The 72,089-nt window shown below is 49.6% G+C and overlaps 1 protein-coding gene and 1 pseudogene across 17 annotated transcripts; both read right to left on the bottom strand.

The window, feature by feature from the left end:
* Positions 1 to 46,426: 46,426 nt before the first annotated feature.
* Positions 46,427 to 48,490, bottom strand: LOC117861764 (DIMBOA UDP-glucosyltransferase BX9-like; annotated as a pseudogene).
* A 3,207-nt stretch (positions 48,491 to 51,697) lies between these two features.
* LOC117860783 (uncharacterized) lies at positions 51,698 to 67,748 on the bottom strand. Of its 17 annotated transcripts, XR_011898431.1 has the most exons (12): positions 55,528 to 56,783; positions 55,363 to 55,424; positions 55,163 to 55,234; positions 54,648 to 54,738; positions 53,257 to 53,352; positions 53,005 to 53,136; positions 52,823 to 52,889; positions 52,613 to 52,708; positions 52,423 to 52,516; positions 52,224 to 52,348; positions 52,024 to 52,095; positions 51,698 to 51,948 (listed from the first exon to the last, which is right to left on the bottom strand). XR_011898431.1 is itself a non-coding variant. In XM_034744163.2 (11 exons), the coding sequence occupies exons 6-11, from the start codon at positions 52,878 to 52,880 to the stop codon at positions 51,866 to 51,868; spliced, it is 528 nt and encodes a 175-aa protein (XP_034600054.1). In that variant the 5' UTR covers positions 52,881 to 52,889; positions 53,001 to 53,136; positions 53,257 to 53,352; positions 55,163 to 55,234; positions 55,363 to 55,424; positions 55,528 to 56,780; the 3' UTR covers positions 51,698 to 51,865. The 17 variants fall into 17 exon arrangements, 13 of the variants coding, with proteins under 13 accessions (XP_034600054.1, XP_034600053.1, XP_072150471.1 ...); XR_011898432.1 differs by having other exon boundaries at positions 52,613 to 52,889; positions 53,432 to 54,738; positions 55,528 to 56,782; XR_011898430.1 differs by having other exon boundaries at positions 52,613 to 52,889; positions 55,528 to 56,781.
* Between the last annotated feature and the right edge of the window lie 4,341 nt (positions 67,749 to 72,089).

Genomic DNA, 72,089 nt, shown 5'->3' with positions numbered 1-72,089 from the left:
ACGTAGTCGTACGTAGTCGATAAACGTAGTCGTACATAGTCGATCACGTCCAGCAGCTCCTCAGCAGCTCGTCCACGTGCAGCAAGATCGCCTCCGGTACCGCGGCTCGTCGTCGGCTCGTCGGCGGCTCGTCCAAGTGCTGCAGGCGCAACACCTCCAAGGTATCCACACGTGCAGGGAGAAAGCGTCGCAAGCCGGACTGCTAGATCTGCGAGTTGCAACAGGCGAGGGCGTGGGAGGCGCGGCAGGTGTGTTTTGCCAAAAGGTGTGAACCCTAGGGCGCCCCCACCCCTCTATTTATAGAGGTTCCTGACGGGCCTCTGGATCCGGGGCCCATTAGTACTTCTAAACCTAATCCAACTCGGATCAGATCCGAATTGGGCTTCCAGCCCCTTAAGTGTGTGACCCTATGGGTTTGGATACGCATAGACATGGCCCGAGTACTCCTACTCAGCCCAATAGTCGGTAGCGGCCTCTAGCAAGACGTGCCAACTCCTATACGCACACGAAGATCATATCAGACGAACCATCACAACATAATATACATGCTATTCCCTTTGCCTCACGATATTTGGTCTAGCTTCAAGCCGACCGCTCTTTCTCGATCCTGTGATTCGAAATCCCTTTGTAGGTTAACTCTTAACCGTACGTAGCATGGCCATGCATTTTCGGATCCGATCACTCGAGGGGCCCAGAGATATCACTCTCAATCAGAGAGGGGCAAATCCCATCTTGATTGACCATGTCTCATAGCATGCTTCTTGACAAACCCGAAAACTACCTTTATAACTACCCTGTTACGGCGTAGCGTTTGATAGCCCCTAAGTAGGTCGATCCACATCTAGAATACATGCGACAATCTCAGGTCTAAGGACAAAGCGTATATGTTGTTTTAAAGAGAGAACTACTCCTAGCACATGTCTCCACATGTGTCCACATTATTAGTTCAACATCTCCATGTCCATGACTTGTGAAACATAGTCATCAACTAATACATGTGCTAGTCTAATATTCATGTGTGTCCTTACATGAACTCCGACTAGGGACAACTTTAGAATAACCATACAAGTAAAGAGTTTCACATACAATTCACATAATTGCAAATCAATTCAAGTAGCCTTCAATGGATATTCAATGAACACAACATACAAATCATGGATACAAATGGAATATCATCATCTCTATGATTGCCTCTAGGGCATACCTCCAACAGTCTCCCACTTGCACTAGAGTCAATCTAGAAGGTACCTAATACCCATAGCTCTTACATGCGCATCATGCTTAGCCTGCTGGAGTGGTTTTGTCAACAGATCAGAAATGTTCAGATCCGTGTGTATTTTGCATATCTTGATCTCACCCCGATTAACGAAGTCTCGAATGAGATGAAATCGCCGCATTACATGTTTGTTCTTCTGGTAGTTCCTTGGCTCCTTTGCTTGCGCAATTGCCCCATTGTTATCACAGTAGAGATTCAATGGGCTGGACGCATTCGGGAACACACCAAGCTCAATGAGGAAATTCCTTATCCAAACACCTTCCTTCGCGGCTTCCGAAGCCGCGATATACTCGGCTTCTGTCGTAGAATCGGCCATCGTCTCCTGCTTGGAACTCTTCCAACTAACAGCACCACCATTTAGCGTGAACATAAATCCTGATTGTGACTTTGAATCATCTCTGTCGGTTTGGAAACTAGCATCGGTGTAACCTATTAAAACGAGCTCCTCCTCACCTCCATAGACGAGGAACATATCTTTAGTCCTTCTTAAGTACTTAAGAATGTATTTCACCGCTGTCCAGTGACTCTCACCTGGATCAGATTGGTGTCTGCTTGTCATACTTAGCGCATATGAAACATCTGGGCGAGTACTTATCATTGCATACATGATAGATCCAATAGCCGAGGCATATGGCACTCTACTCATGCGATCCCGCTCATCAGCAGTCGAAGAACACTGAGTCTTGCTGAGATGTATGCCATGTGACATAGGCAAGAACCCTTTCTTTGCCTCTTCCATGCTGAACCGCTTCAACACTTTGTCAATGTAAGTATCTTGGCTTAAACCTATAAGCCTTCTCGATCTATCTCTACAGATCTTAATGCCCAGAATATATGCCGCTTCCCCTAAGTCCTTCATCGAAAAACTATTTTTCAGTGAAGTCTTTACGGACTCAAGCATAGGAATGTTATTTCCAATCAGTAATATGTCATCCACATATAAGATTAGAAATACTACAGAGCTCCCACTAACCTTCTTGTAAACACAAGACTCTTCTTCGTTCTTGGTGAAGTCAAACCCTTTGACCACTTCATCAAAACGAATGTTCCAACTCCTAGATGCTTGCTTCAATCCATAAATGGATCTCTGAAGCTTGCATACCTTTCCAGCATTTTTCGGATCGACGAAACCCTCGGGCTGTATCATATACACGTCCTCAGCTAGGTTTCCATTCAAGAAAGCTGTCCTGACATCCATCTGCCATATCTCATAATCGAAATATGCAGCTATAGCTAGAATAATCCGAATGGACTTAAGCATCACTACGGGCGAGAAGGTCTCGTCGTAGTCAACTCCTTGAACTTGTCGAAAACCTTTTGCGACAAGTCGTGCTTTATAGATGTGAACATTTCCATCCATGTCCTTTTTCTTCTTATAGATCCACTTGCACTCTATGGCTTAACACCATCAGGCGGGTCAACCAAGTTCCAAACTTGATTATCTCCCATGGACTCTATTTCGGATTGCATGGCATTCTGCCATTTTTCGGAGTCTGGGTCCATCATTGCTTCTGCATATGTCGCGGGCTCATCATTGTCCAACAATAATATTTCCCACATTTCGCGGAGCCTTGCCGACCTTCGTGGTTGTGGCGGTGCTTCTCTTGCCATGGGTATCTCAACTTGTTCTGCTACGTTAGCATCACTCATTGATTCTTGCCCGATCGGCTCATCTTGAACTTCTTCAAGATGCACTGTCTTTCCACTCTTTTCTCCTTTGAGAAACTCTTTCTCTAGGAAAACCCCGTTCCGAGCGACAAACATTTTGCCTTCTGATCGGTTGTAGAAATAATATCCCAAAGTTTCCTTTGGATATCCCACGAAAATGCACTTATCCGACTTGGGTGTGATCTTGTCCGACTGAAGTCGCTTGACAAACACTTCACATCCCCAAATCTTTAGAAAAGACAAACTAGGAACCTTTCCAGTCCATATCTCATATGGTGTCTTAACTACGGATTTAGATGGTACCCTATTAAGTGTGAAAGCTGCTGTTTCTAGAGCGTATCCCCAAAATGACAACGGTAGGTCCGACTGGCTCATCATTGATCGAACCATGTCTAACAAAGTTCGATTACATCGCTCGGACACACCGTTTCTCTGAGGTGTTCCAGACGGCGTAAGTTGTGGAACAATTCCGCAACACTTTAGATGATTGCTAAACTCGTGGCTCAAATACTTGCCTCCACGATCAGATCGTATGATAGAGTCGGAGTGCCCGATCTTTCGGTGAGTGGAGATAAATTCGACTTGGTGGAAGTAGACCCTCACGATCCGACTACGACGAGCGAACCCGAAGCGCCAATGCAATCGCTGAACCAACTCCCGATGGTTACCAACCTCGCCAGTGCGAGATCAGCCTGATCACGAAGATTGATTCTTGTCCGCAATCGAAGAACGAACAAGAAAGAGAGGCGAGCAATCTAAATATCACTCGAAGGTGGAGTTCTGAATCACACAAGGACAGCGCGTATTTGCGCGTGTTCAATAGTAGCTAAAACTAGATGTAAAACAAAACTCAAGTCGTAAACAAAAAGGACTCGGACTAAATAAAGGGGGCGCAGCCCCTAGAGTCCGAAGGGGTCACGGCGCCCAACCCTAGGCGCCCCACCTGGGCTGCCCTGTTGGGCCATCTTCTTATTCCGATGGGCCTTCGTTCCTTAACAGCATGATGAAGTTTAATTCTCTCGCACGGGCTCGAGTGATTGGCCCAACTGGATGAGCAACTGTAGGAGCCTGAGGTGGAGGAGCAACTGGAGGCGCCTGAGGTGCTGCTGGTGTAGATGTACTCATGGTGTCCTCATCATCCTCCCCTTCTTCAACTGAAGTCGTCCTCGACGGCAACTCCTCATCTTTGCCCACATACGGTTTCAAATCTGCAACATTAAAACTCGTGGAAACACCAAACTCCGTAGGCAGGTCAAGGATATAAGCATTATCATTAATCTTGGTTAGCACTTTAAAAGGACCAGCAGCACGTGGCATCAATTTAGAACGATGTAAGGTAGGAAAACGATCCTTCCGCAAATGCAACCAAACCAGATCACCCGGTGCAAAAGTAACATGTTTTCTCCCTTTACTACCCGCAACCTGATATTTAGCATTAGCAGCAGCAATGTTTTGTTGAGTTTGCTCATGCAAGCTAATCATTTGATCAACATGTGCAGCAGCATCTATGTGTGGGGTGTCCTCGGCATCAAGTGCAAACAAATCAATAGGCGCCCGAGGAATATAACCATAAACAACTTGAAAAGGACACATCTTTGTAGAAGAATGCGTTGCATGATTATAAGCAAACTCAACATGAGGCAAGCAATCTTCCCAACGTTTCAAGTGTTTATCTAAAACAGCCCTAAGCATAGTGGACAAGGTTCGATTAACCACCTCAGTTTGTCCATCAGTCTGAGGGTGACAAGTGGTGCTAAACAGCAATTTAGTTCCCATTTTATTCCACAGTGATCTCCAAAAATGACTAAGAAACTTAGCATCACGATCAGAGACTATTGTATTTGGAATACCGTGCAAACGAATAATCTCGCGAAAGAACAATTCAGCAACATTGCTAGCATCATCAGTCTTATGACAAGGTATAAAATGAGCCATTTTGGAGAAACGATCAACAACCACAAAAATACTGTGTGGCGGAACCACCTCGGATTAGCTTGATTAAACAGGGTTAAGCCGCCTAACATGCGACACTCCTGCCTAACCCGAGCTAACACGAAGTGCCGTCGGATTTCATCCGATTTAACCACTTAAACAGGATCGAGTTTAGCAAACCCACACGAAGGTGAGCGGTTACAGAGAATACAACAAGTCCACCGAGTTGAACAAGTTTTACCCATTTAGTTCGGCCATAAGATCCAACATCAGAGTTTTACAAGATTTCAAGAAAACAACAGAGAAACACTAGCGGAAGACTTCGTCGGGGTCGGATGTCCGGGCGAGGCCAGCCAGAACATCACTGAGTCCTCTCCTCGCCGTCCGAGGAGGGGTCCCACTCGACCGTCCAGCCTGGCGGGAGCTGGGGCGGCCAAGCACCAACCAGAGAGGGGTCGGACGCAGCAACTTCACCTGAAAAACAGGAGCCACAACAAGGCTGAGCTACTAAGCTCAACAAGACTTAACCGGTAGGAGTAAGGGCTACTCCTCGTTCTAGACATGCAAGGCTTCCTGGCTGAGGGGTTTGGTTGCCAAAAGCACTAAGTAACCCTATTTCAGTTTTTAGCTCCGGTTCTATGTTCATTTACCAGTCTAGGTTGTGCAACCTATTCTAAGCATTCATAGAACCAAACAAGATGTGAAGATATAACAACAAACATTGCCATCATCAGATTCCTCATTTACTCAGGGTGACATAGCGATCAAGCAATCTCAAACTGTGAGAGGCAGATGAATCGATTCGAGTTCTTTAACCATGCATGGTGAACCTAGCCTCACGACATCCGCGCACCCGGAGGTCGCTTCCTGTGTCGGCCTTCCCCATCAATCCCCTAACCCGTGTCGGGCCCATTTCCTTTGGTGCAAGGTTCCACAGACCCGGCCTCTGCCGTTCTGTGACCACACATTGCCACCAAGTGCGACAACCAGCAGGGGAAACTCCGTTCCAAGAACAATGGGGTGACCGCTCACGTCTAGGTTCAATCCGGTACTAGGCTTCCTCATCCCATACTAAGTATGAGGCTAGTACTTTCAAAAACTTGATCACGACCACCACCACTGTCGGGCCTTAGCAAGATTTCATAGACAGACGGGGCGACCATCCGACCACCAAATAGTTACCCAAAACCCTGCCCCGTCCATCATCCTTATAGTTATAACAGGAGAGTAAACATGCAACTCCTATAACTCGCGAGTGACAGGAAATCACTCGACTTTTACCGTTTTCCTAGTTAAGCAATGCAGCTACTCGGTTCAACAGCTAGTGCTCAGATCATGGGTCACTGAGTCATGCATCTAGGGTTTCACACAACTCCTATATGTAAATGCACAAGCATGTTACAGAAGGCATGCGCAAGTCTGGTAAAACACATAGGACTTTCATGCAACCGGGGCTTGCCTTCAAGCAAGGAGGACGGAAACTGCTCGACTTCGGGGGCGACTTCGACTTCGGAGGATAGGAGCTCGGCTACAGCTTCCTCTTCTGGCGCCGGGTGAAGCTCGTAGAAGCCGTCGGCGAGGTGCAGCTCTACACGAATGCAATGCAAGGGTTAGCTTAGACGGTTACTTCAACAGCAACACTGGCTCGCCTGAGCCCAGAAACTCGCGACAAAGAGCAGGAGGTGATGGTGGTTCGAGAGCTGATGATGATCAAAAGGTAAGGGTAGGAAAGGAACTAGTGGTCTGATCCTTGAACTAGAGGATGTGATAACTGGGGGAGTCCTTAGACGCAAGCGCTGAAGGGTTCCCAAGTTTTACACCTACACCCTCGAGTTGAAGAAAAAGATCACAGCCAAGCCCTCGGGCGAGGCGGATAAGGGTCGGCGGAACAGATAGGGTCGGGCGAGACGGAACTGGGGTCGGGCGGATAGGAGGGGTCGGGCGAGGCGGACTAGGGTCGGCAACTCACCTTCTTCCTGAAAGGAAAGGGTGGGGTCGGGAAGAAGCAGACTTGGGCGGAGGGACCAAAGCTTCGAGCAGGGGCTAAGACTGGCAATGCTCCGGCGGCGGCGCTGCTTCTTGCGGATCACAAGAGAGCTTTTACTCAGCACGGAGGAGCAAGCTGCTGGGTGACTTGGAGAAAACTGGGGGAGAACTGAGAGAAGAACTCCTCAAGAGCTGGGTGGGTGGCGCTAGGAGCTTGAGCAGGGAGCTAAAGAAGGCTAAGGGCAACAAGAGCGGAGGGAACTCCGGCGACGGGGGCATTCCTTTTATAGCTGCTGGAGCAGAGGAAAGGAAATCGGCGCGAAGAGAGAGAAGGGGAGCGGCGCGAAGGCCGGGGAGAGGCAATGGAGTGCTCTGCCGGGGCGGCGATTGAGCAAAGAGGGCGGTGGTGCAGAACTCCGGGGGTGACGCCAGCGATCATTGCGTTCTGCCGTCAGGGCGGCGTAGGGGCGGGTAGACTGGTGGTTGAGATTTGGCGGAAAGCGGGCGTCGCCGTGCGGAAGAGGTGTTAGAAGCGACCGGTTTAACGGCGCTAGAATCGAGGGCGCACAGGCGAGAAGACAGGCGGACGCGGGCGCGGGGGAGAGCGCGAAACAACAGATTGTCGGGCGGCTTCTGACAGAGCGGGGAAAGGAACTGTCGCGCCCGCGGTCGGGGTTGGCGATGGAGGAATCGTCGTGTAGCGACGACCAGGTGGCGCAACTGTGGCTGAGGGGACAGAAAAGACGGGCGACGTCGGGCTCTGGGGCCGGGATCTGGTGGCGTGATGATGGGTGCGGGAGGCGAGGTTCTGCAGAAAGGGGTGCAGAGGGCTTCCACTGCTATTGGGGAAAGGGGGCGCGGGAACCCACTCTGTTGCTTGCCAGAGACAAAACTGAGCGGCGGCGTCGGAGAAGACGAGCCACGCGGCAGGAAGACTCTGAGGCGGCCTTGCAACTCGAGTGCGGCTGGCGCGGGGGATCTGGAAAAGATCTCGTGGGTCCACCGGTGGATAGATCGGATGGGTGAGAAAGATCAGTAGAATCCGACGGTGGACTGAGCTCGCCGGGGTCGGGAGAGGAGCGAAGCGGGAAGGGGTCGGATCTCAGGGGTCGGGACCAGGCGGATAGTTGAGCACTTGGGTGCGGTCAAGCAAAACAACTGACTAAGGTTAAGGGCTGAGATCAAGACTAACTGGGAAGGCTTAGGGGTCGGTCGTTACAGCCTACCCCTCTTAAAAAGAATCTCGTCCCGAGATTCAAAGATCAAAAGGGGGTGTGCTGTTCTTACCTCCTTGATGGGATAGAAAACCGGGGAACCGCTTGTTCAGATATTTGTCCGTTTCCCATGTTGCTTCATCCTCGGTGTGGTTTCTCCAGAGGATCTTGTACATCTTTACCACTTGGCGTCGGGTGTGCCTTTCCTTTTGGTCAAGAACTCGATCTGGGTACTCGGCGTAGGTCAGGTCGGGCTCTATCTGAAGCTGTCCTTGCTCTATGATCTCTGCTGGAACTCGGACACACTTCTTCAGTTGAGACACATGGAAAACATCATGTATGGCTGATAACTGTTCTAGGAGTTGGATCCGGTAAGCAACGGGTCCACATCTCTCCACAATCTCATAAGGGCCAACATAGCGAGGAGCTAACTTGCCTTTTATTCCAAACCGCTGCACTCCTTTGGTCGGGGAGACCCGAAGGTACACATGATCACCAAGGTCGAACTGCAGGGGTCTTCTGCGCTGGTCGGAGTAACTCTTTTGTCGAGATTGGGCAGCCTTGAGATTCGCTTGAATCACCTTCACTTGCTCCTCGGCTTCTGCCACTAAGTCAGGGCCATAGACCTGTCTCTCCCCTGGTTGGGACCAGTTCAAGGGTGTCCTGCATCTCCGGCCGTACAGGGCCTCAAACGGTGCCATCTTCAAACTGGCCTGATAGCTGTTATTGTAGGAGAATTCTGCTAAGGGCAGACACTTGTCCCAGTTTTTATCATAGTGGATAACACAGGCTCTTAACATGTCTTCAAGAATCTGGTTGACTCTCTCGGTTTGGCCATCGGTTTGAGGATGATACGTTGAGCTTCAGATGAGCTTGGTGCCCATAGATGCTTGTAGTTGCTCCCAAAAACGTGCTACAAACTGAACTCCTCGATCAGAGACGATGGTCTTGGGTACACCATGTAGGGAAACTATACGGTCGAGGTACAACTCTGCATATTGCTTGACTGTGTAGGTGGTGCGAACATGAAGGAAATGTGCCGTCTTGGTCAGACGGTCCACTATAACCCAGATGGAATCATACCGTTGAGTTGTAAGGGGTAATCCAACTATGAAGTCCATGCTGATGTCTTCCCATTTCCAAGAGGGAATAGGTAGCGGCTGCAAGGTTCCTGCTACCTTCAAATGACTAGCCTTGACACGTTGACATGTGTCACATTCTGAAACATAACGAGCTATCTCTAGTTTCATTCCACTCCACCAAAAGGTTTGACGAAGATCATGGTACATCTTATTGCTGCCAGGATGGATCGAGAACTTGGAGAGATGAGCTTCATCTAGGATTTGCTTCCTTAACTCGGGGTCGGCGGGCACTACTAGTCGGTTTCCATAATACACACCTCCCGTTTGTCCTGACGGAATTGCTTATATCCTTCATCCTTTACTGAGATTTTACTGATGATCCATTTTATTTCTTCATCCTTAACTTGTGATGACCGAATTTGGTCCTCCAAAACTGAGTCAAGGATGATGTGACCAAGGGTTCCATGAGGAAAAATTTCCAAACTTAGTTTTCCCATCTCGTGACACAGGGTTTTGGTGAAGGCTGTCGACAACAAGCAGTTGCAATGGGGTTTGCGGCTGAGGGCATCGGTTCCACATTGGCTTTGCCAGGATGATAGTGCACTTCCAACTCATAATCCTTTATCAACTCCAGCCATCTTCTCTGACGCATGTTGAGGTCGGCTTGAGTGAAGATGTACTTGAGGCTCTTGTGGTCGGTGTATATGTTGCAGTGAGCTCCCATTAGGTAGTGCCTCCATATCTTCAAGGCATGTATCACTGCTGCTAACTCAAGGTCATGTGTTGGGTAGCTTAGTTCATGAGGTCGTAACGCACGTGAGGCATAGGCAATGACTCGGCTGTCTTGCATAAGAACACATCCGAGTCCAGTGCCAGAGGCGTCACAGTATACGTCATACGGCCTAGAGGGGTCGGGCTGAGCCAAAACTGGGGCGTTGGTCAGCAAGTGCTTCAGGGTCTTGAAAGCCTCTTCACACTTGGTGTCCCACACAAAGTTGACCTCTTTCTTTAGCAACTCGGTCATCGGCTTAGCTATCTTGGAGAAATCCGGTATGAAACGCCGATAGTAACCTGCAAGTCCAAGGAAACTCCTGATCTGGTGTACTGAGGTAGGAGACTTCCATTCCATGACTTCTTGTACCTTGCTAGGATCCACGGCAATACCATCCTTGGAGATAGTGTGTCCCAGAAACTTGACACTATCTAACCAAAACTCACACTTGGAGAACTTAGCATAGAGCTGGTGATCTCTCAGCCGTTGGAGAACTATATGAAGATGGTCGGCGTGCTCTTCCTCGTTCTTCGAGTACACTAGGATATCATCAATGAACACCACGACAAACTTGTCCAGCTCGGGCATAAACACCGAGTTCATAAGGTACATGAAATAAGCGGGTGCATTGGTGAGTCCAAAGGACATGACTAGGTACTCGTACAGTCCATATCTGGTAGAGAAAGCTGTCTTGGGTATGTCGCAGGGTCGAATCTTTATTTGATGATAGCCAGAACGAAGATCGATCTTGGAAAACACTCTTGCTCCGGCTAGCTGATCGAACAAGACATCAATGCGTGGCAACGGGTACTTGTTCTTGACCGTCACAGCATTGAGGGGTCGGTAATCCACACACATGCGTAGACTGCCATCTTTCTTCTTCACAAACAGGGCGGGGCAACCCCAAGATGATGTACTGGGTCGAATGAAACCTTTTTCCAACAGATCATGCAACTGGGTCTTCAACACGGCTAACTCGGCGGGTGGCATCCGATAGGGTCTCTTAGATATCGGGGCGGTGCCAGGAACCAACTCTATGGAAAACTCCACTTCTCTGTCAGGTGGTGTTAGGATACGAGGTAGGCTACGCTAGCGCAAATCAAAATTTCTACCGCGTATAACCAGGAAGAACTGCCGTATAAGGATCACGGGATTACCACTCGAGGCACTACTGGTGCGGAAGATGTAGATATGCGTCGATGCAGTGAAGACGATCACGTAGTCGTACGTAGTCGATCAACGTAGTCGTATGTAGTCGATCACGTCCAGCAGCTCCTCAGCAGCTCGTCCACGTGCACAGCAAGATCGCCTCCGGTGCCGCGGCTCGTCGTCGGCTCGTCGGGGCTCGTCGGCGGCTCGTCGATGGCTCGTCCAAGTGCTGCAGGCGCAACACCTCCAAGGTATCCACACGTGCAGGGAGGAAGCGTCGCAAGCCGGACTGCTAGATCCGCGAGTTGCAATAGGCGAGGGCGTGGGAGGCGCGGCAGGTGTGTTTCGCCAAATGCTGTAAACCCTAGGGCGCCCCCACCCCTCTATTTATAAAGGTTCCTGATGGGCCTCTGGATCCGAGGCCCATTAGTACTCCTAAACCTAATCCAACTCGGATCAGATCCGAATTGGGCTTCCAGCCCCTTAAGTGTGTGACCCTATGGGTTCGGATACGTATAGACATGGCCCGAGTACTCCTACTCGGCCCAATAGTCGGTAGCGGTCTCTAGCAAGACGTGCCAACTCCTATACACATACGAAGATCATATCAGACGAACCATCACAACATAATATACATGCTATTCCCTTTGCCTCACGATATTTGGTCTAGCTTCAAGCCGACCGCTCTTTCTCGATCCTGTGATTCGGAATCCCTTTGTAGGTTAACTCTTAACCGTACGTAGCATGGCCATGCATTTTCGGATCCGATCACTCGAGGGGCCCAGAGATATCACTCTCAATCAGAGAGGGGCAAATCCCATCTTGATTGACCATGTCTCATAGCATGCTTCTTGACAAACCCGAAAGCTACCTTTATAACTACCCTGTTACGGCGTAGCGTTTGATAGCCCCTAAGTAGGTCGATCCACATCTAGAATACATGCAACAATCTCAGGTCTAAGGACAAAGCGTATATGTTGTTTAAAGAGAGAACTACTTCTCGTGTTGGGTCAGTCCTAACACATGTCTCCACATGTGTCCACATTATTAGTTCAACATCTCCATGTCCATGACTTGTGAAACATAGTCATCAACTAATACATGTGCTAGTCTAATATTCATGTGTGTCCTCACATGAACTCCGACTAGGGACAACTTTAGAATAACCATACAAGTAAAGAGTTTCACATACAATTCACATAATTGCAAATCAATTCAAGTAGCCTTCAATGGATATTCAATGAACATAACATACAAATCATGGATACAAATGGAATATCATCATCTCTATGATTGCCTCTAGGGCATACCTCCAACAGGTGGCATACCCGGCAAATCTTCTGGAAACACATCAGGGTACTCACAGATAACAGGGAGGTCTTCTAGACGGGCTCCCAAGAGAGGGTAAGCACAAGGAGTCGAAGACTCAGGATAGGTCAAGGATAGGGTAGAACTGCCATGAGAGGGTGAGCTGATGTAAAGAGATCGGGCTGAGGCATCTAGAACAACATGATGTCGGGCCATCCAATCCATACCAAGGATGACATCTATGCCTGCTAGGTCAAGGATGATAAGGTTTTCCTTGAAGAGGGTGGGACCTAGCTGGAGAGGTACAAGAATAACGACCTGATCCGACGTTATCCTTCCTCCAGGAGTGGCGATCACATAGGATTCCTTAGTGTGACCGACACTTAGCCCACATCTTTCCCTTGCCTTATTCCCGATAAAGCTATGAGAGGCTCCCGAATCAAACAACACAACAACAGCTTGATTTAAAACAAGGAAGTACCCGTCATTACTGGCGCACCTTCGGGGAGTTCGGTCAAGCTGGTGTAGTTGAGTCGGCCTTGTCGGACTTGCACCTTGGGCCTTCTTCCTCTGGCTGCCATGGGGTTCTGACCTTGCTGCTGATTCTTGTTCCTGGGGCAGTCCTTTGCAAAATGTCCTTCATTGCCGCAAGTAAAACAACGATTGCTGGCGGTCGGGCGAAGTGGCGTTGGCAGGGTCGGCCGGGGCACTTGCGGTTGGAAGCCTGGAAAACGAGGCGTTGTTGCCGGCGGGGGTCGGGCGATCCATATCCCTGACTGCTGGGGTCGGCCAGGGGCTTGTGGAGGGATCATCCGGAACCTTCGAGTCGGCGGACTTGGAAATGCCACAGAGGCTTTCCTCTTCTAGTCGGCCTTGAGGGCTTGCATGCAATCCTCCTGAGAGATGGCCAGGTTGACCAACTCGTTGTAGGTGTCCACCCTGATGGGGTTCAGCCTTTCCCTGAGCTCCAAGCTCAGTCCTCGGCGGAATCGGTCCCGCTTCTTCTCGTCTGTGTCCGCATGATAGCCAGCATAACGGCATAGGTCATTGAAAGCTTGGGCGTAATGCAGCACATCTCGAGTTCCTTGGGTGAGGGCCAGAAACTCGTTGAGCTTACGCTCCAGGAGACCTTCGGGAATGTGATGCACCTTGAACGCCGTCTTGAACTCGTTCCAGCTGACCATGTGGCCAGCCGGCAGCATGGCATGGTAGTGGTCCTACCAAAGCCGTGCGGATCCACGTAGCTGCTGAGCTGCAAACCGTGCCTTGTTGTTGTCGGGGCATGGAGCGGTGAGGAGCTCGAACTTGGATTTGATCGTACGAACCCATGCATCAGCATCGAGCGGTTCTTGTGTCTTTTGGAACAGCGGGGGCTGCGTTCCCAGGAAGTCCTCATACCGTGCGATATGCGGTTGCTGCTGAGCTCTTCCACCCTGTGGCGGTTGCTGTTGTCCTTGCACCAGGTGCCTCAGCAGCTCAGTTTGAGTTGCTAGGATTGCCTCCAATGGCGATGGGGGCGGGGGCGGGGGAAGATCCTGTCGCTGATTACTACCATTGGGCACAGATCCAAACCTAGTGCGGTGCGCCATCTGCAAGAGTTAACGCCCCATTAATTTCATAACCTTAGGTGTACTCCAACAAATGGAACGTATGAATTAAATCCCTTAATGCGACTCTTGCCAATGGTGCATCACACGTCCTCATAGAGGAAGCACATTCCTCCCATTCTCAGCATAGGTAACCTCTACTTGACCTGGTACTCCACTTCAGGCAACACATGCCACATACAGACTCCTAGGATCTGATCCACTCAAACCAAGGGGTCGGACACGGTCCGTACTTGAAAAGGGTCGGACGAGGCGGAGACTGCCTCAAAGGTCGGTGCACTCTGGCTCGCAAACTAGGGTTGGCCAACTGAACAGGCTCCCCGAAAACAGCATAGGGTTACGGCGCAACTTACTCAACCCTAGCATTCACACCATACGAAGAGGAGAAAACTATGCACCGGGGTTAACTTCATACACAACGATGTGTCAACACAGGGAGTACTCAACTCAAGGCTAACCTATTACAGCTTTTCCAAAAATCTAGGCTGCCGAGGAGTACAACAAAAAGAAAGAAGGTTCCCTGAGAACCCTTAAGCTACCAATGGACACTATGAGTCGGAGAAGGGGCGCCATCTTCTTCTATGTCCATGCTGGACACTCCCTCATCTTCCTCAGGGTCCTCCTGAGCTTCAAGCTGCATGTTGAGGGCATGCATATCCTCGAGCTCGTCTTGGTGCTCCTCCAGGTGGGCATTGGCGACTGCCAACTCCATTTCCACCTCCATCTTTTCCTCCGAGAGCTCTATCATGCCGTCCACGAGGTCGGCGACTTCTCCTTCTAGCTCGGAGATCCGATCTTGCATATCGTGGATCTGGATACCACGCTGGATCAGCTGGTAGGTTTGGCCTACCATGTCTCTTCTTGCTGCCTAGAGGTAACCGTGGGTATCTGCAGCCGTCCAGGCGAAGAGGGTCATGGCTCTTCCCTGAAGCTCTATCAACCGGTAGAGGGCGGCCATGCACCGAACGTTGGTGGAGATGGTGACCATGGCGCAGGTGGTGGCCAACACTTCGATGTTCCCGACATGGTCAAGCCAGGCCGGGTCCAGCCAGTTCCTGATGGGGAAGAGACCGATCGGGTCTAGCGTGATCTCCACGGGATGCAGCTGATAGAACTGGGTGAGCAACTGAAGGGCGGCGGACTCCCATGTAGGACCATAGGCTATTATGCCAAGAGAGGGCCAGTCGGGCCGTACAAGGGGAGGTGGTACCAACGCTTGCACCTGGCACGTCTGAATGCCCTGTTCCATATATAACCGCCTGGCATACAAGGGCGGGGACTGATACCCAAACCACTTCAGCATATCCCACAGAATCGCGGGAAACCCCTCGAAATGCAGGCACGTTGACTGGAAGGTACCGTCCGCTCCAAAAACAACATGTCCGGGAACAGCCATCTGGAACCAAGAAAACCGAAACCACGTGAGATAGATTCAAGGATCAGGGGTCGGATAGAGGAGCATACGGGTTTAACCGAGAGCAACTAAGAGAACTAGAAATCCTTAGATCAAAAGAACTCTTTCGGACAGGGTTGCTGTTTGAGAAAAGGAACCGTACAACCTTTTAGATATGACGCATGCACGGCCTACCTTACTCCTAACCAAAAACAACTGCCCGAACCTTGGGTCTTACGCGGTCAGTGCCGGTGACAAGGCAACAATACGTCTCTCCCTATAATAACTAGTTGGTTCTAGTAACGCCTCCTAACAAACGCGGTTAACAACCTGCAGAAAACACCACACACGAACCTTTCGTGCCAGCACCCACGAAAGCGTTCCCAAACATTACCACTCACTATAGGAACGGCACCCATACGTTTGAGGCTGCATGGACAGCACTCAACCGTGGAAATAGGCTCCCTTTGAATAGAACCATACAACCCTTCGCATACTCGTGATGCGGAATCGGCACACGTATGACAAACGTGGCGATACAACCGTGCTGATAGGTTCGTTGGAATCGAACCGTACCAACCTTCGTATGGAACACATACGGAACCTGCGCACGTGTAATAGACGTGGGCGTAAACAACCGCGAAGATAGGGTCCTTTGAATGGAGCTCCCTATCAACCCTCGCATGCTCGTGATGCGGAACTCAGCACACGTATGATAGACGTGGCGAAGTGCTGGAAGGGTTAGCAAAATAACCAAATACTTATTAGTCACCTAAAATAACCCAAAAATCCCCTAGGGCCTCTCGCACTAAGTCATCCTTAACGATCGTACGAGGTTTTCAAAAGTTTCTTGCAACTTTTATCCTTTTCAAAGAAGTGTTTAGGGCTCATTGGGTTCTCTGAATGCTAAACACAGCTCTGATACCAGCTGTGGCGGAACCACCTTGGATTAGCTTGATTAAACAGGGTTAAGCCGCCTAACATGCGACACTCCTGCCTAACCCGAGCTAACACGAAGTGCCGTCGGATTTCATCCGATTTAACCACTTAAACAGGATCGAGTTTAGCAAACCCACACGAAGGTGAGCGGTTACAGAGAATACAACAAGTCCACCGAGTTGAACAAGTTTTACCCATTTAGTTCGGCCATAAGATCCAACATCAGAGTTTTACAAGATTTCAAGAAAACAACAGAGAAACACTAGCGGAAGACTTCGTCGGGGTCGGATGTCCAGGCGAGGCCAGCCAGAACATCACTGAGTCCTCTCCTCGCCGTCCGAGGAGGGGTCCCACTCGACCGTCCAGCCTGGCGGGAGTTGGGGCAGCCAAGCACCAACCAGAGAGGGGTCGGATGCAACAACTTCACCTGAAAAATAGGAGCCACAACAAGGCTGAGCTACTAAGCTCAACAAGACTTAACCGGTAGGAGTAAGGGCTACTCCTCGTTCTAGACATGCAAGGCTTCCTGGCTGAGGGGTTTGGTTGCCAAAAGCACTAAGTAACCCTATTTCAGTTTTTAGCTCCGGTTCTATGTTCATTTACCAGTCTAGGTTGTGCAACCTATTCTAAGCATTCATAGAACCAAACAAGATGTGAAGATATAACAACAAACATTGCTATCATCAGATTCCTCATTTACTCAGGGTGACATAGCGATCAAGCAATCTCAAACTATGAGAGGCAGACGAATCGATTCGAGTTCTTTAACCATGCATGGTGAACCTAGCCTCACGACATCCGCGCACCCGGAGGTCGCTTCCTGTGTCGGCCTTCCCCATCAATCCCCTAACCCGTGTCGGGCCCATTTCCTTTGGTGCAAGGTTCCACAGACCCGGCCTCTGCCGTTCTGTGACCACACATTGCCACCACGTGCGACAACCAGCAGGGGAAACTCCGTTCCAAGAACAATGGGGCGACCGCTCACGTCTAGGTTCAATCCGGTACTAGGCTTCCTCATCCCATACTAAGTATGAGGCTGGTACTTTCAAACACTTGATCACGACCACCACCACTGTCGGGCCTTAGCAAGATTTCATAGACAGACGGGGCGACCATCCGACCACCAAATAGTTACCCAAAACCCTGCCCCGTCCATCGTCCTTATAGTTATAACAGGAGAGTAAACATGCAACTTCTATAACTCGCGAGTGACAGGAAATCACTCGACTTTTACCGTTTTCCTAGTTAAGCAATGCAGCTACTCGGTTCAACAGCTAGTGCTCAGATCATGGGTCACTGAGTCATGCATCTAGGGTTTCACACAACTCCTATACGTAAATGCACAAGCATGTTACAGAAGGCATGCGCAAGTCTGGTAAAACACATAGGACTTTCATGCAACCGGGGCTTGCCTTCAAGCAAGGAGGACGGAAACTGCTCGACTTCGGGGGCGACTTCGACTTCGGAGGATAGGAGCTCGACTACAGCTTCCTCTTCTAGCGCCGGGTGAAGCTCGTAGAAGCCATCGGCGAGGTGCATCTCTACACGAATGCAATGCAAGGGTTAGCTTAGACGGTTACTTCAACAGCAACACTGGCTCACCTGAGCCCAGAAACTCGCGACAAAGAGCAGAAGGTGATGGTGGTTCGAGAGCTGATGATGATCAAAAGGTAAGGGTAGGAAAGGAACTAGTGGTCTGATCCTTGAACTAGAGGATGTGATAACTGGGGGAGTCCTTAGACGCAAGCGCTGAAGGGTTCCCAAGTTTTACACCTACACCCTCGAGTTGAAGAAAAAGATCACAGCCAAGCCCTCGGGCGAGGCGGATAAGGGTCGGCGGAACAGACAGGGTCGGGCAAGACGGAACTGGGGTCGGGCGGATAGGAGGGGTCGGGCGAGGCGGACTGGGGTCGGCAACTCACCTTCTTCCTGAAAGGAAAGGGTGGGGTCGGGAAGAAGCAGACTTGGGCGGAGGGACCAAAGCTTCGAGCAGGGGCTAAGACTGGCAATGCTCCGGCGGCGGCGCTGCTTCTTGTGGATCACAAGAGAGCTTTTACTCAGCACGGAGGAGCAAGCTGCTGGGTGACTTGGAGAAAACTGGGGGAGAACTGAGAGAAGAACTCCTCAAGAGCTGGGTGGGTGGCGCTAGGAGCTTGAGCAGGGAGCTAAAGAAGGCTAAGGGCAACAAGAGCAGAGGGAACTTCGGTGACGGGGGCATTCCTTTTATAGCTGCTGGAGCAGAGGAAAGGAAATCGGTGCGGAGAAAGAGAAGGGGAGCGGCGCGAAGGCCGGGGAGAGGCAATGGAGTGCTCTGCCGGGGCGGCGATTGAGCAAAGAGGGCGGTGGTGCAGAACTCCGGGGGTGACGCCAGCGATCATTGCGTTCTGCCGTCAGGGCGGCGTAGGGGCGGGTAGACTGGTGGTTGAGATTTGGTGGAAAGCGGGCGTCGCCGTGCGGAAGAGGTGTTAGAAGCGACCGGTTTAACGGCGCTAGAATCGAGGGCGCACAGGTGAGAAGACAGGCGGACGCGGGCGCGGGGGAGAGCGCGGAACAACAGATTGTCGGGCGGCTTCTGACAGAGCGGGGAAAGGAACTGTCGCGGCCGCGGTCGGGGTTGGCGATGGAGGAATCGTCGTGTAGCGACGACCAGGCGGTGCAACTGTGGCTGAGGGGACGGAAAAGACGGGCGACGTCGGGCTCTGGGGCCGAGATCTGGTGGCGTGATGATGGGCGCGGGAGGCGAGGTTCTGCAGAAAGGGGTGCAGAGGGCTTCCACTGCTATTGGGGGAAGGGGGCGCGGGAACCCACTCTGTTGCTTGCCAGAGACAAAACTGAGCAGCGGCGTCGGAGAAGACGAGCCACGCGGCAGGAAGACTCTGAGGCGGCCATGCAACTCGAGTGCGGCTGGCGCGGGGGATCTGGAAAAGATCTCGCGGGTCCACCGGTGGATAGATCGGATGGGTGAGAAAGATGAGCAGAATCCGACGGTGGACTGAGCTCGCCGGGGTCGGGAGAGGAGCGAAGCGGGAAGGGGTCGGATCTCAGGGGTCGGGACCAGGCGGATAGTTGAGCACTTAGGTGCGGTCAAGCAAAACAGCTGACTAAGGTTAAGGGCTGAGATCAAGACTAACTGGGAAGGCTTAGGGGTCGGTCGTTACATACTGTCCCTCCCCTTCTTGGTTCTAGGCAATCCCAAAACAAAGTCCATAGAAATATCAAGCCAAGGGGAAGTAGGAACAGACAAAGGCATGTACAAACCATGGTTGTTCAATCGTGACTTAGCTTTCTGGCAAGTAGTGCAGCGTGCAACAAGGCGCTCAACATCAGTGCGCATCCGGGGCCAAAAGAAGTGGGCAGCCAGCACTTCACGCGTCTTGTAGACGCCAAAGTGCCCCATGAGACCGCCTCCATGCGCTTCCTGTAACAACAAACGACGAACCGAGCTAGCTGGAACACATAGCTTGTTAGCGCGAAACAGGAACCCGTCCTGTATGTGAAATTTGCCCCATGGTTTGCCATGAATACAGTGGGCGAAAGCATCTTTAAAATCAGCATCATGCACATATTGATCCTTCACAGTTTGCAAGCCAAAGATTTTAAAATCTAACTGTGACAGCATGGTATAGCGACGAGACAAAGCATCAGCAATGACATTTTCCTTCCCGCTCTTGTGTTTAATAATGTAAGGGAAAGACTCAATGAATTCTACCCATTTAGCATGACGACGGTTCAGGTTTGTTTGGGTACGAATATGTTTTAAAGCCTCATGATCAGAATGAATTATAAACTCGCGATACCAAAGGTAGTGCTGCCAAGTATGCAAAGTGCGCACTAAAGCATAAAGCTCCTTATCATAAGTAGAATAATTCAAGCTAGCACCACTTAATTTCTCGCTAAAGTAAGCAACCGGTTTTCCTTCTTGTAACAAAACAGCACCTAGCCCAATACCGCTAGCATCGCATTCAAGCTCAAACACTTTAGTAAAATCAGGTAACTGCAAGAGAGGAGCATTGGTTAACTTATCTTTCAAGGTGTTGAACGCAACCTCTTGCGAATCACTCCAAGCAAAGGGAACATCCTTCTTTGTAAGCTCATGTAGAGGCGCTGCAATGGAGCTAAAATCACGAACAAACCAGCGGTAGAAACCTGCAAGGCCAAGAAAGCTTCGAATTTGTGTGACCGTTGTCGGTGTAGGCGACTCCCGAATGGCATCAATCTTGCTGCTATCCACCTCAATGCCCTGTGGAGTAACAACATAGCCAAGAAACGAGACACGTTGTGTGCAAAACATGCATTTTTCGAGGTTAGCAAATAAATGGGCCGCACGCAATGCATCAAAAACAGCACGCAAATGTTCTAAATGCTCTTCCATAGACTTGCTGTAAATGAGGATATCATCAAAATAGACAACTACAAACAATCCTATGAAGGGCCTCAGAACTTCATTCATCAAACGCATAAATGTGCTGGGAGCATTTGTCAAACCAAACGGCATAACCAACCATTCATATAACCCAAATTTCAATTTAAAAGCCGTTTTCCATTCATCACCTAATTTCATGCGAATCTGATGGTAGCCACTACGCAAATCAATCTTAGTGAAAATAATGGCACCACTAAGCTCATCTAGCATATCATCAAGGCGTGGTATAGGGTATCGGTAGCGAATGGTAATGTTATTAATAGCACGACAGTCTACACACATACGCCATGAGCCATCTTTCTTTGGAACAAGTAACACAGGAACAGAGCAAGGGCTAAGAGACTCACGAATATAACCCTTGTCAAGCAACGCCTGTACCTGGCGCTGGATTTCCTTCGTCTCATCCGGATTTGTACGGTACGGTGCGCGGTTCGGAAGCTGTGCGCCGGGAATGAGGTCGATCTGGTGCTCAATGCCACGAAGTGGTGGAAGTCCCGGTGGCAAATCTTTTGGAAAGACATCAGCGTACTCCTGCAAAATGTTAGCAACCGCAGGGGGAATATCCAAAGATGGTGCATCATCAAGTGAAACGAGCACACTAGAGCATATAAGGGCATAGCATGGCAAAGGAGCATCGCGTAACTCATCAAAATCAGCACGTGTGGCAAGCAAAACAGGAGCATTCAACTTGATTTCAGAATTAATAGATGTCGATGGTTCAAGTTGTTTAGCAGTTTTAGCAGCTCTAGCAAGATCATCTTTAAGAATTTGTTTAGGTGTCATTGGATGTATAATTATTTTCTAACCCTTAAACATGAAAGAATAGTGATTTGAACGACCATGATGCAAGCTATCAGTATCATATTGCCAAGGTCGCCCAAGTAACAGAGAGCATGCTTCCATGGGAATAACATCACAATCGACAAAATCAGAATAAGCACCCATGGAAAAAGGAACACGGACTGATCGAGTAATTCTAATTTTCCCACCATCATTCAGCCATTGAATGTGATATGGATGTGGATGCTTACGAGTGGGTAAAGACAACTTTTCAACCAGCGTGGTACTCGCCAAATTATTGCAGCTGCCGCTGTCGATGATGATGCGAATCGACCGCTCCTGCACAACACCCTTGGTATGGAAAAGAGTGTGTCGCTGATTCTTCTCGGACGGGGCGACCTGTGTACTAAGAACACGCTGCACAACAAGACTTTCATACCTATCGGCGTCGCCCGGGTTGACATGTACCTCCATAGCTGCATGGTCGGTGGCAAGCATCGCATGTCGAGTATCTTCAGAATCACTAGCGGAAGAATACTCACCATCGTCACGAAGAAGCAAAGTGCGCTTGTTCGGACAGTCCCGAATCACGTGGCCAAATCCTTTGCAACGATGACACTGAATATCCCGTGTACGGCCTGTGGGAGGGGCGGCGCCTGTGGAAGGGGTAGCGCTTGCTGGTTTGGCCGTTCGCTCGCGCGGTGTAGTGGTGGGCGCGAGTGGTGCAGGGAGAGCGGGTGCGGAGTTGGATGTCGAGCTTCTTCCTGCAAAAGAGTTAGAATATGTCTTCGAGCGGCGTCCCTGCACTTCACGTTCAGCTTTGCAAGCATATTCAAATAATGTTGTCATATCTGTGTAGTCCTTATAATCAAGTATATCCTGAATTTTGCGGTTCAAACCACCACGAAAACGTGCCATAGCAGCATCATTTTCCTCCAATAACCCACAACGAATCATACCTATTTGTAATTCCTGGAAATATTCCTCAACAGATTTGGAACCTTGCTGAAAACGTTGCATTTTATTAAGCAAATCTTGAGCATAATAAGAAGGCACAAATCTATGGCGCATAGCAGTTTTTAATTGCTCCCAAGTGGTTGGAATGGTATTGGGATGTTTGTGTTTATATTCACGCCACCAAATTAAAGCAAAATCAGTAAATTCACTAATAGCAGCTTTAACTTGAGAATTAGCAAGAATATCATGGCATGAAAATTTCTGTTCAACTTCTAATTCCCAATCAAGATATGCAGCAGGATCATATTTGCCATTAAAAGGTGGAATTTTAAATTTAATCTTGGAAAAGGAATCATTACCGGGATGGCGTGGCACGCGGCGGGCACGGCCTCGGCGGTCGCCATCGTCCTGGTCCAAGTCACCACCATAACCCTGCTGCAACTCTGCGACTGTTGTGTGCAATGCATCGAGTCTTGCCACAACTGAGTCGAGTGTGGCCTTAGCGGCCGTCTGTGCAAGGTCGAGCTGATCACACCGCTCGGTCGACGAGGAGATCGTCGAGTCTAGCCATTCATGAATCGTCTGTGCAAGGTCGAGCTGATCACACCGCTCGGTCGTCGAGGAGATCGTCGAGTCCAGCCGTTCATGAATCGTCTGAATGTCGGTGACAAGCCCTTCAACTTGTGCTCGTATGCCCTGCAGCTGGTTAGCCCCCGCGTCGACATCATCTGCCATGGTTAGCGCAAATACAAGAACCAAAGCGACGACAAAACAGGGGTGTAACGGCTCACAAGGCGCTCACACTAGTGCTGTTATCAAATTCTTATCCGTTCTTACCACGCACACAGGGGCGAACTGCAACCAACCGGTGGAACTCACGAAAGATTGGAGGAGCGATTGCCTGGAGAAACAAAATATGCTCGTCGTAGAACTATGTGGAGTTCTGGGAAGGCTGCACTCAAATGAAGGATTAGCACAATCAAACAATAATGCAAAGTTGAAAGATAGTGCCAAACACGTAACAAGAGTTGCTGGTAACAAGGGAAATCGAAGGAACAGACGCAAAGGTGGACAGGGCGCACCTCTTTTTTTTTCTGTTTTTTTTCCACAGAGGGTGCCCCAAAACTGATAATATGAACACAGAGGATCTCAAACAGCAAATTGTGGCACACACTTTTTCCGAAAGTACAGGGGTATTCTGGTAAAAAAAAGATACTCTCTCTCTCTCTGTCTAGAGTAAGGCGGACCTCAGAATAAAAAAGGACCAAGAAAGAGAGATACGGATATGAAAGGCTGGCATGGAATGCGTGGGGGGGGGGGGAATTTGCCCCAGAGAGTCGTGACCCAGGGGGAGTCACGGCGCGCACAAAGGGAGTTTCCACCGAAACAAATCCGAATCACCTTCCTTCTCCCTGTTGGATTCTTTTTTTTTTTTGCTTCTTTCCCTTTTTTTTACACTTTCCTTTTTTTTTTGATAGCTTTCTATCGTTTTTTTTGTGGACAGGGGAGGGGGCGATCAGAGGGTGGGATGGCGCGGCGCGGTTGTCGCGGTGGGCGCGGCGTGGTTGGCGAGCAGCGGAACGGCGGCGGCGGCGAAAAACTAGGGTTAGAGGAAAAACGAGAAACAAGAGATGAAACACAAGTAACCAGCAACAATTGAACGAGGAGGCACACAAATTCAACAAAGACACTTATTGAAAGAATGTGCGAGGCTAAACGGTTGCTGGGACAAGGATCTAACCTGAAAAATTTGTTTTGGTTTTTGTGGACTGTAGGAAGGGAAAAACACTCGGTAAAACTCACCGATCAACCTGGAAAGCTGATACCACTTGATAGAGTCGGAGTGCCCGATCTTTTGGTGAGTGGAGATAAATTCGACTTGGTGGAAGTAGACCCTCATGATCCGACTACGACGAGCGAACCCGAAGCGCCAATGCAATCGCTGAACCAACTCCCGAGATTAGCCTGATCACGAAGATCGATTCCTGTCCGCAATCGAAGAACGAACAAGAAAGAGAGGCGAGCAATCTAAATATCACTCGAAGGTGGAGTTCTGAATCACACAAGGACAGCGCGTATTTGCGCGTGTTCAATAGTAGCTAAAGCTAGATGTAAAACAAAACTCAAGTCGTAAACAAAAAGGACTCGGACTAAATAAAGGGGGCGCAGCCCCTGGAGTCCGAAGGGGTCACGGCGCCCAACCCTAGGCGCCCCACCTGGGCTGCCCTGTTGGGCCATCTTCTTATTCCGATGGGCCTTCGTTCCTTAACAACATGATGAAGTTTAATTCTCTCGCACGGGCTCGAGTGATTGGCCCAACTGGATGAGCAACTGTAGGCGCCTGAGGTGGAGGAGCAACTGGAGGCGCCTGAGGTGCTGCTGGTGTAGATGTACTTGTGGTGTCCTCATCATCGTAAGGCCTTAATTTTCTTGCCACACTGATTTTCAACTTCATTCTAAAATTCCTTGAACTTTTCAAAGATTTCAGACTTGTGCCTCATCAAGTAGACATAGCCATATCTACTAAAATCATCAGTGAAAGTTATGAAGTATTGGAATCCTTCTCTAGTCGTCGTGCTCATTGGTCCGCATACATCACTATGTACGAGTTCCAACAAGTCTACTTGTGGTGGATCCACTTCGGATTAGCTTGATTAAACAGGGTTAAGCCGCCTAACATGCGACACTCCTGCCTAACCAAGTTGACCTGAAGTGCCGTCGGATTTCATCCGATTAACCACTTGAACAGGATCGAGTTAGCAACCTCACATGAAGGTGAGTGGTTCCAGAGAATACAACGAGTCCACTGAGTTAGGCAAATTAACAACTGCATTTAGTTGCGAAAAGAACAGCAGAGTTTTACAGGGTTCAAAAGAAACAACAGAGGTAAACAGTAGCGGAAGCAGTTGGTGGGGTCGGATGTCCTGGGGAGGCCAGCCGGAACATCACTGATTCCTCTCCTTGCCATCCGAGGAGGGATCCCACTCGACCGTCCAGCCCGGCGGGAGCTGGGGCGGCCAAGCGCCAGCCAGAGAAGGGTCGGGAGCAGCAACTTCACCTGAAAAACAGGAGCCACAACAAGGCTGAGCTACTAAGCTCAACAAGACTTAACCGATAGGAGTAAACTACTCCTCCTTCTAGACATGTAGAGCTTTTTGGCTGAGGGGTTTGTTTGCCAAAAGCACTAAGTAAAACCCTATTTTCAAGTTTTAGCTCCAGTTCTAGGTTCATTAACCAGTCTAGGTTTTTGCAACCTATTCTAAGCAATCATAGAACCAAAACAAGATATGTAGATACATCAACAAAACCATGTCATCATCAAATTCCTCATTTACTCAGGGTGACATAGCGATCAAGCAATCTCAAATTGTGAGAGGCAGACGAATCGATTCGAGTTCTTTAACCATGCATGGTGAACCTAGCCTCACGACATCCGCGCACCCGGAGGTCGCTTCATGCGTCGGCCTTCCCCATCACTCCCCTAACCCGTGTCGGGCCCATTTCCTTTGGTGCAAGGTTCCACAGACCCGGCCCCTGCCGTCCTGTGACCACGCTTACCACCACGTGCGACAACCAGCAGGGGAAACTCCGTTCCAAGAACAATGGGACGACCGCTCACGTCTAGGTTCAATCCGGTACTAGGCTTCCTCATCCCATACTAAGTATGAAACTAGTACTTTCAAACACTTGATCACGAACACCACCACTGTCGGGCCTTAGCAAGTTTTCATAGACAGACGGGGCGACCATCCGTCCACCAAAGAGTTACCAAAACCCTGCCCCGTCCATCGTCCTTATAGTTGTAACAGAAAGGTAGACATCCAACTCCTACAACTCGCAAGTGACAGGGAATCACTCGGCTTTTACCGTCTCCTAGTTAAGCAAGCGGCTACTCGGTCCAACAGCTAGTGCTCAGATCATGGGGATAACTAAGTCATGCATCTAGGGTTTCAAACAACTCCTATATGTAAATGCACAATCATGTTATAGAAGGAATGCGCAAGTCTGGTAAAACACACAGGGTTTTCATGCAATCGGGGCTTGCCTTCGAGCAAAGAGGAAGGAAACTGCTTGACTTCGGGGGCGACTTCGGCTTCAGCGGGCAGGAGCTAAGCTACAGCTTCGTCTTCTGGCGCCGGGTGTAGCTCGTAGAAGCCATCGGCGAGGTGCAGCTCTACACGAATGCAATGCAAAAGTTAGCATAAACGGTTATTTCAACAGCAACACTGGCTCGCCTGAGCCCAGAAACTTGCGACAAGGAGCAGGAGGGTAGGGAGGTTCAAGAGAGCTGGTGATGATCAAGAGGTAAGGGTCGGAAAGGAACTTATGATCTGATCCTTGAACTAGAGGATGTGGTATACTAGGGATCCTCAGACGCAAGCGCTGAAGGGTTCCTAAATTTTACACATACACCCTCGGGTTGAAGAAAAAGATCACAGCCGGACCCTCGGGCGAGGCGGATAAGGGTCGGCGGAACAGATAGGGTCGGGCGAGACGGAACCAGGGTCGGGCGGATAGGAGGGGTCGAGCGAAGCGGACTGGGGTCGGCAGCTTACCTTCTGCCTAAAAGGAAGGCTTGGGGTCGGGAAGAAGCAGACTTGGGCGGAGGGACTAAAGCTTTGAACAACGGCTAAGACCGGCAATGCTCCGGCGGCGGCGATGCTTCTTGCAGATCACAAGTAAGCTTTTACGCAGCACGGAGGAGCAAGCGGCTGGGTGACTTGGAGAAAACTGAGGGAGAAGCTGAGAGAAGAGTTCCTCAAGAACTTGGTGTGTGGCGCTAGGAGCTTGACCAGGGGGCGAGAGAATGGCTGAAGGCAACAATGGCGGAGGGAACTCCGGCGGCTGGTGCATTCCTTTTATAGCTGCTGGAACAGAGGAAGGAAGCGGCGCGGGAGAGAGAGAAGGGGAGCGGCGCGAAGGCCGGGGAGAAGCAATGAAGTGCTCTGCCGGGACGGCGATTGAGCGAAGAGGGCGGTGGTGCAGGACTCCGGGGGTGACGCCAGCGGTCATTGGGTTCTGGCGTCAGGGCGACGCAGGAGCGGGTATGCTGGTGGTTGAGATTTGGCGGAGGCGGGCGTCGCCGTGCGGAAGATTTGATAGAAGCGACCGGTTTAACGGCGCTAGAATCGAGGGTGCATAGGTGAGAAGACAGGCAGCCGCGGGCGCGCGGGCGAGCGCGGAGCAACAGATTGTCGGGCGGCTTCTGACAGGGCAGGGAAAGGAGCTGTCGCTGCCGTGGTCAGGGTTGGCGATGGAGGAATCGTCGTGTAGCGAAGACCAGGCAGCGCGACTGTGGTTGAAGTCATGGAAAAGACGGGCGACATCGGGCTCTAGGGCCGGGATCTGGCAGCGTGATGATGGGCGCGGGAGGCGAGGCTCTGCAGAAAGGTTGCAGAGGGGCTTCCGCTGCCATTGGGGAAGGGGGCGCGAGAATCCACTTGGTCGCGAGCCAGAGACAAAACTGAGCGGCGGGCATCGGAGAAGACGAGCCACGCGGCAGGGAGACTCTGAAGCGGGCATGCAACTCGAGTGCGCCTGTCACGGAGGATCTGGGGAAAAAGATCTCGCGGTCCACCGGGCGGATAGAACGGGCGGTTGCGGAAGACTTAGAAGGATCCGACGGTGGGCTGAGCTCGCCGGGGTCGGGATCGGAGCGAAGCGGGGAGGGGTCGGGTCTCAAGGGTCGGGATCGAGCTGAAGGCTGAGCACTCAGGCGCGGTAAAACAAGACAGATGACTATGATCAAGGGCTCCGATTAAGATTAACTCGGAAGATTAGGGGTCGGTCGTCACAGCCTACCCCTCTTAAAAAGAATCTCGTCCCGAGATTCAGGCATCAAAAGCGAGTTGCCGTTTTTACCTCCTTGATGAGATAGAAAACCGGGGAAGCACTTGTTCAGATACTCGTCCGTTTCCCATGTCGCTTCATCTTCGGTGTGGTTTCTCCAGAGGATCTTGTACATCTTTATCACTTGGCGTCGGGTGTGCCTTTCCTTCTGGTCAAGAACTCGATCTGGGTACTCGGCATAGGTCAGGTCGGGCTCTACCTGAAGCTGTTCTTGCTCTAAGATTTCTGCTGGAACTCGGACACATTTCTTCAGTTGAGACACATGGAAGACATCGTGTATGGCTGATAGCTGTTCTGGGAGTTGGATCCGGTAAGCAACGGGTCCACATATCTCCACAATCTCATAAGGGCCAATATAACGGGGAGCTAACTTGCCTTTTACTCCAAACCGTTGTACTCCTTTGGTCGGGGAGACTCGAAGGTACACATGATCACCAAGGTCGAACTGCAGGGGTCTTCTCCGCCGGTCGGAGTAACTCTTGTGTCGAGATTGGGCAGCCTTGAGATTAGCTTGAATTACCTTTACTTGCTCTTCGGCTTCTACCACCAAGTCAGGGCCATAGACCTATCTTTCTCCTGGTTGGGACCAGTTCAAGGGTGTCTGGCATCTCCGGCCATACAGGGCTTCGAACGGTGCCATCTTCAAACTGGCCTGGTAGCTGTTATTGTAGGAGAATTCTGCTAAGGGCAGACACTTGTCCCAATTCTTGTCATAGTGGATAACACAAGCTCTTAACATGTCTTCGAGGATCTGATTAATTCTCTCGGTTTGGCCATCGGTTTGAGGATGATATGTTGAGCTTCGGATGAGCTTGGTGCCCATGGATGCTTGTAGTTGCTCCCAAAAGCATGCCACCAACTGAACTCCTCGATCAGAGACGATGGTCTTGGGTACACCGTGTAGGGAAACTATGCGGTCGAGGTACAACTCTGCATATTGCTTGACTGTGTAGGTGGTGCGAACAGGAAGGAAGTGTGCGGTCTTGGTCAAACGGTCCACTATAACCCAGATGGAATCATATCGTTGCGATGTAGGGGGCAATCCAACTGTGAAATCCATGCTGATGTCTTCCCATTTCCAAGAGGGAATAGGTAGCGGTTGCAGGGTACCTGTTACCTTTAAATGACTGGCCTTGACGCGTTGACAGGTGTCACATTCTGAAACATACCGAGCAATTTCCGGCTTCATTCCACTCCACCAAAAGGCTTGACGGAGATCATGGTACATCTTAGTGCTGCCAGGATGGATTGAGAACTTGGAGAGATGAGCTTCATCTAGGATTTGCTTCCTAAGGTTGGGGTCGGCGGGTACAACTAGTCGGTTTCCATAATGCACACCTCCCGTTTTGTCCTGCCGAAATTGCTTATATCCCTCAGCCTTTACTGAGATCTTCCTGATGATCCATTGTATTTCCTTATCTCTTACTTGTGCTGACCGGATTTGGTCTTCCAAGATTGAGTCAAGGGTGTTGTGAACAAGGGTTCCCTGAGAAATAATCTCCAAACCGAGTTTTCCCATCTCGTGACACAGAGTCTTGGTGAAGGCTGTTGACAACAAGCAGTTGCAATGGTGTTTGCGACTAAGGGCATCGGCTACCACATTGGCTTTGCTGGGATGATAGTGCACTTCCAATTCATAATCTTTTATCAGCTCCAACCATCTTCTTTGGCGCATGTTGAGGTCGGCTTGAGTGAAGATGTACTTGAGGCTCTTGTGGTCGGTGTAGATGTTGCAGTGAGTGCCCATCAGATAGTGTCTCCATATCTTCAAGGCATGTATCACTGCCGCTAGCTCAAGGTCATGGGTTGGGTAGCTCAGCTCATGAGGTCATAACGCCCATGAGGCATAGGCAATGACTCGATTGTCTTGCATAAGAACATACCCAAGTCCAGTGCCAGAGGCATCACAGTATACGTCATACGGCCTAGAGGGGTCGGGCTGAGCCAAAACTGGGGCTGTGGTCAGCAAGTGCTTCAGGGTCTTGAAGGCTTCTTCACACTTGTTGTCCCACACAAATTTGACCTCTTTCTTCAACAACTCGGTCATCAGCTTAGCTATCTTAGAGAAATCTTGTATGAAACGCCGATAGTAGCCGGCCAGTCCAAGGAAACTTCTGATCTGGTGCACTGAGGCAGGAGGCTTCCATTCTATGACTTCCTGCACCTTACTGGGGTCAACGGCGATACCATCCTTGGAGATAGTGTGTCCCAAAAACTTGACACTATCTAACCAGAACTCACACTTGGAGAACTTGGCATAGAGTTGGTGATCCCTTAGCCGTCGGAGAACTACATGAAGATGGTCGACATGTTCCTCTTCGTTCTTCGAGTATACTAGGATATCATCAATGAACACCACTACAAACTTGTCCAGCTCGGGCATGAATACCGAGTTCATGAGGTACATGAAATAGGCGGGTGCATTGGTGAGTCCAAAGGACATGACTAGGTACTCGCACAGTCCATATCTGGTAGAGAAAGCTGTCTTGGGTATGTCGTAGGGTCGGATCTTGATTTGGTGATAACCAGAACGAAGATCGATCTTGGAGAACACTTTTGCTCCGGCTAACTGATCAAACAAGACATCAATGCGTGGCAGTGGGTACTTGTTCTTGATGGTCACAGCATTGAGGGGTCGGTAATCCACACACATACGTAGACTGTCATCCTTCTTCTTCACAAATAGGGCAGGGCAACCCCAAGATGATGTACTGGGTCGGATGAAGCCTTTTTCCAACAGATCATGCAACTGGGTCTTCAACTCGGCTAACTCAGCGGGTGGCATCCGATAGGGTCTCTTAGATATTGGGGCTGTGCTAGGGATCAACTCTATGGAAAACTCCACTTCTCTATCAGGTGGCATACCCGGCAAGTCTTCTGGAAACACGTCAGGGTACTCACAGATAACAGGGAGGCCTTCTAGACGGGCTCCCGATAGGGGGTAGGCACAAGGAAGTGCAGACTCAGGATGGGTCAAGGATATGGTAGAACTGCCATGGAAGGGTGAGCTGAGGTAGAGGGATCGGGCTATTGTATCTAGAACCACATGATGTCGGGTCATCCAATCCATACCAAGGATGACATCTATGCCTTCTAGGTCAAGGATGATAAGGTTTTCCTTGAAGAGGGTGGGGCCTAGCTGGAGGGGTACAAGAGTAACAATCTGATCCGACGTTATCCTTCCTCCAGGAGTGGCGATCACATAAGGTTCCTTAGTATGACCGACATCCAGCTCACATCTTTCCCTAGCCTTACTCCCGATAAAGCTATGAGAGGCTCCCGAATCAAACAACACAACAACAGCTTGATTTAAAACAAGGAAAGTACCCGTCATTACTGGCGCACCTTCGGGGAGCTCGGTCAAGCTGGTGTAGTTGAGTCGGCCTTGTCGGACTTGCACCTTGGGCCTTCTTCCTCTGGCTGCCATGGGGTTCTGCCCTTGCTGTTGATTCTTGTTCCTGGGGCAGTCCTTTGCAAAGTGCCCTTCATTGCCGCAGGTAAAACAACGGCTACTAGCTGCAGGGCGGGGTGGTGTTGGCAGGGTCGGCCGGGGCACCTGCGGTTGGAAGCCTGGAAAACGAGGCGCTGTTACTGGCGGGGGTCGGGCAATCCACCTTCCTGACTGCTGGGGTCGGCCAGGGGCTTGTGGAGGAACCATCCGGAACCTTCGAGTCGGCGGACTCGGAAATGCCACAGAGGCTTTCCTCTTCTGGTCGGCCTTGAGAGCTTGCATGCAATCCTCTTGAGAGATGGCCAGATTGACCAACTCATTGTAGGTGTCCACCTTGATGGGGTTCAACCTTTCCCTGAGCTCCAAGCTCAATCCTCGGCGGAATCTGTCTCGCTTCTTCTCATCTGTGTCCACATGGTAGCCGGCATAACGGCACAGGTCGTTGAAAGCTTGAGCGTAGTGCAGCACATCTCGGGTTCCTTGGGTAAGGGCCAGAAACTCGTTGAGCTTGCGCTCCAAGAGACCTTCTGGAATGTGATGCGCCTTGAACGCCGTCTTGAACTCATTCCAACTAACCACATGGCCAGCTGGCAGCATGGCATGGTAGTGATCCCACCAAAGCCGTGCAGAGCCACGCAGCTGTTGAGCTGCAAACCGAGCCTTGTTGTTGTCGGGGCACGGGGCGGTGAGAAGCTCAAGCTTGGATTCGATCGTATGAACCCAGGCGTCAGCATCGAGCGGTTCTTGTGTCTTTTGGAACAAAGGGGGCTGTGTCCCCAGAAAGTCCTCATACCGAGCGATATGCGGCTGCTGCTGAGCTCTTCCACCATGTGGCTGTTGCTGTTGCCCTTGTACCAGATGCCTTAGCAGCTCAGTTTGAGTTGCTAGGATTGCCTCTAGTGGCGATGAGGGCGGGGGCAGGGGAAGATCCTGTCGTGGTTCGCTACTGCCGGGCACAGAACCAGACCTGGTGCGGTGCGCCATCTGCAAGAGTTAACGCTCCATTAATTTCATAACCTTAGATGTACTCCAACAAATGGATCGCATAATTTAATTCTCCAATGCAACTCTTGCCAATGGTGCAACACACGTCCTCATAGGGAAAACACACTTTTCTCATTCTCAGAGTAGATAACATTTATCTTGACCTGGTACTCAACTTCAGGCAAAACATGTCATATACAGACCCCTATGATCCAACTCAAGCCAAGGGGTCAGGCAACGATCCATACTTAAAAAGGGTCGGAGGAGGCGGAAACTGCCTCAAGGGTCGGCGCACTCGGCCTCACACACTGGGGTCGGCCAACTGAACAGGCCCCCCGAAAACAGCATATGGTCATGGCGCAACTCACTTAGCCTAGCATCCACACCGTGCAAGGATGAAAAAGCCAGGCACCAGAATTTACTTTATATACAGCGGTGTTCCAACACAGGGGGTACTCGGCTCAAGGCTAACCTATTACAATCCTTCCAAAATTTAGGCTGCCGAGGAGTACAACAAAAGAATGATTCCCTGAGAACCCTCAATCTACCAATGGACACTATGAGTAGAAGGGGCGCCATCTTCCTCGATATCCATGCTGGACGCTCCTTCGTCTTCCTCAGGGTCCTCTTGAGCTTTGAGTTGCATGTGGAGGGCATGCATATCATCGAGCTCAGCTTGATGCTCCTCCAAATGGGCATTGGCAACCGCCAACTCCATTTCTATCTCCATCTTCTCCTCCGATAGCTCTATCATGCCGTCCACTAGGTCGACGACTTCTCCCTCAAGCTCGGAGATCCGGTCTTGCATGTCGTGGATCTGGATACCCCGTTCAATAAGCTGGTAGGTTTGGCCTACCATATCTCTCCGTGCCGATTGGAGGTACCCGTGAGCATCCGCTGCTATCCGGGCGAAGAGGGTCATGGCTCTCCCTTGAAGCTCTATCAGCCGGTAAAGAGCTGCCATGCACCTGATATTGGTGGAGATGGTGACCATGGCGCATGTGGTGGCTAGCACCTCAATATTCCCGACGCGGTCGAGCCATGCCGGGTCCAGCCGGTTCCTGACGGGGAAAAGGCCGATCGGGTCGAGCGTGATCTCCAAGGGATGCAGCTGGCAGAACTGGTTGAGAAGCTAGAGGGCGGCAGACTCCCATGTATACTCAGGAGCAAGGCCATAGGCTATTATGCCGAAAGAGGGCCAGTCGGGCCGCACAGGGGGAGGAGGTACCACCGCCTGCACTTGGCACGTCTGGATACCCTGCTCCAGATATAGCCGTCCGGCGTACAAGGGTGGGGACTGGTACCCAAACCACTTCAACGTGTCCCACAGAATCATGGGGAAACCCTTGAAATGCAGACATGTCGACTGGAAAGTACCGTCCGCTCCAAATAGAACATGCCCGGGAACAGCCATCTGGAACCAAGAAACCGAAACCACGTGAGATAGACTCCAAGGGTCAGGGGTCGGGCAGAGATGCATTCGGCTTTAACCGAGAGCAACGGAAGAACTAGAAATCCTTAGATCCAAAAAGAACTCTTCCGAACAAGGTTGCTGTTGAGAAGGAAACCTTACAGTTTTTTAGTTATGACGCATGCACGGCCTACCTTACACTTAACCAAAAGCAACTGCCCAAAACTTTTGGGTCTTACATGGTCAGTGCCGGTGACAAGGCAACAATTACGTCTCTCCCTATAATAACTAGTCGGTTCTACAACGTCTCTTAAACGAACGCGGTTAGCGTACCTGCAGAAAACACCAACACACGAACCTTCCGTGCCAGCACCCACGAAAGCGTTCCCAAACATTACCGCTCACTATAGGAACGGCACCCATGCGTTTAAGGCTGCATGGACAGCACTCAACCGTGGAATAGGTTCCCTTTGAATGGAACCATATAACCCTTCGCATACTCGTGATGCGGAATTAGCACACGTATGACAAACATGGCGAACCAACCGTGCTGATAGGTTCGTTGGAATCGAACCGTACCAACCTTCGTATGGAGTACATACGGAACCTGCGCACGTGTGATAGACGTGGGTGAAAACAACCACGAGGATAGGGTCCTTTGAATAGAACTCCCTATCAACCTTCGCATGCTCATGATGCGGAACTCGGCACACGTATGATAGACGTGGCGAAGTGCTGGAAGGGTTAGCAAAATAACCAAGTAATTATTAGTCACCTAAAACAACCCCAAAATCCACTAGGGCCTCTCGCACTAAAGCCATCCTTAACGATCGTACGAGATTTTTCAAAAGTTTCTTGCAACTTTTATCTTTTCAAAGAAGTGTTTAGGGCTTGTTGTGTTCTCTGTACTGCTAAACCTGCTCTGATACCAGCTGTGGCGGATCCACTTCGGATTAGCTTGATTAAACAGGGTTAAGCCGCCTAACATGCGACACTCCTGCCTAACCAAGTTGACCCGAAGTGCCGTCGGATTTCATCCAATTAACCACTTGAACAGGATCGAGTTAGCAACCTCACACGAAGGTGAGTGGTTCCAGAGAATACAACGAGTCCACTGAGTTAGGCAAATTAACAACTGCATTTAGTTGCGAAAAGAACAGCAGAGTTTTACAGGGTTCAAAAGAAACAACAGAGGTAAACACTAGCGGAAGCAATCGTCGGGGTCGGATGTCCTGGGGAGGCCAGCCGGAACATCACTGATTCCTCTCCTCGCCATCCGAGGAGGGATCCCACTGGACCGTCCAGCCCGGCGGGAGCTGGGGCGGCCAAGCGCCAGCCAGAGAAGGGTCGGGAGCAGCAACTTCACCTGAAAAACAGGAGCCACAACAAGGCTGAGCTACTAAGCTCAACAAGACTTAACCGATAGGAGTAAACTACTCCTCCTTCTAGACATGCAGGGCTTTTTGGCTGAGGGGTTTGTTTGCCAAAAGCACTAAGTAAAACCCTATTTTCAAGTTTTAGCTCCAGTTCTAGGTTCATTAACCAGTCTAGGTTTTTGCAACCTATTCTAAGCAATCATAGAACCAAAACAAGATATGTAGATACATCAACAAAACCATGTCATCATCAGATTCCTCATTTACTCAGGGTGACATAGCCATCAAGCAATCTCAAACTGTGAGAGGCAGACGAATCGATTCAAGTTCTTTAACCATGCATGGTGAACCTAGCCTCACGACATCCGCGCACCCGGAGGTCGCTTCATGCGTCGGCCTTCCCCATCACTCCCCTAACCCGTGTCGGGCCCATTTCCTTTGGTGCAAGGTTCCACAGACCCGGCCCCTGCCGTCCTGTGACCACGCTTACCACCACGTGCGACAACCAGCAGGGGAAACTCCGTGGTTGAGATTTGGCGGAGGCGGGCGTCGCCGTGCGGAAGATTTGATAGAAGCGACCGGTTTAACGGCGCTAGAATCGAGGGCGCACAGGTGAGAAGACAGGCAGCCGCGGGCGCGCGGGCGAGCGCGGAGCAACAGATTGCCGGGCGGCTTCTGACAGGGCGGGGAAAGGAGCTGTCGCTGCCGTGGTCGGGGTTGGCGATGGAGGAATCGTCGTGTAGTGGAGACCAGGCGGCGCGACTGTGGTTGAAGTGATGGAAAAGACGGGCGACATCGGGCTCTGGGGCCGGGATCTGGCGGGGTGATGATGGGCGCGGGAGGCGAGGCTCTGCAGAAAGGTTGTAGAGGGGCTTCCGCTGCCATTGGGGAAGGGGGCGCGAGAATCCACTTGGTCGCGAGCCAGAGACAAAACTGAGCGGCGGGCGTCGGAGAGGACGAGCCACGCGGCAGGGAGACTCTGAGGCGGGCATGCAACTCGAGTGCGCCTGTCGCGGAGGATCTGGGGAAAAAGATCTCGCGGTCCACCGGGCGGATAGAACGGGCGGTTGCGGAAGACTTAGAAGGATCCGACGGTGGGCTGAGCTCGCCGGGGTCGGGATCGGAGCGAAGCGGGGAGGGGTCGGGTCTCAAGGGTCGGGATCGGGCTGAAGGCTGAGCACTCAGGCGCGGTAAAACAAGACAAATGACTATGATCAAGGGCTCCGATTAAGATTAACTTGGAAGATTAGGGGTCGATCGTCACACTACTGCTCTCTCAGGAAATCCTGTGAAAGGCGTCTTGGTCATCTTGCCTAGCAAGCAAGCCTCACATGTCTCGTATGATTCAAAATCAAACGAAGTTAGAAGTCCATTAGAATGGAGCTTCTTCATGCGCTTTTCACTTATATGACCCAAACGACAATGCCACAAGTAGGTAGGACTCAAATCATTAGGCCGAGGCCTTTTAGCACTTACATTACAGACAGGTGAACCATCAAGATTTAAAACAAATAATCCATTCACAATGGGTGCAAAAGCCATAAACATATTATTCTTAGAGATCACACAACCATTGTTTTCACTCGCAAATGAATAACCATCCTTCATCAAGCATGAAGGAGACAAAATGTTTCGACTTAAACTAGGAACAAAATAACAATTATTCAACTCCATAATAAATCCTGACGGGAGGTGGAGTTGCATCGTCCCGACAGTCAACGCAACAACTCTTGCATTATTGCCCACGCGGAAATCAACTTCTCCTCTTTCCACGCTTCTACTTCTTATCATTCCCTGCATCGAATTGCAAATATGAGCAACCGATCCGGTATCAAATACCCAAGAATTAATAATTGTATCAGCGAGAAATATGTTGTCTATAACATTAACAACAAGCGTACCTGAGGTAGAAGTACTCTTACTTCCGCCATTCTTCAAGGAAGCTAGGTACTGCTTGCAGTTTCTCTTCCTGTGACCATGTTCATGACAGTAAAAACACTCTTTGTCTGGAGCAGGTCCAGGTCCAGCTTTAACCTTAGGCGCTGGGTTTGGCTTGGACGTTCCAGCCTTGCCCTTCTTCTTCCAAGAATTGCCCTTCTTCTTAAAGCTAGGCTTGTTCTGTATAGCCATCACATGGCTGGTACTAGCACTTTTCTTGATGTCAGCCTCTGCTGTTTTAAGCATGCCACACAGCTCATTCAGACCCTTCTCCATCCCATGCATATGGTAGTTCGAGATGAAGTTCCCATAGCTAGGCGGAAGAGACGAAAGAATGAAATCAGTGGCCAACTCTTGATCCGATGGGAAGCCTAGCTTCTCCAACCGTTGAGTGTAACCAACCATCTTGATTACGTGTGGTCCTACTGCTGCGCCTTCTGCTAGCTTGCTCTCAACAAAGGCCTTAGACACTTTGAACCTTTCAGTCCTGGCCTGTGTTTCGAACATGTCTCTAAGCGCCACGATCATATCGTGCGCCTCATGGTTTGTTTCGAACTGCATCTGCAGCTCGGGTTCCATCCAAGCAAGCATAAGGCAGCTTACCTCAAGTTTCTTGTAAGCATTCTTAGCAGTAGCGGGTGCATCATCAGCAGGTTCTTCTGGTAGTGGGGTGTCTAGAACATCTTCCTTTTTATCGGCCCTGAGAACAATTCTCAGGTTACGGATCCAATCCGAGTAGTTTGTTCCATTCAACTTGTCCTTCTCAAGGACCGAACGCAAAGCAAACGATGTGGTGGTGTTGCTAGGTGCCATTTAATCTACAACAAAAGTAATGCAAAATACACTAAGACAAACGTATCCATGATAGAGCAAATTACATTAAACTATTTTAACAGAATCTACTCCCACTAAAATCAATATCCCTCTATTGAAACTTAGTGATTCAGGATCCACAACTAACAAGACCACTAGTGAGCTTTAGCATCACCGCTAGCAAACGAGGTAGATCGGTAAGCAACTTTTGCTAATCATATCACATATGACTCCTATTGTTGGGTGACATCTCTATGTCTCGGCGCCCAACCTTTATGCCCCAAGGTCCTTAACTGTTAAGATAACCTTGTTAAGCAAACCAACCCTTATGCGTGTAAGTGTTCGACACAAACCCGTCTAGTCAAGGAAAACTAGTGGCACCCTAATTTCATAGACCCACCACTATTTGTACAAGACATGGGACGGTGTAAGTTTTAGTTGGGAGGGCATACTAACTTAAACTTTGTGAGGGATCGTTCTACTTCTAACATCACAGCATGCAGAAAGTAAAACATAAACAGAATAGCATTCACACAGCTGTGACACAGTATGGCCCGTTTTTATATGGTGATCTCCATCTCCATAGAACCTGTTCACCATGGTGATCTCCATCTCCATGTTCCATGTGTGACATCCTCCTGGTGATGAGTCCTCCAAGAACTAGAACATGCTATTACACCTAATAGCTAGTTAGAATCTAGTAATGAAGATTACATAGTTGCTTGGATCATCACAGATTGGTACGCAGACCATTAAATACAATAAAGTGACAACACATATGACTCCTGCCGTGTTGCCGTACGCGTGACACGCAGGTCACAAATGAGTTACACACATGCATCACATACACAAGGAGGCCATACTGATCACAAGATACATACATACATCCTGCAAAACAGAGTTAGGCGTCTTAACGTTCCAAACTTCGGAGGCCCGAAACTCAATTTTCCAAGCCGAATTTGGGAAATCTAATTTCGCCGAAAACGGCAAAGCCGTTGAATTTCATGTGTAACTTTTTCTGTAGATCAATTTGCATATAAAATTCGCCCCAATCCGAGATCGTACCGAAAAGTTACGGCTGATTTACCGAAGCATACGCATACGGCAAAAATCCCGACCCCGGCAGTAGATCTCATCTACTATTGCACATCTAATGCGCCTGGCGTATGACCCTGGATCTCGATTCGACCAATCATATTGATCTTCGCTCACTGCAACTGGATTTACGTGTATCACTTGACTCCGATGGCGGAAACCGACTGGTAGGAGTATGTCGTTACACTACCATTGCAGCAAGGGCACGAAACCAGGACATAGATCAAACGGAAAACCCGCATATCTCCAAATGCACACATCCCGAATCCAAAACTAAGCAGCTACGACTCTTGATACCACTGTGGGGATACGAGGTAGGCTACACTAGCGCAATTCAAAAATTCTACCGCGTATAACTAGGAAGAACTGCCGTATAAGGATCACGGGATTACCACTCGACGCACTACTGGTGCGGAAGATGTAGATATGCGTCGATGCAGTGAAGACGATCACGTAGTCGTACGTAGTCGATCAACGTAGTCGTACGTAGTCGATCACGTCCAGCAGCTCCTCAGCAGCTCGTCCACGTGCAGCAAGATTGCCTCCGGTACCGCGGCTCGTCGTCGGCTCGTCGTGGCTCTTCGGCGGCTCGTCAGCGGCTCGTCCAAGTGCTGCAGGCGCAACACCTCCAAGGTATCCACACGTGCAGGGAGAAAGCGTCGCAAGCCGGACTGCTAGATCCGCGAGTTGCAACAGGCGAGGGCGTGGGAGGCACGGCAGGTGTGTTTCGCCAAAAGATGTGAACCCTAGGGCGCCCCCACCCCTCTATTTATAGAGGTTCCTGACGGGCCTCTGGATCCGAGGCCTATTAGTACTTCTAAACCTAATCCAACTCGGATCAGATCCGAATTGGGCTTCCAGCCCCTTAAGTGTGTGACCCTATGGGTTCGGATACGCATAGACATGGCCCGAGTACTCCTACTCGGCCCAATAGTCGGTAGCGGCCTCTAGCAAGACGTGCCAACTAATATATGCACACGAAGATCATATCAGACGAACCATCACAACATAATATACATGCTATTCCCTTTGCCTCATGATATTTGGTCTAGCTTCAAGCCGACCGCTCTTTCTCGATCCTGTGATTCGGAATCCCTTTGTAGGTTAACTCTTAACCGTACGTAGCATGGCCATGCATTTTCGGATCTGATCACTCGAGGGGCCCAGAGATATCACTCTCAATCAGAGAGGGGCAAATCCCATCTTGATTGACCATGTCTCATAGCATGCTTCTTGACAAACCTGAAAACTACCTTTATAACTACCCTATTACGGCGTAGCGTTTGATAGCCCCTAAGTAGGTCGATCCACATCTAGAATACATGCGACAATCTTAGGTCTAAGGACAAAGCGTATATGTTGTTTTAAAGAGAGAACTACTTCTCGTGTTGGGTCAGTCCTAGCACATGTCTCCACATGTGTCCACATTATTAGTTCAACATCTCCATGTCCATGACTTGTGAAACATAGTCATCAACTAATACATGTGCTAGTCTAATATTCATGTGTGTCCTCAAATGAACTCCGACTAGGGACAATCTTTAGAATAACCATACAAGTAAAGAGTTTCACATACAATTCACATAATTGCAAATCAATTCAAGTAGCCTTCAATGGATATTCAATGAACACAACATACAAATCATGGATACAAATGGAATATCATCATCTCTATGATTGCCTCTAGGGCATACCTCCAACAAGAGGGTGTCCAGTCGGCTATTGAGAGACCGATGGGCCGAAAGGAAGGAAACGTGAGTAGAGGAAGGATTAGAGTTTTGAGGGATGCAGGCATGCAGCAATAAAATGCACTTTCAAACGTAGATCTACTGATGCATCCTTGCAAACGTCTATTGGATTTCATAGTCTCACCATAGTGTGTATTCTTCATTATATATGAGGATGATAGGAGCTTAATTATTTTTGCTCCTTGTTCGTGAGCATCATTCCTGTCAGAGTAATATTATTGAACATTTTAAAATTTACATTTTATTTGATTTTAAGTGATAGTTTATTTTGTTCAGTCATGCCATTGGCATAGTAATGTGTTAAGGGTATACACTTTTGACTTTTTGAGTTTTGAGTGACCACATGCTGAGGGAATCAACACAACCTTTTGAGTTACAGCTTCGGTCCCCGAATCAGTTGAAATGGTAAATTAGTTTCCTTGTTCAAAGTGGAAATTGAATAAAAGGAAATTACACGCACAATCCATACGTTCGTACCACTAGTAGAGAATTGGCTTTCGATCCGCCCCCTTTTGTCCCGGTTTAAAGTTGGCCCGGGACAAAAGGGGGTGCGTCACGGTAGGCAAAAATGGAGGGGAGATTTACTCCCGGTTGGTAATTGCAACCGGGACTAAAGGCCCCTCTTTAGTCCCGGTTGCAACGGCTAGTGGGGGGCTGTCGGTGGCGGCACCCTTTTATCCCGGTTGGAGGCTCCAACCGGGATAAAAGGTTAACCCTTTTATCCCGGTAAAGGTGAACCCTTTTATCCCGGTTGGAGGCACCAACCGGGACTAAACTTTCAACCGGGACAAAAGGTGTTCCTTTTTGTCTCGGTTGGAGTTTTTAACCGGGATAAAAACTCATCCCCATTATATACGGCCAAGACAGAGGACTTTCTTCCTCCTCCAACCCGAGCCAGTCCAGCACATTGACAGAGAGAGCTGAGCTTCACCTACTCTCCGGTGGTGCCGAAGCAAGCAAGGGAGGTGCTGCCCGAAGTTTTTTCCCTCATTTTCGTGGGAATTTCACTCGGCCAACACAAGTGTTGTGAGGGTTTGCTACTTCATCCTCGTGTTATGCTTTGATTTATGCTTTGGAGATGGAAAGATTATTTGCTAGAATGTGATGATGAAGTAGAAAAATGGAGAGGTATTTTGAGCTAGAATGTGAGGGAGATTGATGTGTCATATATAGTATGCATTATTGCAGTGGTTTAAAAATGATGCTACCTTGTCTAGACGGTTTATCTTATCAAATTCAATATGGTTTTTTAAATCCATACTTGTTGAACTTGCATACCGTGTTCGTCTCGGCGAGGATGTTCTCTGCCGAGCAGCAACGTATGTCAAGAAGGAGGTTCGATTCTACGAGAAAGAGTGGATACGGACATCGTGACCGTGTCCCCTTTTCCGTAGCATCTAACCTCTTTCATGACGAAGTGCAGTGCCGCCCAGTTGAGGACATGCTCACGAGATGACCACGGTCTTCAAGTTCAACAACTTCTGTAGTGGTAAGGAAAGAATTTTTGTACATAGATGACTTCTGCTACTTGTTGAACTTATCAAATTCAATATGGTTTTTCAAATCCACACTTGTTGAACTTGCATACCGTGTTCATTTCTGCGATGATGTTCTCCGCCGAGCAGCAACGTATGTCAAGAAGGAGGTTCGATTCTACGAGAAAGAGTGGATACGGACATCGCGACCGTGTCCCCTTTTCCGTAGCATCTAACCTCTTTCATGACGAAGTGCGGTGCCGCCCAACTGAGGACATCCTCGCGAAATGATCACGGTCTTCAAGTTCAACAACTTCTGTAGTGGTAAGGAAAGAATTTTTGTACATAGATGACTTCTGATACTTGTTGAACTTATCAAATTCAATAAGGTTTTTCAAATCCATACTTGTTGAACTTGCATACCGTGTTCATATTGGCGAGAATGTTCTCCGCCGAGCAGCAACGTATGTCAAGAAGTAGGGTCGATTCTACGAGAAAGAGTGGATACGGACATCGTGACCGTGTCCCCTTTTCCGTAGCATCTAACCTCTTTCATGACGAAGTGCGGTGCCGCCCAGTTGAGGACATCCTCGCGAGTTGATCACGGTCTTCAAGTTCAACAACTTATGCAGTGTTAAGATAATAATTTTTGTACATAGATGGCTTCTGCTACTGGAGGAAGTGGCGATGGTGGGGGCGATCGTGGTTCCTATTATGGCAAGGTTCCAATCATAGTTGGCCCTCAGCATAAGCTGAAGAAAAAGAGCGCGTTGGAAAAAGCAATGCTTCGTTATTTGCAGCAACATCATGAAGAAGCTGTTGCCACAGGTCAGGAACCTCCTTTTGGTGGTCGTTATGCTCCACCCTCAGTCCCGGGTGTTTCACGTCCACTTAGTACTACCGTTTCAGGCAGCACAAATAAACCTAAGGATGAGGTTGGGTCAGCGGAACCTTCGTCTTCACCGTCCAAGGCTGCTTAAAGTCCTCCTTGATAATAACCAGTGGATGGCTTGTTGTATTGTATCATGTTGTTTGGGACTTTAATTTAAATATGTGTATTTGGATCTTGATGTTGTTGTATTGTACCATGTTGTTTGGATCTTTAATCGATTTTCACACGTAATCCATTGTCAAGTGTAATCCATTTTCATGCGTAATATGATGCAGATGGACTGGCAATGGATGTATAATGCAGACAGGCAGAGCAAGGTGTTTATTGATGGCTTGCATTATTTTCTCGAAGTGGCAAAAGCGAACAAGCTAGAGAATGGGTTCGTATGTTGTCCATGCTTCCAATGCAATAACAGGAAGGAGTATTCAAAGGATTCCTGGGGGACTATTCACAGCCACTTGTTTAAATACGGTTTCATGCCTAACTATTTGGTTTGGACCAAGCACGGTGAACTAGGGGTTGTAATGGAAGATGGCGAGGAGGAGGAGGAAGATGACACCATTCCGGACTGGGTTGCAGGCCAAGCTTTTGTAGGTACTACAATGGGCGAGGCTGATGAAGATGAGTTTGCAGAAAATGGCCCTACTGATGACCTTGGTCAGGTGATACGAGATGCATACAGAGATTGTGAAACTGAGAAGAAAGCAGCAAAGTTGCAGCGCATGATAGATGATCACCAAAAATTGTTGTACCCAGGTTGCCAGCAGGGCCATAAAAAACTAGGTACGACACTAGAATTTGTGCAATGGAAGGCAAAAAATGGTGTGTCCGATAAGGCATTTCAGGGGATGTTGAACATTGTCAAGAAGATTCTCCCCGAGAATAATGAATTACCATCCACAACATATGAAGCTAAACAGATTATTTGCCCTCTCGGATTGGATGTTCAGAAGATACACGCATGCCCTAATGACTGTATCCTCTATCGTGGTGATGAATACGAGAAATTGGATGCTTGTCCCGTCTGCGAAGCCCTGCGATATAAGATCAGGCGAGATGATCCTGGTGATGTCGAGGGGCAGTCTCCCAAGAAGAGAGTTCCCGCGAAGGTGATGTAGTATTTCCCTATAATACCACGCTTGAAGCGCTTGTTCAGGAACAAGGCGAATGCTAAGTTGATGCGATGGCACAAAAAAGACCGTAAGGAAGATGAGATGCTGAGACACCCCGCAGATGGGGCACAGTGGAGATCAATTGATAGAACATTCTCAGACTTTGAAAGTGAAGCAAGGAACATAAGGTTTGGTTTAAGCACTGATGGATTCAATCCATTCGGTGAGTTGAGTAGTGGCCATAGTACTTGGCCTGTGACCCTTTGTATGTTCAACCTTCCTCCTTGGCTGTGCATGAAGCGGAAGTTCATTATGATGCCGGTGCTTATCCAAGGCCCAAAACAACCCGGTAACGACATTGACGTGTACGTAAGGCCGTTGGTTGATGACCTTTTACAGCTCTGGAAGGAAGAAGGTGTACTAAAAAACTTTTTGCATACTCCTTGAGGTCTTATTTATTTATATTGGTTACATCGTACTTAGGGGATCCTTTTAACTTGTTTTAGAAGCTCAGAGTAGTCTGCCGAGGAGGAGATCCGAAAGAACTAGAACATTGTACGAGTCTCAAATGTTCTAAATTGAAACCTTAAATGTATAATTAGTTCACAACGATAATCTCTGCCTTGTTTGGTCTGAAAACTCTTAGAATGGTTTGACATGTTTCAACTATGTTTTGTAATAATTCGTACCTTTGAGGCTATTTATGTTAAAAGGTAATTTTTATTGATGTTTTCCCATAAAAAAGTGATCCTGATGTATGGATGAGATAAAAGTTGTAAGTGGATGATTCGGGTTGTCCGGAGGACACTCAATGAATTGTTGGATTTAAATTGTTTTAAGCGCGTTGGTGGATAATTACTATTCCAGCAGTAATTAGGCGCACTTAAGCTAGTTTAAATTAGATGGTTCCGTCAAACCTGGACTCTGAGGTGGACTCGAACTTGATGTGGTTTGTGCCTCTAACTTAGCTTGGATGTTCCTGCTGATCCTCTCTGCCTTCATGCCTCTCTTCAAGTATTTCATGATCCTCTCCATGTTTCTTAATTATAATAATATCTTAACTAAAAATAATACATAGGAACGAGTTTACCTTATCTTTAGTACGAATGGTCGTATCTAAGCATGTTATGTCCTCATCGTACCGAAGCTGCATGGAATGGCTCGATGCGCAGCCACCCGGCTCCGTGATCTACGCCAGCCTTGGGAGCTTAATGTCCATTGATGTGCACAAGCTCACGGAAATGGCCTGGGGAACAAGCGCCCCTTCCCTGTGGGTGGTCTAGCCAAGGCTGGTGTGTGGATGCGAGTCCGACAAGCTTCCTGCTGAGCTGCGGGAGGAGATACGGGACAGAGGGTGTCCAGTCGGCTATTGAGAGACCGATGGGCCGAAAGGAAGGAAACGTGAGTAGAGGAAGGATTAGAGTTTTGAGGGATGCAGGCATGCAGCAATAAAATGCACTTTCAAAGGTAGATCTACTGATGCATCCTTGCAAACGTCTATTGGATTTCATAGTCTCACCATAGTGTGTATTCTTCATTATATATGAGGATGATAGGAGCTTAATTATTTTTGCTCCTTGTTCGTGAGCATCGTTCCTGTCAGAGTAATATTATTGAACATTTTAAAATTTACATTTTATTTGATTTTAAGTGATAGTTTATTTTGTTCAGTCATGCCATTGGCATAGTAATGTGTTAAGGGTATACACTTTTGACTTTTTGAGTTTTGAGTGACCACATGCTGAGGGAATCAACACAACCTTTTGAGTTACAGCTCAGGTCCCCGAATCAGTTGAAATGGTAAATTAGTTTCCTGGTTCAAAGTGGAAATTGAATAAAAGGAAATTACACGCACAATCCATACGTTCGTACCAATAACAAATATGCTTTGTACTGTAGCTTCCAAATGTTTCATAGTGAAAATATGAGATCAGCCAAGTTAAGGAAAGCTGTGTGAGATGATCCACTCTCCTTAATGCCATTCTCCGCCGTCTCTTTCAGGCTTGTCATCCTCTCTCTAACCTCTTTCCCTTCTTTGCTGCTCATCAATTTTTCAATAGCATCTCGTATCCTCAGTCTCTCAAGCTGGTTTTCCACTTCAACCTCCACTCCAACCCTCCGAACCTCGCACACGAACATAGCATTTCCATATTGGTCACCCAACAAAGGTCGGGATATCATCAGCACACCTTCCGATATAGCCTCCATCGTCGAGTTCCAACCATTGTGAGTCAAGAAAGCGCAAACCGTAGGGTGAGCAAGCACCTCATCCTGCGGAGCCCAGTCGATGATCCTGCCTCGATCTCCAGGGCTTGTTCGCTTCAGCTTATAAGCCGGCTGAAAAGCTAAAACGGTTGATTTGTTGTGAGAGGAAAATACTGTTTGGTGGCTGATAAGCCGGCTGAATAAGTTGAAGCGAACAGGCTCCAATCTCTTCCCGAACCCCATCGGGCAGATCACCGGACTCAAATCCGTGGATGAGGCTCGGCCTGACGACCCAAATGAACGGGCGCTTACTGTCAGCCAAGCCCCAAGCCAGCTCTACAAACTCGTGCGGGTCCATGGCAGCAAGGCTCCCGAAGCTCACGTAGATAACGGAGCCAGGCGTTTGCGTGTCCAGCCAGTCAAGGCACCGGCGGTCTTGCTGCTAACTGGTACAAGCTGCTTTTCACCGGCGGTGAGAACTTGTTGAGAGGGCCGATGACGAACACAGGGATGGACATGTCTTCGTGGATCTTGTCGAGCTCAACCGTCTCGATGGCCTCAATGGTGTTGATTATGAGGCTGGCGGACCGCCACGCTCCATCAACTGTGAGTTTGTTTGCTTCAGCTTATAAGCTGGCTGAAAAGCTAAAACGGCTGATTTGTTGTCAGAGGAAAATACTGTTTGGTGACTGATAAGCTGGTTGAATAAGCTGAAGCGAACAGGTCGTGTGTGCCCGAGCAGGCTGGCGAAGTCGTTAAGGCTGCTCGTCTCGATGCGTTGCAGGTCTCTCACACGGAACGGTGGCAGCACATCGACTGGACCATCCGTGTGGTCCTCTGCCGTGCAAAGAGGAAGCAGAGAATTTTGGTGTCTGGCTGTTAGAACAAACATTACTAAACACCAAACATTTCGATTTTCTCGAGTTACCTTGGACAGGCAAGTAGCCCTTCTCAATCAGTGCCGGGTAGACCATGAAGTTCCGGAAGCTCGCTGCGCTGCTGCTCATGAGCCCCAGCGCCGGCACGCCGAGCTCCCTCGCCACCGCCTGCGCGGAGTACCAAATGACGTCGGTGACCACGCACCGGACGCCTCCTGGCTCCTCCTCCTCCTCCTCCTCCTCGGCAAGCAGCGCCGCCAACCGCTCCTTGAACGGCGCCGCACAGCTAACGTTCAGCTCCGTCACGAGTCTCGCAATGTCCTCCGACCCCATGAGCTCCGTGGGTACATGGACCGGCACCGGTACGAAGCGGTAGTCCGAGGGGTAGTCGTCCGGATCCGGCGCGCGAAGATCGGTGTGGAACACGGTGATCGCGACGCCGCCTGCGTGCAGAGCGCCGGCAAGGCGGAGCATCGGGTTGAAGTGACCCTGGTATGGGAACGGGAAGCACACAACGCGGCGGCCGGCTCGGATGGACGAGGCCATTGCTGAAACCTCGATGCCCACGGGTCTCTCTGGATTAGGGCTTCTTTGTGGCCTGAAACAGGTAAGAACTGCAAGCGATAAATAGATAGTAATGGGCGGCAAAGTTAAATTACTTTATCAGCGAGTGGCCGGCAAATGGTACTTAAACAACTGCTGGTATTAAAAAATGGTTCAAGTGGGCTGACCAAGTGAGAAGTATAGCCTGCTAATAACACCCTCCAATGCCATCAAAACACGAGAAAAATTAAGAAAATATACATTTACTGATTAAAAACCACCTGCAAGGTTAATACTCTCTTCGTTATTAATCTGTAATGTTTATGATGCTAATTACTAGTTCAATGTCATAAAGTTAAACACGAAGGGAGCATCTCATAACCTCATAAACTACATCACCCAAATGTACAGTGCTCGATTATTAGACAATCACTCAATTATTTAATAAACTTGTTATTGGAAATCATGAAAAATTAACTCGCTTCTTGAAACTAATATGCTCACAAGAGAAAAAAAGAATGTCCTACTTAGCTATATATGTGCATGCATCTCCCTAGATCTCAAGTGTTGACTTTATATTTTACTAGGATCATGCCCGAGCGTTGCTACGGGCAACAAAATTTTTATATTGCAAGATATTGGATTCAACGGGATAATAAAAATATAAAACATCTATAAATATAAAATAAGTATATCATATAAGATTGGATTCAACAGGACAATAATTATGTGGAACAAGTAGGAATACAGGTCATCCAAATGTCAACCCTATCTATCCTATTTCTTTGCTTGTGATGGGCCAAACAAAATGTTTTATCATGCCCGGTAGTCTTGTCCTCCAGGCATTCACTTCGTGCACCAGAAGATCGATGAAGAAGCTGTGCCGCATCGTTATAGCATCATGTATGTAAGATAAGTGCTTACTCCAAGTTAAGCTCTCGTGTGATGGGATTATCGTATATTGTAAACAAAGGAACGTACAACAAAGCATATCTACTCACTTTTTCGATGTGCACAGGAAACAGAGAAATGTTTGAAGAAACATAAATATTGAACTAATTAGCATGTCCCAAACGTTCCAAACATCATGTATAGTCATGTGATGTAATTCAGTTTTTCAATATACGTGGAATTTCCCATACAGTTACATCATGTGACAAAATTAAGCAATGACTTCAACCTAAATACCTAGCAAGAGCAAGAAACATGGAATTGATCAGTTTAGTATTTTAAAAAAATAAATGAAAAATGTAAGACACGCACAAATAATCATTATATTACCTTGCCTATGGTGTTAGAACCTCCTTGTATACAATATTCTTCGTATACGTGCCATCTACAGTTGGTACCCTTTTCTTCTTCACTGATGTACCTTTTTGTTCATTGTTATTTTGATTACCCTGGCCGTTCACTTTCTTAGAAGCTTTTTTCTTTTCCTTCCTTTTAGTATGTTCCTCGTCTGCCTCTGCGTTAGGTGGGAGGGTGAGGATCTTGACATTCGTTCTAGCTGTGGCTCTAGACATAGCAACATACAACTGACCATGAGAGAACACAGGAGCGGGCAGGTACACACCCACATTTGGTATAGTTTGGCCCTGTGACTTGTTGACCGTCATGGCGAAGCTGAGCCTAATAGGGAACTGCTTCCTCTTAAATTGGAATGGGAACATCTCATTGTCAGACGATTCAGTGAGCTGCAACACCGTCGCTTGCTTAATTATTGGCAGCCCCTTCTAGTCGTCTTCTGAAAGGTGAGATTTTATTCAACTTTGAGTCTCATGTGTCATCTCCTGTTACAGGTCCTGGCACAATTATTTCATTGAATACATAATGATGGCGCCTGCTAATTTTTTTCCCAGGAACACAAGTGCTGCAGCCTTGTTTTGCTGAGCTGACAGCTGAGTAGTGCGGAGGGCAAGTTCTTTCTGTGAATACATATGATCTAATTATAACGAACATGATTAACAGATTAATTAATATAACACATGCCATATCCGACAACCTCTTGGTATAATCATGTCTAGTTAGGCCTAATCATGATCTAATCTACGTGAACATGATTAACAGAGGGTAACGAGAACTCACACTTGAGGTGCAACGCCGCCGCTCGGACGACACCCTCCAACCTTCCGGTGCAGTTCGCGACCGAGCGTTCAGCTTCACAACAGATCGGCGTCGGTCTAGTAACAAGGTCAGGGAGTAGGTGATGAGAAAGCTTCAAGAGAATTGCATGCGTCCGTACCGATGGTCAACAATTACCCAGCGAGGAGGTCAGCGAAGGCGCAGGGCGGGCAACGGTGGCACGGGGCAAGCGACGGATTTGCTTCGGGCCTGTGCGTGTGCGATGGCGGCAACGAGTTTGTTATGGCGGCTGATAGAAAAAGGAAGGGAAGGAACCAGGATGGAGTACAATTCTTTTTCCAACCAGGCCTAGCAAATCTGGCGCATGCATGCAAGTAGCTAGCGGATTTTTTTAATCTTTCCTTTCTTTAAACATGCCCACAAAATCTCGCGCATGCATGCAAGGAGTTGATTTTTTAATCTTTCCTTTCTTTTAACATGTTAACAAAATCTCGCGCATGCACAAGGAGCTAGCTGATTTTTTAATCTTTCCTTTCTTTTAACATGCCCACAAAATTTGTAAAAAAGGATATTGACAAATCTGGCGCATGCATGCAAGGAGCTAACTGATTTTTTAACCTTTCCTTTCTTTTAAACTGTCCACAAAATCTTGCGCATGCATATAGGGAGTTGATTTTTTAAACTTTCCTTTCTTTCAACATGCCCACAAAATCTTCTCTCTTGACGGATGCGCCCGACCCCTTGAGGGTGGAACTCCACCTCGCCCGACCCTTGGTCCCGGGGTCAGATGCGCGTGACCCCATGAGGGTGGAACTCCGCCTCGCCGATGCGCCCGACCCATTGAGGGTGGAACTCCGCCTCGTTCGACCCCGAGTGAAGCTCCGCCTCGCCCGACCCTGAGTCTTGGGGTCGGGAGTATCCGACCCCTGAGCGGAATGTTGGAGTAGTCCGAGGCTATTTTTCAAAAAACCCCTGACATTTCATGATATCAACCCGCAGTCCAATTCCGAGTATACGCCCGACCCCTTGAGGATGGAACTCCGCCTCGCCCGACCCCGAGTGATTTGGGATGCGGTTCTGCTAGAACCAATCTTACCATTCAGGCTAGGTTTCGGGGGGAAAATATTAGTACATGAAGATTTAGATTTGCCGGGTTAGGGATCATAGTGCCTTATTTGGGTTATGCTGTCTCAGGATGTACGTGCAGCTTGATTAAAACAGCTGGTCCGATTTGGAGTACATGTTTAGGGTATTGGATCTACAAGCATTGGAGTACATATCAATAAATCATCACCCGCAACATTTCTTCTGTAGTCCAGAGCAAGCAACTTTTAGAGGGATCTTGGACCAAACAGAAGTGAAACACATCAAGCTGAGTACTTAGCTGCCATTGAATCACCAAACATGTTATATGGTCACTGTCTAAAAAGTTCATATAAGGAAAATCCTTGAAAAATATGATTCAGTATGTCGCGAACATCCAAACTTTGAAACACAACACAGAGTTGCTGAGCATCCTAGCATTACTACTTGTTGATGATATCTAATGTAAGGGCACGTGCCGTCTTTGTAATTTGTTTCCGTTCAGCGCGTATCCGCTTGGATAGGTCTGCAGCACAAAAATCAGAGATCAAAACTATATAACTTCAGTGAAACGAAGTTATTGAGCACAAAAAGATGTTACCTTTCAAATCGTACGCATCAGAACATATGGGAGAAAAAATAATTTGACTATAATCTGTAGTAGTCACTCCACCTAACAGGCAAGGGAAAAGTGAATTAAAAACTTAAACAGACAAGGGGATACATGAATTTAAAGAATTAATGGTTAAATATATTGTTAATTTTATTAACAAAACTGAGTGCTCATTGATAATGTCATACCTTGCATCGTAGATATCTTGACATGGAGGGCAGCTAATGTCTTGAATTGATAAGCCGCGCGGCGCCACTCCCATATGTGGCGTTGAAGGTGTGGGTCGTTCACGTGGATTATGATGAAGTTTTTCCTACAAGTAACAACATTAATTCCGATCGACCCATGGCATGGCAGATAATTTCATATGTACATAAATACACATACCTTTGATTCATGATTACCACGTGCCTGTTAGGCCGCCTCCGGAAGTCACCCCTATCTTGGATCTCAGACGCATATACAACCACGCCTATGACATCTTCAACAACAAAAAAAATATATGCTTTGCATTTTAGTGTGAAACCAAGGACATCATATTTTGTTAAGTGAAAGTGTGTATAAATTGATGAGTCACCTGCAAAAGTATCTACTGGCTGACGGTATACATCCTTGAATTTCCTAAAGGCACGAGGACACTCTGAAATCCAGATGGGCCTCTGTGGAGTCTTGACTATAGTATCCGGTAAAAGGACGACAGCGTAGTATTCACACAGACGGTACATATTGGGAATGGGATCCACATAAGTTGGCGTAAAATACACTCCCAAAAAGTCATATGTTTCACCTTCAATGAGCACACTGTTGAACATCATATGATGGTCGCCGCACGCAACTGCCTCCATCTTGGTGCCCTGCACAAACATTGTAGCCAACATACATCAGTAGTTTGCAGTGAAACCACAATGCATCCGCCTAATTACACATGCATATAAAAAAAAGAAGTAGGCTGATGATTGAAGCACCTACTCATCAACCAATATTACGCGCAAATACTCCTGTCCTCTATACTCTCGTATGTTTCCTTTCCAGAAAACCATGGCGCTCACATCCAATCTCCAGAAGATGTGTTCCAGCTCCACCTCATGAAACTCAACCCACCTATAATTCCGAGATTTTATACATATATAATGCAAGGGTGCATCATAGCGTACGAGATAAAAACTGATGTCATCATTCTGATGAAATCTGTACCGCTTCAGAAAATTACGAGTATCATACCTGTTCGTTGTCGGTGCGGGCAAGGATATCAGTGGTGCAGGCAAGGTTACCCTCTTCCTCGAGAGCGACATGTAGGAGGAACCCATAGCTGGATAACTGCAAGTTGAACATTTGTACTACAGTGAGTCTTATTCGTTAGGAGAGATGAAGGAATAATGATATAGGAGCTTCTCACTTCGGTGTACTGTTCCATAGTTACTGCTTCAGGAGAATTACATGCGTCCGTACCGATGGTCAACAATTACCCAACGAGGAGGTCAGCCAAGGTGCCGGGCGGGCAACGGCGCCACGGGGCAAGCGACGGGTTTGCTTCGGGCGTGTGCATGTGCGATGGCGGCAACGAGTTTGTTATGGCGGCTGATAGAAAAAGGAAGGGAAGGAACCAGGATGGAGTACAATTCTTTTTCCAACCAGGCCTAGCAAATCTGGCGCATGCATGCAAGTAGCTAGCTGATTTTTTTAATCTTTCCTTTCTTTTAACATGCCCACAAAATCTCGCGCATGCATGCAAGGAGTTGATTTTTTAATCTTTCCTTTCTTTTAACATGTCAACAAAATCTCGCGCATGCACAAGGAGCTAGCTGATTTTTTAATCTTTCCTTTCTTTTAAGATGCCCACAAAATTTGTAAAAAAGGATATTGACAAATCTAGCGCATGCATGCAAGAAGCTAGCTGATTTTTTAACCTTTCCTTTCTTTTAAACTGTCCACAAAATCTCGCGCATGCATATAGGGAGTTGATTTTTTAAACTTTCCTTTCTTTCAACATGCCCACAAAATCTTCTCTCTTGACGGATGCGCCCAACCCCTTGAAGGTGGAACTCCGCCTCGCCCGACCCTTGGTCCCGGGGTCGGATGCTCCCGACCCCTTGAGGGTGGAACTCCGCCTCGCCGATGCGCCCGCCCCCTTGAGGGTGGAACTCCGCCTCGTTCGACCCCGAGTGAAGCTCCGCCTCGCCCGACCCTGAGTCCTGGGGTCGGGAGTGTCCGACCCCTGAGCAGAACGTTGGAGTAGTCCGAGGCTATTTTTCAAAAAAACCCTGACATTTCATGATATCAACCCGCAGTCCAATTCCGAGTATACGCCCGACCCTTGGTCCCGGGGTCGGATGCGCCCGACCCCTTGAGGGTGGAACTCCGCCTCACCCGACCCCGAGTGATTTGGGATGCGATTCTGCTGGAACCAATCTTACCATTCAGGCTAGGTTTCGGGAGGAAAATATTAGTACATGTAGATTTAGATTTGCCGGGTTAGGGATCATAGTGCCTTATTTGGGTTATGGTGTCTCAGGATGTACGTGCAGCTTGATTAAAACAGCTGGTCCGATTTGGAGTACATGTTTAGGGCATTGGATCTACAAGCATTGGAGTACATATCAATAAATCATCACCCGCAATATTTCTTCTGCAGTCCAGAGCAAGCAACTTTTAGAGGGATCTTGGACCAAACAGAAGTGAAATGCATCTTCCCCAAACATGTTACTGCCATTGAATCACCAAACATTAGATATACACAATGGAGGGTTGAAACACATCAAGCTGAGTACTTAACGCATTCATGAAATTGTTATATGGTAACAATAAACACATCAAGGTGAGTACTTAGCTGCCATTGAATCACCAAACATGTTATATGGTCACTGTCTAAAAAGTTCATATAAGGAAAATCCTCGAAAAATATGATTCAGTATGTCGCGAACATCCAAACTTTGAAACACAACACAGAGTTGCTGAGCATCCTAGCATTACTACTTGTTGATGATATCTAATGTAAGGGCACGTGCCGTCTTTGTAATTTGTTTCCGTTCAGCGCGTATCCGCTTGGATAGGTCCGCAGCACAAAAATCAGAGATCAAAACTATATAACTTTAGTGAAACGAAGTTATTGAGCACAAAAAGATGTTACCTTTCAAATCGTACGCATCAGAACATATGGGAGAAAAAATAATTTGACTATAATCTGTAGTAGTCACTCCACCTAACAAGCAAGGGAAAAGTGAATTAAAAACTTAAACAGACAAGGGGATACATGAATTTAAAGAATTGATGGTTAAATATATTGTTAATTTTATTAACAAAACTGAGTGCTCATTGATAATGTCATACCTTGCATCGTAGATATCTTGACATGATTTGACTGGGAAAATTTCTATCAGAGAATGATTTGACTGGGAAAAGATAAACAAAATCACATGAATTTGGAATTGGAACTGAATGAAGAAGACAAATTAAAGGAATGAATCGGATGAATCGGAAACGAAGGAGACCTACCTGGTACTTTTCTAGGCCGGCTGTGGGCTTGGTCGAGGAGTCGGCACTCGGAGAGACCGGGGACGAGGCGCCGGTTCCGCTTCCCGATCTTGAAGACCTGGATCTCGAAGCCAAGCCGCTGGTCGGCCGCGGCGCAGTCGGCGGCGGTGGCGAAGCAGGCCGAGGGAGCCGCGGTCTGGCAGAACGCAGGCGGCTGCGGCATCGAGGCGCCGGTTCCACTTCCCAATGTTGAAGACCTGGATCTCGAAGCCAATCCACCGGTCGGCCGCGGAGCAGTCGGCGGCGGTGGCGAAGCAGGCCGAGGGAGCCGGCTGCGGCGTTGCAGGGCGAGGGAGTAGACGATGACGGTTTGTGGGCGGCAGCGGCGTTGTAGGCCGAGCTAGGCGAGGCGATGCGAACTGCTGGCGGCAGCTGCAATACGGACTGCTATCGGCGGCTGCGATGCTGGGCAAGGGAGGAGGAGTAGGCGAGCGAGGGGAACATCGGATGGTGGAGCATGAAGCGCAGGGCACGAGGAGGGGCAACGGACAGAGCGCATGGTGGGCTTCGAAGGGCGTTCATCGGAGGGCGGACCGGTTTGCGCGGAGGACGCGGGAGCCAGCGGACGGGTGAACGGAGCGGAGGGGCAGACGACATACGAAGTTTTTTCTCCTCTTTGGTTTTTTTAGGAGTAGAGATTACGACTCTACTTTGCTTTTGTAGCGTGGTTCGGTCAGTCAATCAGCACTTAAAGTCGGTCATTAATTCATTGTATTAAGTTTCACTGATCGTTTTGATGTATGATTTAATTAAATATATGATTATTTAAGGCTTGTCGGGAGAAAGGATTTGGATTCAGATCTATATTAATGATTTTTTAAAAGTTGAAACTATATTTTAGAAACTCCATGGCCATCTGCCCATCTAAGGCCCTGTTTGGCATGGCTCCAACTCCGGGTGGAGCTGCTCCACTCCAGAACTCCACATGGAGCCAGCTCCGCTCCAAAACTCCAGAACAAAAATAGGGTGTTTGGTTAGATGGGTGCTCTCAGCTCCAAAAAAGATCGATTTCAGTATGGATTGCCATTGTTGCCCCCCAATTAAGGCTCCACTTGTCATCCTCTCTATCCCATCTTCTTCTTCCCTTTCTTCCACTGCACTGTGCCGCACACGGGAGACCCTCCACGGGCGGCAGGGTGGGCGGCGGGCTGGGCAGCGGGTGGCGGGATGGGCGGCGACAGGCGGCAGGGCCGGCCGGCCACGGGGGCGGGGACGGGTGGCGGGGCGGCGAGGCCGGCCGGCCACGGGGGCGGCGACGGGCGACGCCGGGCGGCGGGCGGTGGGGCAGGCCGGCCACGGGGGCGGCGACGGGCGTCGCCGGGCGGTGGGGCGATGACGGGCGGCGGGGCCGGCCGGCCACGGGGGCGGCGACGGGCAACGGGCTGCGGGTGGCGACGGGCGACGCCGGGCGGCGGGGTCGGCCGGCTACGGGGGCGGTGACGGGCGGGGCTCTGGCGGCGGGGCTCGGGAGAATAGAAGGGAGAATACAATGAAACATTTTTTTGTGTAACCAGTGGCATTGGTGGGTAATTACCCACCAAATCCACGAGGAGGTTCAAAAGAGAGGTTTCTGGAGTAGCAAAAGAGGTGCTCCAAAACTCCACCTCCATTTGCACTACTGCTCCATGGAGTTGAAGTTTTGGAGTTGGGGTGTTTGGCTAAATTTTTTGATGGAGTTGCTGGAGTTTAGGAGTGGAGCCGTGCCAAACAGGGCCTAACAAGCCAACTCATTGACTGGATCCGGTTTGTGCTGAATTTGGTCCCAACTTGAAGCATCACCGATTATTAAATCAGGATAAAAAGATACAAATACTGGTTCTAGGAAGACTAAAGGGGACACCCTGTTAAAATTTAGAAGCTGTCATATCGGATGTTTAGATACTAATTAGAAGTATTAAACATAGTCTAATTACAAAACTAATTGCATAGATGGAGTCTAATTCGCGAGACGAATCTATTAAGCCTAATTAGGCCATGATTTGACAATGTGGTGCTACAGTAACCATTTGCTAATGATGGATTAATTAGCCTTAATAGATTCATCTCGCGAATTAGACTCTATCTGTGCAATTAGTTTTGTAATTAGTTCATATTTAGTTCTCCTAGTTAGCATCCGAATATCTGATGTGACCTTGCTAAAGTGTAGCACCTCATATCTAAACACCCCCTAATATATACATTTATTCAACCAATAGTTCAAGAGTTATACAGTCACTCGGTGGCAGGCAACTGAATTCCCAGCAACTATTTTAGCAATCATAACCAATACCAAAACTAGTAAATTAAATGCCCAACAAGACTCCAAAGTCCAAACTACACATCCTTCCTATGTTCCAACATCAGACATGACCGCCTACTCAAAGCTTCACCAACGATGTATTTTGGGTCCTCTTTGTAACAGCAAGCAATAGTAAATACAAATGTATATATGCAACCAATCCTATACCACCCAAAGGAAGGGGTATAAGAATACGTGCATACGGATGTAAATCTATCTTTTTGTACACTTGCAAGGTTGATTTTTTTACCAAAACATATATCATAGTTTTCATGTATAACAGTAATTAAGAAAGAGTGTTGTTGATCTTATCCAAGTTTTAATTGCTATATTGAACACCCGTGTGTGGTAGCACACGGCACTCATGCCGGTCAATTCAAAATTCCAACACACTTTACTTCCACCAAGGATATGTACATTTCCCAAACCATCAAGTTTTTGTGCCTTAATCATAACTCATCTAAGATTGTGGGCATGGCTACTTAGATACATTTTAACTTTGTAGAGGTGTAGCTTTACCGATAAGTAGGTGTGTGCGTGGGGGGATATTAACGACCTCCTAATGCCCCTTAAAGCAACAGTCATGAAGGCCCAGGCCCACCTGCGGTAATTGCGATTACCGCCGACCCAGTAGAGGTAGAGAACATCCCACTCCGTCTCCGTCCGACCCAGGGCCCCGGGGTCGGACAATCCCAACCCCTCGATGGCGGAACTCCGCCTCGCCCGACCCGTGGTCCCAGGGTCGGGAGCATCCGACCCCTCGCTGCAAGGCTCTACCTCGCCCGACCCCAGGCGTAGGGGGTCGGACTCATCCGAGCCCACGAGACAAGTGTCCACCTCGGGCGCAGACCGACGGATGAGGGCGCGGATCTTGTGGGCCCCCCAGCGGTCTCGCCATAAATACACCGCGGCTCTGGCACACAGAAAGGCGCCCGCGCCCCTCGATGTGACCCGCCACAAGTACCCGAGCAGAACACTGTAGCCATGACCGCATAGGCTACGGTGGCTGTAGATCCCCCTGATTCGCAGCAGGGCACTCATGGCTTGTGCCGCCCAGAGCAGGAGGAAGTCGCGCTAGTCCTCGCGCCCCACGCATCCGGCGACAGGGACGCGACGTCCGCCTTCCGCGGGCCGTCAGCAAGATGGCAGGATCAGCCACCTTCCCCGACGGGCACAGATGCCACAACCGAACACCATTATCATGCCTTGCGGCAACAACCACCAAGGAGATGCTCGACCGAATCCGAAGGTAGCCGCCCTGTTCCGGCGGATGCGCTGACAGAAGCCGAAGGCCAGAGCGGAGGATCGGCGGCCTTGGAACTTGGTCCCACTCCTCACGTTGTATTTTACTTAATTTAGTTTATCTCATTTACTTCTCCTCACACCCGGTCTCACTTGTAACCCTGGTGACCTCCTTGCGCTATAAAAGGAGAACCAGGGGCCTGAGACAGGGGACGGGCGCAGGCGAACATAACTCTCACACTCCCCTTAGAGCACCAGTGCACACCCAAGAGACTTGGGGCCAGCTCCCTCTCTCTCCCTCCTGTAACCCCTACTGTAGACCCCGCGTGGGCAACACGAGCAGCGCCTCATACTGGACGTAGGGCTTTCACTTGCCCGAACCAGTCTAAACCTCGTGTCTCCCACGCCACCATCCGAAGCCTTACACGCATAAAAGAAATTTACTAGTCTTAGTGTAACGATCTTGGTTAAATCAGCCGAGTTAATCTTAATCCGAGTCCCTCATCCCTCTGTCTCAGCTCCCCTGAGCTTAAGCGCTCCAAAACCGGTTCTTAGTCCCGACCCTTGAGAACCCAACCAAAACCGCCGGTTCCTTCTGAGTCCCCAAAGGCAGGGTTCATTTCAATCTTGGAGCTGTGGAACAACCGAGACTGACTGGTGGACCCGCGATCTTTCCCCGGATCTCTCGAGGCAGACGCGAAGAGCAGCATGCACCCGCTTCAGAGCTTCCCCGCCGCGTGGCTTGATCTCTCCGACGCCCGCCGCTTCGCCCAGTCGCCAGCCGCGACAGGATGGATCCACGCGTCCTCCTCCCCAATTGCAGTGGAAGCCCCTCTGCAACCCTTTCTGCCTCGCCTCGTCTCGCTCACGCCCTCGCCGGCCGCGCCAAGGTGCCCCGTCGACGTTGTGGCAGAGTTTTGCCGCTGCTGCGTCAGACCGCCTCGCGACCCGCGCCCATCATCTCGCCCGGATCCTCGGCTGCAAGACCCGATGCCTTTCGGTTTTCCCGCCTCTCCACAGTGGCGCCGCCCACGAACTCGCTCCACGACGATTCCTCCCTCGCCAACCCCGACTCTGGCAGCGACAGCCCCTTTTCTCGCCCCACCAGTGACGTGCTCCGGCAATGCTGCTGTTTCGCGCTCGCTCGCGCCGCCGCTCACCCTGTCACTTCGCGTGTTGCAACCTCGCTTGTAGCGCCTTTCTCCCTGTCACACCCATCAAATCTACCGCTCGACGCGACCAAGCTACGCTCGCCTCCGCCAAATCTAAACCCCAGCAAAACCACGCTCGCGCCGCCTTTTCTCCAGTGCCCAATAGCCGAAGACTCTATCTCAGGGGTCCTGTTCCGCCGCCCATCGCCGCTCAATCGCCGCCATGGCAGCGCACTCCATCCTTTTCTTCCCGATCTTCGTGCTGCTCGAAATCTCTCTCTTCTGCGCAACTATAAAAAGGGAATGCCAGAGTTCCACCGGAGTTCCTCCGCCATTGCTGTTTCACCGCCCCTACTCTGAGCGCACTTGAGCAATCCCGCTGAAACTCTTGAGAAGTTCCCCTCTCCGCTCAAGTCCGCTTCTCCCCAATCCACCCAGCCGTCTGCTTCTCCGTGCTGTGCTAGAGCTTCTTTGTTGCCCACAAGAAGCTCTGCCACCGTCGGAGTATTGTCCAACTTCGCCGCCGCCCAAGCCTTAGTGCTTAAGACCTTCCATCCAAGTCTGCTCCTTCCCGACCCTAAACCTTCACCAGTAGACCTGAAGGTAAGCTGTCGACCCCTTTTCCGGTTTGCCCGACCCGTTTTCCATCTCGCCCGACCCTATATGTTTCGCCGACCCTTATCCGCCTCGCCCAAGGACTCGGCTGTATCCTTTTCCTTGACCCGAGGGTATCTGTGCAAATATCGGGGACTCCCCGGTGTTAAGTCTGAGGACCCCGGCATAGTTATTCCTTAACTTAAGGGTCAGATCCTAAGTTTATCCCCATCCGACCCTTTTATCCTGTTCTCCCCCAACTAAAGTGAACTCCCCCACCTTTTCTGTAGCTTTGTTACGAGTGTCTGAGCTTAAACTTGCAAGTGTTGTTGAAATAACCGTCTAAACACTAACTCCTGCATTTGCATTCGTATAGAGTTACTTCTCGCTGACAGCAACTGCGAGCTACACCCGGCGCCCAAAGACGGAACTGTAGCTGAGCTGCCAATCCCAAAAGCCGAAGCAGCCCCAGCTGAAGACCAGTTTCCCTCCCATCCGCTTGAAGGCAAGCCCAGGAGCATGAACCCATCTTTCCAAACTTGCGCATGCCTCCTTCTCATGATTGTGCATTTACGTATAGGAATTGTTTGCAACCATAGATGCATGCCATAGTTCCTTTGAAATGTACACTAGTCTGTTGAGTCGAGTAGTTGCAATGCTTAATAGGAATCGGTAAAAGCCGAGTGATTTCCTGTCACTCGCGAGTTATAGGAGTTGCTTGTTTTCTTCTGTTACAACTATAAGGACAATGGACGGGGTAGGGTTTTGGTTAACTCTTTTGGTGGTTGGCTGATCGCCCTGTTTGTTTATTGAACCTATTAAGGCCCGACAGTGGTGGTGTTCGTGATCAAATGTTTGAAAGTACTAATCTCATTCCTAGTATGGGATGGGGAAGCCTAGTACCTGATTGAACCTAAATGTGAGCGATCGCTCCACTGTCCTTGGAACGAAGTTCCCCTGCGGCCGCACGTGGTGGCAAGTGTGGTCACAGAACAGCAGAGGCCGGGTCTGTGGAACCTTGCACCAAAGGAAGTGGACCCGACACGGGTTAGGGAATTGATGGGGAAGGCCGACACAGGAAGCGACCCTCAGTGGTGCGTGAATGTCGTGAGGTTAGGTTCACCATGCATGGTTAAAGAACTCGAATCGATTCGTCTGCCTCTCACAATTTGAGACTGCTTGATCATAATGCTACACTGAGTAATGAAGGAATCTAATGATGACATGGTCTTGATGATGAGTTGATATACATAAAGTTGGATCTATGTTTGCTTAGTGTAAGTTGCCAACATAGACTGGTAAATGAACTTAGAATCTGAGCTAAAACTTTGAAAGCAAGGACCTAACATAGTCTCTTTTGGCAAATAAAACCCCTCAGCCAAAGAGCCTTGCATGTCTAGAAGTGGTGGAGTAGTTCTATCCACCGGCCGGTTAAGTCTTGTTGAGCTTAGTAGCTCAGCCTTGTTTGTGGCTTCTCTTTTCAGGTGAAGTTGCAGCTTCTGAGCTTGCTGCTAGCACTTGGCCGCCCCAACTCCCTCTGGGTTGGACGGTCGAGTGGGATCCTTCCTCGGATGGCGGGGAATGGGATCATTGATGTCCTGGCTGGCCTCACCAGGGACATCCGACCCCGACGATAGCTTCCGCGATGTGTTTACCTTCTGTTGTTTTCTTCAGGACTTGTAAAACTCTGATTTTTAACCAGTGTGTAACAACTTGTTAATCTAATGTTGGATCTGTTGTATTCTCTAGAACCACTCACCTTCGTGTGAGCTATGCTAATTTGGTCCTGTTAAGTGGTTAAATCGGATGAAATCCGACGGCATATCGAGTGAACTTCATTAAGGCATGAGTATCGCGTGTCAAGCGATTTAACCGTGCTTTAGTTAAGTTAATCCGAGGGTGTTCCGCCACAGCTAGTCTTGATCCGCTAATCTTGACAATGACAGGTTGCGCGCCTGGTAGGAGACCTTTGCGCGTACATCACCGGCTTCAGATGGCCAACCATGACGCCGGCTCCAACGACGAGGGTCACCACCCCTCGCACGAGTGCTTCATGGCCGACGTGCACTCTGAGGGGTCCAACGACGACGGTGCTGAAGGGAAGCAGTGCGCTCCCCCACCGCGCGCCGCAGCTTTGACTGAGGCCCTTGCCAGGATCCCAGTGCCCCACCAAGAGGACGAGCACCGCTGCAACGAGGGTGGGGCGCGTCATCGGGCCCGTGACGTCCAGCGGCGCATCTGCGGGGACGAGGATCATCCCCAACTCTTCGCACGCGCCAGCCAGAACGTCACCGCCGCGGCAGCCCTACTCCGACGACTCCTTGATCCGGCAAAGCCCGAGGAGCGACAGGCCTGCCAGGAGGTACGCGACTTGCTTGAGTGTGCAGCAGTCCAGCAGGAAGAAAACTCGGCGTCCCGGCGCCGCACACACGGCGCCAGCAGGGTCACACCCTCTGCGCCTATCGAGAGGCGTGGAGGATCTGTCCATCAACCTTCCTCCCACGGGGGAAACCGAGCCTCGCCCATTCGACGGACTCCAACACGCGTGGGCGACGAGGCTTCATCCGTCCCCCGCCGCGTCGGCCCCATCCGCGACGCCCGTGACGCCTTGGACGCGGGGAGATGCTCCCGTGCGGACAGGGAGGATAGAGCCGACCGCAGCTACCGCGTACACCGTGGTGGTCGCCACGATGGTGGAGAAAATCGGAGCCCGAGCCCCAACCCAGCGGGACCTAGGGCCTTCTCCACACGCATCCTGAACGCGCCGTTCCTAGCGCGCTTCAGATAGCCCACCAATGTGGCCAAATACTCTAAGGAGACGAACCCCGGGCCTTGGCTCAGCTACTACCAGCTTGCCTGTCAGGCCGGCGGAGCGGATGATGACCTGTTCATCATTCGCAACCTCCCACTGTTGTTGGCCGACTCGGCGCGAGCCTGGCTGGAACACGTCCTGTCAGGTCGGATCCGTAAATGGAACGACCTGAAAGAAATCTTTGTAGGGAATTTCCAGGGCACATACATGCACCCCGGGAACTCCTGGGACCTCTGGAGCTGCCGCGAGGAGTCAGGTGAGACTCTCCGAGAGTACATCCGACGCTTCTCCAGGAAGCGCACCGAGCTCTCCAATGTCACCGATGCCGACATCATCGGGGCCTTCCTGGCAGGGACCTCCTGTAGGTCTCTAGTCCACGAACTGGGGCGTGTAGGCCCACGGACCACCAAGGAGCTCCTCGATACTGCCACCTACTTTGCCTCGGGTGAGGAGGCCATCGGGGCGATATTCGATCGCTCCAAGGGCAAGGCAAAGAGGGAGGAGGATGCCGACGAAGGTGCCTCCACTCGCAGGAAGAAGAAAAAGGCCGCGGCGGAACCCCGCAGGCTGCGGAGGGGCTCAAGCACGACAACGGATGAAGACGATGACGATGAAGATGAGGATGATGATGAAGAAAGCTCTTCCGCTCTATAAGGAGTGTGCGGCAAACGAAATACGAGTCAACCGCATCTATTGCGACATCAGGTACATCCCGTCACCTCTGTCTTTCTCCAAAAACCGTACGCACGATCTCTTTTTAACCGCAGAGAACACCTCGCCTCCTACCCCACAAGCTCGGCGTTTTCTGCCGCTTCTACTCCCGGAGGTCATGCGCACAACTTTCTCTGCAAGCGGATCAGGACCCGCTTCAGGAAAAAAAGGGATACAGAGCTGAAAATGCTCTTACGGCCCATTACGCTCCAGGGGTTCGAAGGCTAGCCCTCCAGAGGGTTCGATAGCCGCCCCAGGACATCCCCCGAGCAAGGGTGAGAAGGGACGGGTCCGCTAGCGGCCACCACCCAGGCGAGCGAAAGCCAAGGGCGTCCCGACCTCACGTTCGAGCCCGGGCTGGCGTCTAAGTTCATGGTTTTTCCTCGAAGAAAGGCAACAAGCCCCTGAATCCGATCGAACGGACTCGGGAACTATATGAATTGGACAGCCGGAATCTGGAGTACGCCACCAGCTTGGCCCGAGCCAGACCCCCCCGAACGGGGATCGGGACTCCACTCGAACCGACCCGTTCGCAGCTCAACGAGCACCACGGTTCGTCCAACGAGGATAGCGTGGCACGGCTCACCCCCTTCGTCCCAACGAACGGACGCTTGAGGGGTAACGATCAAAAGCCGATCTAGCCTCCTGATCGGTCTCCTGCAACGCGCGGGGGCTCGGGGGCTAGCGTCGCAACCAATGACCACACGTGTTGTCGCGATTTGAGGACTCGAGGCGGGAGTGCCCTATGGAGCAATGAGGAGTCCTCCCACGCCAATTCATCCACAGGACACCTCGCCTGATCAAACTCCCCGGCCAAGCCGGACCAACAACACTCCCTATCCCTGATCAACTGCAGCTTGCAGGGTGAGCAAAGATCCTCGACGAGCGACGAAAGCAGCCTCTGGAGGAGCATCCTTGCTCCACCACAGGCTCGGGGCTACTGTCGGGGGGAATATTAACGACCTCCTAATGCCCCTTAAAGCAACAATCATGAAGGCCCAAGCCCACCTGCGGTAATTGCGATTACCGTCGACCCAGTAGAGGCAGAGAACATCCCACTCCATCTCGCCCGACCCAGGGTCCTGGGGTCAGACAATCCCGACCCCTCGATGGCGGAACTCCGCCTCGCCTGACCCGCGATCCCAGGGTTGGGAGCATCCGACCCCTCGCCGCAAGGCTCCGCCTCGCCCGAGCCCGGGCGTAGGGGGTCGGACTCATTCGGGCCCACGAGACAAGTGTCTACCTCGGGCGCAGACCGACGGATGAAGGCGCGGATCTTGTGGACCCCCCAGCGGTCTCGCCATAAATGCACCGCGGCTCTGGCACGCAGAAAGGCGCCCGCGCCCCTTGACGTGACCCGCCACAAGTACCCGAGCGGAACACTGTAACCATGACCGCACAGGCTATGGTGGCCGCAGATCCCCTTGATTCGCAGCAGGGCACTCATGGCTTGCGCCGCCCGGAGCAGGAGGAAGTCACGCCGGTCCTCGCGCACCGCGCATCTGGCGACAGGGACGCGACGTCCGCCTTCCGCGGGCTGTTAGCAAGATGGCAGGATCAGCCGCCTTCCCCGACAGGCACAGATGCCACAACCGAGCACCATCATCATGCCTGGCGGCAACGGCCATATGCTCGACCGGATCCGAAAGTAGCCGCCTTCTTCCGGCGGACGCGGTAATAGAAGCCGAAGGCCAGAGCGGAGGAGCAGCGGCCTTGGAACTTGGTCCCACTCCTCACGTTGTATTTTACTTAATTTAGTTTATCTCATTTACTTCTCCTCACACCCGGTCTCACTTGTAACCCTGGTGACCTCCTTGCGCTATAAAAGGAGAACCAGGGGCCTGAGACAGGGGACGGGCGCAGGCGAACATAACTCTCGCACTCCCCTTAGAGCACCAGTGCACACCCAAGAGACTTAGGGCCAGCTCTCTCTCTCTCGCCCTCCTGTAACCCCTACTGCAGACCCCGCGTGGGCAACACGAGCAGCACCTTATACTGGACGTAGGGCTTTCACTTGCCCGAACCAGTCTAAACCCCGTGTCTCCCACGCCACCATCCGAAGCCTTACGCACATAAAAGAAATTTACTAGTCTTAGTCTTGATCCGCTAATCTTGACAACGACAGTAGGGTATCACATCTTGATACCATAGTGACAAAATGAATCCATCAAAACCATTACCCACTGTAAATCATCCCACGTAGTCGTGAGGGAAGCTAACCAAGGGGTTTCTTCGCTTCCAATGACTTGGCGCCAAGCCTGCATCTATGAATAACTACTAGACTAACTAGTAGGATTTAGACTAAGCCTTGCGACATAAAAGGGCCGAGTGGATGACATGTCAACTTGATCGTTAATCGAGACAAGGTGGATATTGTCCAAACTCAACCACAAAGGCTTGAACTAATACTCCTAGGTGTCCCACACAAGAAATCCTGATCTACATCATCTCTAAAATAATCATCATCATTTAGTTCTTCATTTACAAGTTACGAAATTCCCAACCCAAAATATCACGCGACAATGCGAGAAACATTTTATGTTTTGAAAAAACAATTGCATTTATAAACAAGTAGTATCATTGATGTTGAGTAACCAAGTCATAAGTATACTAGTATCAAGGCATTCGTCTAAACAAAGCATATCATGTCAAGCAATATATCCTAGGTTGTCATGAGACAATCAAGATATACAATCATAAGAAGTGACTACCCAAATATGTTTAACTATATCAAATAGTAAACTGATTCGAGATATATAAAGTGCATCAACTCTTAAAAAGTCTCCTATGTGTTGTGTTTAAAATCTGAAATAAATATGACAAAGGGAATAGGTTGCACCTGTCTTTGTTGAAGTCCTCTAGCAAATCCTGATCTAATTCTCGTGCTCCGGGCTCTAGCTCCCGTTGGTTCCTCCTCTTCCACTATGAACTCACCGTTAGTTAACACGCAACACATAGCAAAATAAAAATAATTGAAAATTAATTCAAGGCTTGTGTGCGGATGTGAACATGGACCGGATGGCCCATTAATTTTGCTTCAGGCCACAACGTGAAATAGAGAGATCCAAGTAGGGGAAAGAGATGCAGCAGCTCGTGTTCTTCTGCTCCGCCATGGCCGAACGACTGGAGCTCGAACCGCCGGCGCTAAGAGCAGAGACGGGAACTGCCGAGAGATGGAATCGGATCCTTGTACAACTATGGATCCATTTGTGGGGTTCTGGAGGAAAGGTAGGGAATGGAGGAGGGCAGGCCATGGACGGCATTGATGAGATTTCTGCAGGTTGTGGGGAACTCTGTGTAGATATAGGGAGGAGGGAATAGAGACGATGGGGGGAAGGGAGTTTATGGTGGAGAAATTTACTGGAATCTCACCTTGGCTCTATCTGTTCTCGTGGAGGAGATCGACAGTGGCTGGCTGGCTGCACTGTAGTGGTGAGAGAGAGAGAGGAGCAGGAGAGGAATGATGCAGGGCAGCGGTGGGGCCTGAGGGCCTGTGACGGTGATGGAGGAGCTCAGGGCGAGTTTGCCAGCTGCATTGTCTCGGCCAGGTCCGTGAGTCCAGGCTCGTGGGGTGCAAAATGTTATGTTGATCGGTAAATCTACAATTGAGGGTGCTAGCTCGATTGAGATGATATTTATTAATCTGCATGAATTGATGTGGTTACCTTGCATATGAGCTAAGTAGAATTACCACCCATTCGTCGTCCTCCTCCGTTCTTCCTCTTATGTCGCTCCACCACCACCCTTACTTGCCAAATCGCCGGCAAGGCTGCCACCTAGCACCACCCGTCGGCCGCAGCTGCTGACGGCTCTCTGATGGTCACCACGCGCCGCCACTACCACCCCCTCTGGCCGATGAACCGAGCCGCTGCTCGTTCTTGGATCTGAGGGACAAGTCCTTCTTGGCCTCTCGATCCGCCTCTGAGACGTGCGCTAGCGTCAATGAGGGCCAGCTCCACCGCCTCGAAGCCAAGCTGCACGCGCGCCGTGCTCCGGGACGCTGAGTGTCAAAGGACGTTGAGATCCGGCTGCGCCCCTCCGTGCACAGGACCACCCCGACCCTCTCTCTCCCGACCATTAGTGAGGTCCTGGGTAGCCGTGCCCTGCTCGCCCCCGCGTGCTGCCACCCTTCGCGCACCACCCCGCCTCCGCGGCCAAGCTCGCCGACGAGGCCATGGGCAGCCGTGCCCTGCTCGCCCCCATGCCGGCGGCCTCAGGAGCTGCTAGTGGAGACGGCGGGCTCGAGAGCAGTTGGGCCAGCACCACGGTGCCCCCCGCAAGGTGTCTCCTCCACGGCCGTTGCGGCCCCGCTCGTCTTCGCGGCCGCCACAGCCGCCTCTTCTGTGCGCCACCGGGGCTGCCGCCGGCTTGCCCCCCGCGCTGTGCTCCTCCGCGGCCCCAGTAGCTCTCCACGACCGCGCACTGTTGGGAAACGAGGTAGGCTACACTAGCACAAATCAAAATTTCTACCGCGTAAAACTAGGAAGAACTGTCGTATAAGGATCACAGGATAACCACTCGACGTACTACTGGTGCGGAAGATGTAGATATGCGTCGATGCAGTGAAGACGATCATGTAGTCGTACGTAGTCGATCAACGTAGTCGTACGTAGTCGATCACGTCAACGTCCAGCAGCTCCTCAGCAGCTCGTCCACGTGCAGCAAGATCGCCCCCGGTGCCGCGGCTCATCGTCGGCTCATTGTGGCTCGTCGGCGGCTCGTCCAACTGCTGCAGGCGCAACACCTCCAAGGTATCCACACGTGCAGGGAGGAAGCGTCGCAAGCCGGACTGCTAGATCCGCGAGTTGCAACAGGCGAGGGCGTGGGAGGCGCGGCAGGTGTGTTTCACCAAAAAGGTGTAAACCCTAGGGCGCCCCCACCCCTCTATTTATAGAGGTTCCTAACGGGCCTCTGGGTCCGAGGCCCATTAGTACTTCTAAACCTAATCCAACTCGGATCAGATCCGAATTGGGCTTCCAGCCCCTTAAGTGTGTGACCCTATGGGTTCGGATACGTATAGACATGGCCCGAGTACTCCTACTCGGCCCAATAGTCGGTAGTGGCCTCTAGCAAGACGTGCCAACTCCTATACGTACACGAAGATCATATCAGACGAACCATCACAACATAATATACATGCTATTCCCTTTGCCTCACGATATTTGGTCTAGATACAAGCCGACCGCTCTTTCTCGATCCTGTGATTCGGAATCCCTTTGTAGGTTAACTCTTAACCGTACGTAGCATGGCCATGCATTTTCGGATCCGATCACTCGAGGGGCCCAGAGATATCACTCTCAATCAGAGAGGGGCAAATCCCATCTTGATTGACCATGTCTCATAGCATGCTTCTTGACAAACCCGAAAGCTACCTTTATAACTACCCTGTTACGGCGTAGCGTTTGATAGCCCCTAAGTAGGTCGATCCACATCTAGAATACATGCGACAATCTCAGGTATAAGGACAAAGCGTATATGTGGTTTAAAGAGAGAACTACTTCTCGTGTTGGGTCAGTCCTAGCACATGTCTCCACATGTGTCCACATTATTAGTTCAACATCTCCATGTCCATGACTTGTGAAACATAGTCATCAACTAATACATGTGCTAGTCTAATATTCATGTGTGTCCTCACATGAACTCCGACTAGGGACAATCTTTAGAATAACCATACAAGTAAAGAGTTTCACATACAATTCACATAATTGCAAATCAATTCAAGTAGCCTTCAATGGATATTCAATGAACACAACATACAAATCATGGATACAAATGGAATATCATCATCTCTATGATTGCCTCTAGGGCATACCTCCAACAGTCTCCTACTTGCACTAGAGTAAATCTAGAAGGTACCTAATACCCATAGCTCTTACATGCGCATCATGCTTAGCCTGCGGGAGTGATTTTGTCAACGGATCAGAAATGTTCAGATCCGTGTGTATTTTGCATATCTTGATCTCACCCCGGTTAACGAAGTCTCGAATGAGATGAAATCGCCAGATTACGTGTTTGTTCTTCTGGTGGTTCCTTGGCTCCTTTGCTTGCGCAATTGCCCCATTGTTATCACAGTAGAGATTCAATGGGCTGGACGAATTCGGGAACACACCAAGCTCAATGAGGAAATTCCTTATCCAAACACCTTCCTTCGTGGCTTCCGAAGCCGTGATGTACTCGGCTTCTGTCGTAGAATCGGCCACCGTCTCTTGCTTGGAACTCTTCCAACTAACAGCACCACCTTTTAGCGTGAACACAAATCCTGATTGTGACTTTGAATCATCTTTGTCGGTTTGGAAACTAGCATCGGTGTAACCTGTTACAACGAGCTCCTCCTCACCTCCATAGACGAGGAACATATCTTTAGTCCTTCTCAAGTACTTAAGAATGTTTTTCACCGCTGTCCAGTGACTCTCACCTGGATCAGATTGGTGTCTGCTTGTCATACTTAGCGCATATGAAACATCTGGGTGAGTACTTATCATTGCATACATGATAGATCCAATAGCCGAGGCATATGACACTCTACTCATGCGATCCCACTCATCAGCAGTCGAAGGACACTGAGTCTTGCTGAGATGTATGCCATGTGACATAGGCAAGAACCCTTTCTTTGCCTCTTCCATGTTGAACCGCTTCAACACTTTGTCAATGTAAGTATCTTGGCTTAAACCTATAAGCCTTCTCGATCTATCTCTATAGATCTTAATGCCTAGAATATATGCCGCTTCCCCTAAGTCCTTCATCGAAAAACTATTTTTCAGTGAAGTCTTTACGGACTCAAGCATAGGAATGTTATTTCCAATCAGTAATATGTCATCCACATATAAGATTAGAAATACTACAGAGCTCCCACTAACCTTCTTGTAAACACAAGACTCTTCTTCGTTCTTGGTGAAGTCAAACCCTTTGATCACTTCATCAAAACGAATGTTCCAACTCCTAGATGCTTGCTTCAATCCATAAATGGATCTCTGAAGCTTGCATACCTTTCCAGCATTTTTCGGATCGACGAAACCCTCGGGCTGTATCATATACACGTCCTCAGCTAGGTTTCCATTCAAGAAAGCTGTCCTGACATCCATCTGCTATATCTCATAATCGAAATATGCAGCTATAGCTAGAATAATCCGAATGGACTTAAGCATCACTACGGGCGAGAAGGTCTCGTCGTAGTCAACTCCTTGAACTTGTCGAAAACCTTTTGCGACAAGTCGTGCTTTATAGATGTGAACATTTCCATCCATGTCCTTTTTCTTCTTATAGATCCACTTGCACTCTATGGCTTTAACACCATCAGGCAGGTCAACCAAGTTCCAAACTTGATTGTCTCCCATGGACTCTATTTCGGATTGCATGGCACTCTGCCATTTTTCAGAGTCTGGGTCCATCATTGCTTCTGCATAGGTCGCAGGCTCATCATTGTCCAACAATAATATTTCCCGCATTTCGCGGAGCCTTGCTGACCTTCGTGGTTGTGGCGGTGCTTCTCTTGCCATGGGTATCTCAACTTGTTCTGCTACGTTAGCATCACTCATTGATTCTTGCCCGATCGGCTCATCTTGAACTTCTTCAAGATGCACTATCTTTCCACTCTTTTCTCGTTTGAGAAACTCTTTCTCTAGGAAAACCCCGTTCCAAGCGACAAACACTTTGCCTTCTGATCGGTTGTAGAAATAATATCCCAAAGTTTCCTTTGGATATCCCACGAAAATGCACTTATCCGACTTGGATGTGA

This window comes from Setaria viridis, chromosome 6 (genome assembly GCF_005286985.2).
Source record: "Setaria viridis chromosome 6, Setaria_viridis_v4.0, whole genome shotgun sequence".
Taxonomy (NCBI): Eukaryota; Viridiplantae; Streptophyta; class Magnoliopsida; order Poales; family Poaceae; genus Setaria; species Setaria viridis.
Note: the sequence above shows the minus strand (reverse complement) of the source record. Positions and strands in the feature narration are given on the sequence as shown.

Coding starts and splice junctions, on each gene's coding strand:
- LOC117860783 (XM_072294366.1), bottom strand. CDS start 67,310: ATGTGTTGCGTGTTAACTAACGGTGAGTTCATAGTGGAAGAGGAGGAA. Junction 52,349..52,422: donor GTGGTAATCATGAATCAAAG/GTATGTGTATTT, acceptor TGTTACTTGTAG/GAAAAACTTCATCATAATCC. Junction 51,949..52,023: donor TGATGCGTACGATTTGAAAG/GTAACATCTTTT, acceptor TTTGTGCTGCAG/ACCTATCCAAGCGGATACGC.